The 70,161-nt window shown below is 34.7% G+C and overlaps 7 protein-coding genes and 1 long non-coding RNA gene across 22 annotated transcripts; 4 read left to right on the top strand and 4 right to left on the bottom strand.

Moving 5' to 3' along the window:
* The first annotated feature begins 2,437 nt into the window (after positions 1-2,437).
* On the top strand, positions 2,438-7,207 carry LOC132632902 (uncharacterized). Of its 2 annotated transcripts, XM_060349044.1 has the most exons (4): positions 2,440-2,885; positions 4,008-4,239; positions 4,650-5,343; positions 5,561-7,207. In XM_060349044.1, the coding sequence occupies exons 2-4, from the start codon at positions 4,021-4,023 to the stop codon at positions 6,883-6,885; spliced, it is 2,238 nt and encodes a 745-aa protein (XP_060205027.1). In that variant the 5' UTR covers positions 2,440-2,885; positions 4,008-4,020; the 3' UTR covers positions 6,886-7,207. The 2 variants fall into 2 exon arrangements, with proteins under 2 accessions (XP_060205028.1, XP_060205027.1); XM_060349045.1 differs by lacking the exon at positions 4,008-4,239 and having other exon boundaries at positions 2,438-2,885.
* A 1,398-nt stretch (positions 7,208-8,605) lies between these two features.
* LOC132632901 (DNA excision repair protein ERCC-1) lies at positions 8,606-12,336 on the top strand. Of its 2 annotated transcripts, XM_060349043.1 has the most exons (10): positions 8,606-8,962; positions 9,051-9,147; positions 9,792-9,895; positions 10,148-10,247; positions 10,339-10,415; positions 10,657-10,756; positions 10,932-11,003; positions 11,084-11,152; positions 11,639-12,011; positions 12,089-12,336. In XM_060349043.1, the coding sequence occupies exons 1-9, from the start codon at positions 8,736-8,738 to the stop codon at positions 11,960-11,962; spliced, it is 1,170 nt and encodes a 389-aa protein (XP_060205026.1). In that variant the 5' UTR covers positions 8,606-8,735; the 3' UTR covers positions 11,963-12,011; positions 12,089-12,336. The 2 variants fall into 2 exon arrangements, with proteins under 2 accessions (XP_060205026.1, XP_060205024.1); XM_060349041.1 differs by having other exon boundaries at positions 8,607-8,962; positions 11,639-12,336.
* A 944-nt stretch (positions 12,337-13,280) lies between these two features.
* LOC132632899 (pentatricopeptide repeat-containing protein At2g02980, chloroplastic-like) lies at positions 13,281-16,299 on the top strand. 2 transcript variants are annotated; one of them, XM_060349038.1, is made up of 3 exons: positions 13,281-15,587; positions 15,790-15,870; positions 15,954-16,299. In XM_060349038.1, the coding sequence occupies exon 1, from the start codon at positions 13,527-13,529 to the stop codon at positions 15,192-15,194; it is 1,668 nt and encodes a 555-aa protein (XP_060205021.1). In that variant the 5' UTR covers positions 13,281-13,526; the 3' UTR covers positions 15,195-15,587; positions 15,790-15,870; positions 15,954-16,299. The 2 variants fall into 2 exon arrangements, with proteins under 2 accessions (XP_060205021.1, XP_060205022.1); XM_060349039.1 differs by lacking the exon at positions 15,790-15,870.
* A 138-nt stretch (positions 16,300-16,437) lies between these two features.
* Positions 16,438-19,957, bottom strand: LOC132632900 (flavin-containing monooxygenase FMO GS-OX-like 9). Its single transcript, XM_060349040.1, has 7 exons — positions 19,307-19,957; positions 18,781-18,851; positions 18,363-18,521; positions 18,180-18,262; positions 17,686-17,821; positions 17,078-17,251; positions 16,438-16,964 (listed from the first exon to the last, which is right to left on the bottom strand). The coding sequence occupies exons 1-7, from the start codon at positions 19,857-19,859 to the stop codon at positions 16,773-16,775; spliced, it is 1,368 nt and encodes a 455-aa protein (XP_060205023.1). The 5' UTR covers positions 19,860-19,957; the 3' UTR covers positions 16,438-16,772.
* Positions 19,958-28,019: 8,062 nt separating this feature from the next.
* LOC132632898 (flavin-containing monooxygenase FMO GS-OX-like 8) lies at positions 28,020-31,871 on the bottom strand. Its single transcript, XM_060349037.1, is given in 9 exon segments — positions 28,020-28,465; positions 28,579-28,752; positions 29,377-29,512; positions 29,823-29,905; positions 30,005-30,163; positions 30,588-30,658; positions 31,229-31,588; positions 31,591-31,668; positions 31,671-31,871. Coding segments are annotated over 9 exon segments (1,362 nt in total). The 5' UTR covers positions 31,780-31,871; the 3' UTR covers positions 28,020-28,273.
* A 10,389-nt stretch (positions 31,872-42,260) lies between these two features.
* LOC132632897 (uncharacterized) lies at positions 42,261-60,538 on the bottom strand. 6 transcript variants are annotated; one of them, XR_009579493.1, is made up of 7 exons: positions 60,208-60,538; positions 59,015-59,099; positions 56,368-56,474; positions 56,138-56,280; positions 55,768-55,845; positions 55,483-55,667; positions 51,594-51,894 (listed from the first exon to the last, which is right to left on the bottom strand). It is a non-coding gene; the product is annotated as an uncharacterized LOC132632897 (long non-coding RNA). The 6 variants fall into 6 exon arrangements; XR_009579490.1 differs by lacking the exons at positions 51,594-51,894; positions 59,015-59,099 and adding an exon at positions 42,261-42,770 and having other exon boundaries at positions 60,208-60,533; XR_009579492.1 differs by lacking the exons at positions 51,594-51,894; positions 59,015-59,099 and adding an exon at positions 42,780-49,555 and having other exon boundaries at positions 60,208-60,533.
* Positions 53,476-58,337, top strand: LOC132632896 (uncharacterized). Of its 4 annotated transcripts, none has more exons than XM_060349033.1 (4): positions 53,476-53,755; positions 54,426-54,492; positions 55,264-55,329; positions 55,429-58,337. In XM_060349033.1, the coding sequence occupies exon 4, from the start codon at positions 55,458-55,460 to the stop codon at positions 58,077-58,079; it is 2,622 nt and encodes an 873-aa protein (XP_060205016.1). In that variant the 5' UTR covers positions 53,476-53,755; positions 54,426-54,492; positions 55,264-55,329; positions 55,429-55,457; the 3' UTR covers positions 58,080-58,337. The 4 variants fall into 4 exon arrangements, with proteins under 4 accessions (XP_060205016.1, XP_060205017.1, XP_060205018.1 ...); XM_060349034.1 differs by having other exon boundaries at positions 55,242-55,302; XM_060349032.1 differs by having other exon boundaries at positions 53,477-53,755; positions 55,264-55,302.
* A 5,282-nt stretch (positions 60,539-65,820) lies between the features above and the next one.
* Positions 65,821-68,861, bottom strand: LOC132632895 (transcription factor UNE10). Of its 4 annotated transcripts, none has more exons than XM_060349028.1 (6): positions 68,546-68,861; positions 67,646-68,150; positions 67,353-67,442; positions 67,114-67,179; positions 66,492-66,965; positions 65,821-66,179 (listed from the first exon to the last, which is right to left on the bottom strand). In XM_060349028.1, exons 1-6 carry the CDS (start codon positions 68,623-68,625, stop codon positions 66,057-66,059), a joined length of 1,338 nt encoding a protein of 445 aa, XP_060205011.1. In that variant the 5' UTR covers positions 68,626-68,861; the 3' UTR covers positions 65,821-66,056. The 4 variants fall into 4 exon arrangements, with proteins under 4 accessions (XP_060205011.1, XP_060205012.1, XP_060205013.1 ...); XM_060349029.1 differs by having other exon boundaries at positions 67,353-67,439; XM_060349030.1 differs by having other exon boundaries at positions 67,736-68,150.
* Between the last annotated feature and the right edge of the window lie 1,300 nt (positions 68,862-70,161).

Below are 70,161 nucleotides of genomic sequence, written 5' to 3'. Positions count from 1 at the left end.
TGAATATTGTAATTTCTCTGTCTTAAGTCACAATTCTGTTTAGATTAAGTTAGGGATCAATGGATTGCTAATCATTGGCCAGATGTATTGATAAATGATTTCCGATAATGACAAGCTAGGATTAAATTACACTTATATTCTCTTATTGAATAATGCTAACAACTGCAACTAGCATTATCTCTTGCAGTTGACAGTTGAGACAACCACTAATATTTATTTACTAGTACTATATTTTCAGCCTTTTTGCGTTATTCTTTTTGGTATCTTTTGATAATATTAATTAATAGTTTGATGAATTGCCATAGCATGATTCACTCAATTTAATGCTCGTCAAACTAAACTTTTCTAGCTCATTTATTGGGTTAGCGTATGGTTAAACGAGCAACAAGTCTATAGTTCTATACATCTAGTTTAGTTTGGTCGGTTCCAAACTAATCTCGGGACTAATTTATTCCATCTGAGAGATGGAATAAAATAATTCTAAGGTTAGTGGGATATTTCATTTTTAAGATTGTGCTTCATTTTATACTATGTTTAGTAGAAGTATATACCTTATACTAAACATGGTACAAAAAATTAGTGCTGAGATATCCATTTTATACCATGCATCAAACGATCCCTAAGGGCTTATAATATTATTTTAATATCGCAAATCAAGGACCAGTGGTAACTATATAATTAAGCAAATAGCTTGTCGAGTTTTAACAGATTTATGCTATCTATGCTGAATGGTTTTTTGCCCTTCTACAATTATTTTTGTTTTATAATTCTAAGTTTTTACACATAAAAGATCTGAAAAATTTACTTTTTACTAGCAAGATATCTCATTTCCTTTTTTTTAAAAGAGGAACTCAGCGATCCATTAGTTTCTCTTTCCTTAATGCATGAAATATTCTAATATGATTATTTCGAATTCGGCTTGCGTAAAGCTTATTTTAGGAGAATAGTATTTTAGGACAAGTTGTCATTCAAAACTTCTAATTATAAGGCTGAAAGATTTTATCACGTTTTTAATAATACTAAGTAAACATATGTAAACTTGTGAAATGTGACACTCACTATTTGACATAGATGGATATGTATAGAATAGTGATGATCAAAAGATCCAACAAAAATGTAGAAGAAAAAGAAGAAGGAAATCATTTTGCTGGAGAAATATAAAGAGATTGCTTGTCAAAAGATTCATGAGAAGAGAATCGACAATGCTTACTAGGAAAAAAAGGAACTTTCTTGATTAGTTGAATGAAAAAGACAACTGGCCTTAAATAGGAAGGGAATAAATATTAAACTTAACTTTAACTTTGTATAAAACAAAAAATTACACAAAAAAATAAAATTAATTTTTTTTTGAAATGTACACTGTTTTACAATAATCTCACTAAACTAATATTGAGATGAAATTCTTGACAATATTTTTTTACTCTAATCTCTAGGCAAAAAAAAAAAAATCATTTTTTGAACCGCAATGTACACTGTTCTTTTAACAATCCCACTAAACTTAGCCCCCATTTGAAAATAAAAATTATTCACTTTATTTTGGAATCAGCGTTTGGCCATGAGAATTCTGAATACAACTTAAAATTGTATTCCGGAATATTAAAAATTCAAAAAAAATTTTTTTTATTTTTTTTTTCACTTTTTTCAGTTTTTTACAATTACATTTCACTAAAAATTACAATTTCAAAAACTATGGCCAGACACAACTCCAACTCCAAAATTCTAAAAAAAAAAACTCTTGACAAGATTTTTGTACTCTAATCTCTAGAGTACATTGATCTAAAAAAAAAAGATCGAGAAGATTGTGGTGGATTCTAAGTAGGCGTTTGGCCCTAGAAATAAAAAAAAAATCATTTTTTTTGAAATTTTGGAGTTGAAGTTGGAGTTGTGTTTGGCTATAGTTTTTAAAATTATATTATTTTGTTGAAATGTACTTGTTTTGATTGTGTGAAAAAAGTGAAAAACTTAAAAAACAAGTTTTTGAAATTCCAAATATAACTTCGTGAAATTGCATTTGGAATTTTTATGGCCAAACGCGGATTCCGGAAAAAGTGAAAAAAATTTCCAAAAAAAAAGTGAATAATTCTTATGGCCAAACGGGTTTGAAGTACTCTTAGAGGTGCATTTTATAGGACATCCTTATCTCCAAAGTGAAAATTTCCACGTGAATCCAAATTTACTTAATTTTTAGTGTCGAATTTCTTAAAATTAGTTGAACCTAGAATAATTACCGAAAAGTCTAAAAAGATAAAATCATGATCTAGAAGGAAAACTTGGATGAAGTTTTACTCCACCCAAAATGAAGTATTATAAAAATAGTTTTGAAATACAAGTAGTATTTTATAGTAGGTCCATGAGAAAAGGACAAGGATAGTGGAAAGAATCTAAAGAAAAATCCATAAATCTTAGGCTTCATCGTCAAGAAAAAATCCAACAAAAAAGATGTAAAGAAAAAAATCCTGTAAAGATAATATAATAGTGTTGACAAATTGGCCATATATGTCTCTCTCTCTGTATTTTCTTCTCTCTTTTACCACCCAGACACAAAGGCATCTTCTTTTGTAAATAAATGAGCTAAAAGAGGAGATTAAATATACATACTGGTTGGTCCCATCAGATCCACAAAACGCCATATTTTTTGTCCCACCATTTCTCCGTGTTTTGATTACAATGAACTTTCGTTAGCATCTCTTTCTTGGCTTTTCCTACAAGCTGTTGCTTCTGATATTTTAGCTCATTTTCAATCTCCTTATCTTTTGGGGTTATAATGGGTTTTTGTTGGTTTTGTTTTAGCTCTGAGCTGAGCTAGAGATAGTCTTGGTTTACTGATCTTTGTCTGTGTTTTTTGTTTTCTGTGAGCTGAGCCCATTTGGTGGAATTCATCTCTGGTAATTTCTACAAATTCCCTGAATCGTGTGTTATCTGTTTGGGTGATAATCTTAGTTGATTTGGTGGTTGTTCTAGTTGTCTTCTCTTTTTGAGTTTTTCTTTGTCTGGGTATGTTCATAGATGCATCTTTGTTTGTGCATGTTTGTGGATTTGTATGTTGGGTTTTCTTTTTCTTCTTTCATCTCTCTCCTTCTTTGTGTTGCGTGACTGATGATTGTATCGGTTGGATCTGTGATTCTTGAATTTTTTTCCTTCTTTATCAGTATTTTGTCCAAAATTTGGGTTTTTCTGTATTGGCATTTTTTTGTTTCTTTCTTAATGTGCTCTCTGTTTCAATGTTTTCAGAGTCAAAACTCAGATGGGTTTCTTTCTTTCTAATGTTTCCCCCTTTTTTGGTGTGTTCCCACTATAAGTGCATTTTGTTTTAGAAAATGAGTGTTTTTGTGGATGTGCGATTTGTACTGCTAAGTGCCTGAAATCAATCTGTCAGTTTTCACGTTTCCTTCACTCAATTTGTGCATTGATGATTTTCTAAATCTGGATTTAACTTTCGGCAAATGATTCTTAATTGAGTCTAAAACACTTTAGACTAGTATCTTTTTCAAACAAGGCACATGGTTACAACTTTTCATTTCGTAATTATTTCTGATACCAACAGAGCGTAACTGTAGTTATATTTGAATCTGTAGCTGTGTTGCTGCCTCTTTATCAGAATCTTTTGTTTAAAAAAAAAAAAAAACTTTGCTTGACTTGATTCCAAAGTTTAATAATGTTCACAACTCATTTACCATTTTTAAACGTGAATTGAACAGTAAGAAATAGAATTAACACGATATGGAGAATCAAATTTAGTTTGCTATGAGGTTGCATGACATATTCATACAGAATGCATCATTGTGCTTCTTTTCAGTATAAATCTCCCTGTCTCTATACTTCGAACTTCGAAGTACAATAAGTTCTGCTCGAATTTAAGAGGAAACAACAGAAAATTGAGAATAGAATAGTTCTCTGACCTACTTTTCAGTATCTTTCTCTATATGCCCTTTTCTATAGTATTGAGGTATTAACTATCTCGTTTCATATGCATAGTATTCTAAACTCTGCATTTTGTTGGGTCCAAGGGTGGGGAGAAAAATGCAGTGTACAAGCTATATTCCAGGATATCATCCAAAGGATAGCCTTGGGGGTAATTCATGGTCTATACCTCACAATGATATCGCCTGGAACGGTGCCAGAGGCTTCTATGTTTCCTTGCCACCTCCATTTATGGCAGACCAGAGCCTGGAATTAGTTCATCAAAAGGAAATATTGAAGCAGACGATACTCAAGCATGAAGCAATATTTAGATATCAGGTATAGACATGAGCCTTTGATCTTACCCTTTGAAAGAGATCATTTCATCGTCCAATCAAGTTAAGGATGTCTTTGACTGAACGCGTCAATTTGTTTTGCATGTAAATTAATTGTACTTATGTGTCCTCTCATGTTGGTTGAAGTGTACATGCTCATTTCCTTTCCTTATTGCTCCAGTTGATTTAGAATTAAACTGTGGTACTAGAATCGCAATATCTTCTAGATATTCTCCTTTTCTCTATCTGATGTTATTCTTCTCTGTTGTTTAAGGTGGGGTGGGATAGATATTGCAAATGATTGCAATGACGCTGTCGGTCTTTTTACAATTATTGTCGGTCTAGGGCGATAGTAGTCTTCGGAATGCTTTAATCAGAATAAGATATAAGTCTAAAATATGTTTTCTTTCTCAGGTCAATGAACTACATCGCGTATATAGAAGACAAAGCGAGTTAATGGACGAGATTAAGAGGAGAAAGCCAGTGGAGGATCATTTACACTTGCAAGCATTAGAGTCGAAGTCTTTTGTGTCACAATTAAGACCTGAAATTTCCCACAAATCCCGTTGTCCTCTGGTTTTAGACCAGACAAGCATTGAGCCATCTACACTACGTCGAGAAACTTTTCAAGGTTCTTCGAATTCTATTGCTGGTCAGAGAGTGCAACCAGGTGCTTACTTATTGACTGAACAAAATCTCGCAAAAGAATGGAAAATATCTTCTTCGAAGAGCAGTACATCTAGGAAGAGAATGTTGGATCTTGAACTTCCAGCAGAAGAATACATAGATATTGAAGACGAAGAACAATTTGTAGAGGAGCGTCCTGTTCAAGGGCTCAATGTAGAGGAGCGTCCTGTTCAAGGGCCCAATATTCTGATTTCAGAGCTTTCAAAAGCCAACTTTGTTAATCCTGGAGATTCTTCAATTTCTAACTCAAGTCCTAGGGGCACATTTCATTTGTTTGACCTGAATGAACCAATACAGCTTGATGAAACAGGGTATCCAAATTCTACACTTGAATCTATTAATGTTCATGAGGAAATCAGCAACATGGATCAGGATCTATCTGGAACAGCGGATGCAGAATGCTCAACTCTGAAGAAAGAAGGTATTCTGACTATTCCCTTGAGACAATAGCCTAAATACAATATAAGCTGATAGGATGCTCTTAACATTTGTTTTGCACAATACTGGCTGCTTTTGTATTTCTACCATCAGATCCTTTATATGTTCTTTGTTTTGAGTCACATGCTGATCCAATTATATCTATCACAAAAATATTGGTAGAGTAAACTTCACTCTCATTTCATTTTTATTACCTGCAGTTACAGGGGGAGATATAAGCAACCTGAATTCTTCCGATGAAGTTTCTTCTGTTGAGAGAACACTTCTTCAATGTAAACAAACAGCAAGTTCAACTACAAGATTTGTAGACAAGTGTCGCAATGGAACCAAAACTGCTCAGAAAAAAATTAAGGAGATGCCCTTCGCAGTTCAAGCTCTTCCATGCTTTGTCTCTAATGCATCACTCAGTAAGAGTCCTAAATCTTCTGTTGGGAACTCTTGTCTCACTGGAAAGAAGAGTGACCTGTACAACAGTAGTGCTTCTAGTCCAACTTCTGGCACATCAGGCTCTTGCTTGATGAAATATGGTGATAATGAATCTACATCTGGACAAACTGATGCTGTTAAGTTATCTAAGATTCCAGATAGCTTGTGTTCGATGAAGGTCATGGACTTGAATTGCACACCTTCTCCCGATTTGTCTGATAATCAGTTTTCTGCCCCTACCTCCAATATCTCACCTCTGAATCTCCCTGAAGGTGGAGCAACAGATATTTGTGAAAAATCTGTTCTTCTTGATTGTATCCTGAGACCTGATTCTGCACTCGAATCTAGAAATTCTACAACTAATTCTTGCATTAACTGCATCAAGGATGAAACCTTATCACCCGGTCACAGTGAAGCAACAATGACCCCTGTAAGCCCAGAAAACAAGGAATGTTCTCCACCTAGAGGAGATTCTCTGGACAATACAATTGGTAAGTCTGTCCGGTGGTCTAAAAAAGACCACATGAGTGATCACACTGGAAAAACTGACAGGGCTGCAGCAGAGACACTACTTTTTATTTCATCATCCGTTGCCCGGGGAGATTCAAAGACTGCCAAGGGTGGAACATCTGAAGCCGCTCAAGATTATCTGGGCTGGCTTGCTGATATTGCAACTTCTTTGGCAAGTAATCCACAGAACGAGGTTGGAAAAGAGAAGGAAGCAGTATTTAATACTTTGCATATTCGGTCAAAGAGGAGCCGACCAAGGAGTGCTAAATATAAGAGGGTTCTTCCAACCGAAATACTTCCTGCTACTGTTTCTCTGCATCAGTTGAATGGAGAACTTCTGGCTATGGGAGGTCTAAAGTCACCTGCAAATGCTGCATCAGAATCAGGTCCATGGATGAAAACTCCACGCAGGGCTAGTTCGCGAAGTAGGAGATGTTCCCATATTGGAGGGAGAACAACTTGCTCACTGTTACAACCACATCCTAGTAATGACAAGCAGGGCATTACCGATAGATTTTGCAAAGGCTGGGGGGAAACAAAGGAGCGGCAAAACAGTCGGAGAGCTCGTTCTATCTCCTCTTTTAGCTGATGCGTTATTTAGGAGACACTATTTTGGACTCATGAAAATATTATATGGTGCAGAAAGTTGATTCCTAGGGGTAATGCTTTTGGAATTGTATGTACAGGTAGTAGCCCAAATTCGTATAGTATACTTATTTTTTTGTTCAATGAGGAACTGCTCATTTTGTAGTTACAATGACAGTGACAGAGATAACAACATTGTGTTGTTAGTTTGGCAGAACCTTTCCCATCTTTCATGAATTACAGTACCCATCTATATTAGATGAAAGGGAACTGAACTTTGTAATTTGGCTCGAGTATAGTATCTAGTTTGTTACTATTTTTGTTTCCACCTGGTGTCGGGCACCCGCATTGGGACTTGATTAAATCCGGATTCGGAAAGTCCCAAATTGGGGGTAAAGGCTCCCTAGCAAGTTAGTACTCATTATACTTTGTCCTTCAGACCGAAAACACTTGTTACGTAACCTATCATCCCCCATTGACTTGGCTAATCGAAACTTTTGACATTTTCACAAGGAACAATAAAGCTCCCGAGCATGCAGTAATGTGGTTTTCCCGTTATCAGTATCCTTGTGTTCTTCGCCTCTTATCAATTAAGGTGAATGAGGCAATGGGCATGGTATTCTTTCAATAGCATCAGCAGAATCATTTGTTTGGATTTGCATGTATATCATATTAAGATTGCTCATAAAGAAAGAAACTAATTATTTAACCTAGATCAAATTAAAAGTGAATTGATTAAATGATCCTCTATAAAATATAACAGATGCTTGTGTATTATGTCAGAATCGGTCATATATATTGAGGGTCCTCGATTATTTTTGAAAGAACCCTTTTAATTAATTTCTTCCAAATTAAAAATGCATTAAAAATAATTTATTTAAGTTTTAGAGAATAAATCCAGATTGGAATATGCTTTTATTTATTTATTTACTACTACTAATTTTTTGGCTGTTGGTTGGAGACTATATGTAGCAAGACTGATATTGAGTATTGACCCCTTATTCCCTTAAATTGGAGATAAAGAAAATGGCTTAATGCATATGCAGCTCCCTAAACTTGTCCATTTTTTTTTATTTTGGCACCTCAACTAAGTGTTGTTTCTATTGAACTCCTGAACTCGTCCTCAAGTGTGTCTATCAAACCCCTAAATCTGATTTTTAGTAGAAGCAAAAATTAAGTTGGGAAAATGAAGGTGGAGTAATATTTTAGACATGTGGTGAACTATTCTTTAGGTCATGATGTATCGGTTTCTGCTGGTTCTGCTCTTCCACTGCCAGCTCAAACCCCCTAAATCTGATTTTTAGTAGAAGCAAAAATTAAATTGGGAAAATGAAAGTGGAGTAATATTTTAGGCATGTGATAAACTATTCTTTAGGTCATGATGTATCGGTTTCTGCTGGTTCTGCTCTTCCACTGCCAGCTTAATTAAGAACTACTCTTTTTTTTCCCTCTCAATTGCTGTTAATCTTAACTAAAAGATGGCATAATTAAATTAGAATATATATTAGCATGTTACTACATTGAAGATGGAATACTATGTAAGTCGAATTGTGTTTAATAGACACATTTGAGGACGAGTTCAGAGGTTCAACAGGAATAACACTTAGTTGGGATGCCAAAATGGAAAAAAGAGACAAGTTTAGAGACTTTATTATATGCATTAAGACTAAAAAAAATGATACACATGATTTGATAATAACATATGTTTCAAGATACTGTAAAAGATTGACATTTCCTATAAAAAAAAAAAAAAAAAAAAAAGACGGGTGGTTCGGGTCGAGTCGGGTTTGGGGGGTGAGAGAAAAACCGAAAAAATGGCGGCGAAACAGAAACGAAAAGGAAAACAGTAACTGAATGGAGAAGGCAGAGCAGGAAGGAGGAGGAGAGAAGAAGAAGAGCTTTGTGATACAGATTCCTTCATATGAAGAAGTTATGGAGAGTTGTCAGCCCAAAACGACGTCGTCTCTGTTCAACCCTAACCCTTCTTTCTCTCAAGCCTTCAAATCCATCAAGAACTCCGAATTCTACTCCCCTCCCCCGCCACCTCATCCTTCTTCGTCCTCTCAAACCGCCACTCCCAGGTTAATTTGAATTTTCACAATGTTTGTGCCTTTGACTTTGAAACAACATACATTTGAAATTCTGATTTGTTTTTTTTGTGGAATATAGACCGGTTAATAATAGTACAGATGTTCCCACTTCATCATCTTCGTCTACGCCTTCATCTTCAGCTAATCGAAATGCTATACTTGTAAGCAATAGACAGGTCAGACTTTTTACTTTCCTTTCATTTAATCAACATTGCATCTTGACAACTTTGCGAGCTAAATTTTAAATTAAAATATTGTCCATCTTTATGCTGCAATTAGTCTCCATTTTCATGGGAGCATGTAATTTGCTTTTTGGAATTTTTGTTCATTTTCTCTCACTAAGCGGGGTCTCATTTTCCTAATTTTACTCGAACTTTAAGTTATCTTCAATACTAGAAAAGCATGATATTTTTTTCTTTGATGATGGTGGTGTTCGGGCTAGCTTGTCGCGTACTGCTACTATTCCACCGGTTACCTAGTACCTCCCATCAACACAGTAGAAAATCATGAACATCTTATCATAGCTACCTCGGAATTGTAAGATATTTGAAGCTTCTTTGATTGAACAATGATACTTCATTATGGCTTTAAAAACTTGTATTCTAATATCTAAACCCAAGCAGGCATTATGTATTTCCTTATACTGGATTACGGAGGTTGAATGTACTAGCATCAATGTAGGTGCCTTAGCCGTATGCCTCTATAAGCTGGTTATACGCCTTTTTGCATGACCTTCTTTTGCAGTGCAGATGTGCATTCTGTTGAAACAAGCTGTTTGTAAGGTTTGTCTATTTATCCTGTTCTTTCTACTCGAATGCAGAAGGGCAATCCGTTGCTAAAACATATCAGGAATGTGAGGTGGACTTTTGCAGATATTGTTTGTGACTACTTATTGGGACAGAACACTTGTGCTCTTTATTTAAGGTTTGAAGTGCTACCAATTTCGGTTCATTTTGCACACAATCTATTGGAAGAATCATATAAGTTCTGACAATAGGGGCCTGTACTTGAATTCTTATAATGATTGCTTTCTTTTCTTACGAAGATTGGTTGCTAAACTTGACTTGGCAGATGATGTTGTAAAATATAAATTTTGTTATGCTTTTTCTATAGTGGATTTGTACTTTTGCTTGACATTCTGCCTTTCTTTATTTTTCCTTTCCTTTTCCGGAGTAGCCTCCGGTATCATCTGCTTCATCCAGACTACTTGTATTTTCGGATAAGGGAATTGCAGAAGAACTACAGACTCCGCATAATTTTGTGCCATGTTGATGTTGTAAGCCCTTTAATACTTTTGACTTCTTCATATTTACATTGTGATCCTTGGGCAATAGCTTGACTCATCTCATGGTTATCTTTGGATCTAGGAAGATGTTGTCAAGCCTTTACTCGAAGTTACCAGAACTTCTCTCCTTCATGATTGTACTCTGTTATGCGGATGGAGGTACCTCTTATGTTCGGTAGATTTATTTCGCAAAGTGGTATGCTTGCTTAAAAGCATGTTAGAACACCTCCGAGATTTTTCTACTTTCTTCTATGTCATCATGACAGCACATCATCATCCCTTCCTGTGCGCCTGTGCCACATAGGATCAGTTGAGAAAAGGCAATTCTTTGTAATTGTTTCTGTTGAACATGTGTCTAAGGCAGTTTTGCCAATCACCATAAATTGCTTAAATTTTTTAGTTTGGAAGAATGCGGACGGTACTTGGAGACGATAAAGGTTTATGAAAATAAGCCTGCCGACCTCATTCAGGGCCAAATGGATGGGGACTACCTATCACGGGTATGTGTGTCAGTTGATTACAGTTCACGGTAAATTAGTTTCTGATTTCAGTGACTAGGATTATTTTGTCAAAATCAGGAACTTGTCTGAAAAGAAAATAATTGGAGAATGGATTTTTTTGCCCTAAGCTTTCTGATATGAGCTTACTGAAATTTGGTTTATTGTTTCGTTGTAGCTGAATCATGCTCTGACGGCAATACGACATGTTAACAAAACAGATGTTGTGACTCTTGGCTCAACATTTGGGGTATGTGTGAAATTGCAGTTAATGCTTAGAAACTAATCTACTTTTTCAAGTCAGTTACTAAGTCGGTGGCATCCTTGCAGTCTCTTTCTCACGTGATGGATGCATCTATGGAAGATCTTGCTCGTTGCCCTGGCATAGGAGAGCGTAAGGCAAGTCTTTCCATGTGATCCGTGTTTTCCACTTCGTTTTCTTCTCTGTCTTCCTTTTTTTTTTTTTTTTTTTTCGGTTTTTGCTTTTGTGCGTGTTGGTTGTTGATTCTTTATGGTTTTGCTGGATCTGTTTGTTTTATTGCTGGTTGTTGTCTCAAATTATATTTGAGGAAGCTCATGGTTATCTAGCCATAGGCATCACCGTATCGTAAAAGTTTCTAGTATTCGTGATATAAATCCTAAGTTAGTCCGTGTCGGCTATATATAAATCCTCACTATCCATTTGAACTTATTTCATTCCAGTATTATTACTTCGGGTTCTCTAAAACTAGAAGTTTTCTATATATTCCATTGACATATCAATCTCTAACAAGAGAAACAAAAAGTCAAAGAGCTAGTTATTAAGATCCTTCAAAGTGCTTCATTATTATTGCCCATTACTTCCTTGTTCAGTTTAATTTACTCATTGGGTTTGTAATGGATCAGGTAAAACGTTTGTATGATGCTTTTCATGAACCTTTCAAGCGAGAAGTGCCAAAACGCCAATGCATTCCAGAAACTTCAGTCGCTAATGAATCTCATCCTGGCTCCAGCAGTACGAAGGAAAATGAGAAGGAAGTAGGGGATACAAGCAATTGTGAGAAGAAAGAACCCGAAGTAACTGTCAAATCGGCACTTTCTGCTGCTTTTGCTAAGTACGCACACAAAGTTGCCAGAAAGAAGAATAAACCACAAGAAGAGGAAGAAGGGAAATGTAGTGTTAATGAAGAAGCTAAAACTGGAGATAAGAATGGCAGCAACGACGGCTGAATCTTGGCCTATTGGACTAAATCTTGTGTATCACCCCACAGGAGAATAGGTTTCTTAGTCACTTCTTTTCAAGCCAAAGTTTGCTAACTTTATATTTTCCCCATTTATTGGATTTCTTTTTGACAGGAAATGCAATGGTAGTGATTCCATGTAAATTGATGGGAGAACTGATAGAAGATAATTAGTGTACAAAGACAAGTTGTCATTGCTCATGGAGAAGGAAAATGAGCCATCTCTTTGGGAATGGAGTGGTTGACAACCACACTCCACCAAATGGTCTATGGCTCTATACAGGATTTTATATAACAATGTTGGCCTATTGTCACAGTAAGAACAAGTATCAAGAAGCTATAGCATAATTCACTTGCCTAGGACATGCTTGAATCCTTGTCCAATACTAATATCTCTTACTTAAGAATGCTATTAACTGAAAGAAATTATTTTCTATCTGAAACAACGTGGTCCTCACATTGTACTTCCAGTGCTAGATATCTGGATCAACCTTTCTTCTTATGATTCATGCTAATAGCTTGAATCTTAAGGATACTTCGAATTCACTCTCTTCTTGAGGTGCGTTTATGTCAATGCGTTTGCTGTTATAACATTTTGTGATAAATTCGAAAATTAGAGACTTTGGCAGGAAAAGGAAGATTAAAAATAGCAACGACGATAACTTAATCTGTGTAGGATTTTCATAGGGGTGTTAAGTAGACTGGTAGATAGCCTTTATCCCCAGTTTACAGGATTTTCATGTGTAGGATTTTCTCTGGGAATTTCATACTCCCCCTGCTTGGAAAATCCTCAATTGTTATAATATCCAATCGCTTCATCTGTGTAGGATTTTCATATTATAGAGGTGTTAAGTGTTTAATTTAATTATACAAAGGGGTGTATCTAAAAATGAGTGATCAGGGGCGGATCTAGGGCCAGCGAGGGGCAAAAAATTACACTTTATATGTAAGGTGTTTTTTTTTTTGTACATATATAGGTTTTGAACACCTTGAAGATAAGAAAAGAGATTTGCTCATGGTTTAAGGGTTTCAAGTTCAAATCCCAAGTACTACATTTTTAGTAGGCGCTTGGCCATGAAAACCAATAATTTTTCACTTTTTTTTGAGATTTTGAAGTTGGAGTTGTGTTTGGTTATAGTTTTTGCAAAGAATATTCGGTTGTTTGAATGTAATGAAAGTGAAAAAAAGTGAAAACAAGATTTTAGGTGTTTTCAAATACAACTTTAAGTCGTATTTGGAATTTTCATGGCCAAACGATAATTTTCAAATAAAGTGGAAAAAAATTCGGAAAAAACTAAAAAATTCTCATGGCCAAACGGGTCCTTATTTTTTGAACCTCCTCAGTAGGGAAAATCCTGAATCCGCCGTTAAGTCATACTATAGGGTGTTTAGCGTAATTTACTCAAAAATTAATTTGTTTTTGATCTTCAAATTCTATATTTCGCCACTTAATAAAGCGCGCATTTTAAAATAATTCCAAATCTTATACATGGCGGCTCCCTAGTCTGTTAAGTGTTAGCCGTATTTATTCAACTGCCACAATAGCAACAAAAATGCGCCGCATGAACCAAAAGCTAACCTGCAATAAACCCACTGACAAATACTCGCTTATGAAACTGATTGATTCTTCTATCTCTTCAAATTGGTTTGCTAATACTGCTCTTCTATTCCATGACTACTCTCATTTCGTTGATTGTAATTTATGTAATACACTTATTAAACGCTATGCGGATTCAAAATGTCACTCGCGTTCAATTTTTATTTACACCCAAATGCGTAAACTCAATATCCTTCCTGATTGCTCAACATTCCCTAGCCTTCTCAAATCAGTTGCTCAGTTATGTTACGGAGAAGTTGGAAAATCCATACATTGTAATGCAATTCAGTTGGGTTTCACTTGTGATGTTTATACAAACACTGCACTTGTCTACATGTATGGGATTTGTCAACAACCCGATGATGCACGCCAGCTGTTCGATGAAATTCCTGAGAGAAATGTGGTTACGTGGAATGCGTTGATAACGAGTTATACGCATAATAGGAGGTTTAGGGAAGCAATTGATGTGTTTAGGGAAATGTTAGCTTGTGGGGTTAAACCAGGTGAGGTTACTATGGTTGGCGTTTTATCGGCTTGCTCTCATTTAGGAGCTTTGAATCAAGGGCGGTGGATCCATGATTATATTGTGAGGAATCGGTTGAGAATGAATGTATACGTTGGTACTGCGTTGATCGATATGTATGCTAAATGTGGAGATATTGATGAGGCGAAAAAGGTGTTTGAGAGTATGGGAGTTAGAAATGTTTATACATGGAATGTATTGATTTCGGCGTATGCAATGAATGGACAAGGCGAGGCTGCATTGGAGGCTTTTGATAGGATGGTTGTTGAAGACTTTAAGCCTGATGATGTTAGTTTCGTGGGTGTTTTGTGCGCTTGTTGTCACCAAGGTTTTGTTGAGGAAGGTAGAAGGCGGTTCTCAAGCATGATAAATCAGTTTGGATTGCAGCCGAAGATCATGCATTATGGTTGTATGATTGATCTACTTGGACGTGGTGGATTCCTGGATGAAGCTATGGAAATGATTCATTCTATGAAACTAAAGCCAGACGCAATAATATGGAGGATACTACTTGGTGCCTGTAGATTTCATGGAAGAGAAGAACTTGGTGAATTTTCTTTCCGTAAGCTTCTGGAACTGGAACCGATGAACGGGGAGAACTACGTGTTAATATCAAATGTTCACACTCAAAGAAAGAAATGGACTGAAGTTGGAGATGTTAGGGAACTGATGGACAGCGGCGGAATCAAAAAGATTCCTGGATGCAGTTCAATTGAAATTGAAAATGAAGTATATGAGTTTAAGGCATCTGATCCACTTAAAACAGGGCATGAGGAAATCCATAAGATGCTGGAAGACATGAAAAATGAGTTGAAATTAGCTGGTTATGTGCCTGAAACAGAGATGGCTCTGTATGATATTAGTGAAGAGGAAAAGGAGCATAATCTGATATACCACAGTGAAAAGCTTGCTCTTGCATATGGGCTGCTATATTCATCTGAACCTACATTAAGGATAATGAAGAATTTAAGGATTTGTCAGGACTGCCACCAATTCTTTAAGCTTGCTTCAGCTATTTATAAAAGGAATATTGTTGTTAGAGATATAAAGCGCTTCCATCATTTCACTGGAGGTCTTTGCTCATGCAAAGATTATTGGTGATTACCTAGTATATTATTGATGTTATGTCTTCTGACACATTAGGGGCAATTACAAGTTACAGCACAGAGACCGGCTAATGTTCACTGAGGATGTTGTGTCTCATTTATATAATTAAAACTGTCAGCTTTAGTTTTTGAGCTTCAGAAAATGAAGTGAACTGAGAGGTCGCAGAATCTGCCATCGGATTTGGGTAGTTATTTCCTCTTTTGATGGATGGATAACTGGAGATATTTTAGTCTTTTCCTGATATATCGGACATAGCCTAGCACAACATGGATAAAATTCAGATACGATTGGTGTTTGATACCGCTGCTCACCATGTGTTCCTTCGTGTCTTTCACGTAATGAAGCAGTAAGCCCAAGAATGTTGCGAATTTCACAAAATAATACTGGGTATGTTGTTGTTGTTATTCTACTTGGGTAGTCATTCTGCCAATATCTTTACGGTTTCTGGAGTTGAGTTTATTATTAGAAACCTATCTTTGTGAATGTTTTAGTCCTTGATGTCTGAGAAATAGTGCACTAGGCTCAACGTATCTTTTATTTAGCTCTGACTCTGCTGAAGGCCTAAAGATTTCGGGCAATTGAATTGCAGAATGTGTGCTTTGAAGGCTCTCAAGTTTGTCTGAGATTACTCGTGTTTTGTGCTGACTGTTTGCCTTGTCTATGATCTTAGGTAGTAACGACCTGTAATTCAGTTAGACAACTAATGTTGAAGTTTGTATTACAGTCCCTTGAGCACATTAGCTGTTTTTTCAGGTGAGACACATCTTGGCATGTCTGCTATGTTTGCACTCTCAGAACAATGCTATAAGAAGAAGTTCACCTTCTCGACAACAATGACGGTGACACAGTATCTGAATCTTTGCTGAAAAATGCATATGCCAAAGGTACATTGCATTCTACCCTAATTTTTACACATTGTTATTGCTTCTTTTAGTAGGATCTTCAGTAACAACTCTTGTATGACTATTGAGGCAGAATATGTTATTGCCATAACAAATACATTGCTTGTTGACCTCTTCTTGGGCTAGCTTTGGCAGCCAGGTTTTGTTAGCCCATAAATCTGGCCGTGCCTTTTATACCTGAAAATAATTAGCTTTCATGGTATAAGTCCTTCACTTGAGTAGCTATTTAAATGCAGGAACCTCTAATAGTTCCATGAAAGTGTTACATCGTGTCTCAATTTCATTAAATTAGGTAGCAATGTATTGAGGAATGAAATTACAATTTATACTAATCATAACATGAATGCAAGTCTTATTATGGATTTCACTTCACATATCATACAATAGTTTCTAGAGAATAGCCTTCAGCTAATATTCTTTAGTAAAAAATAAAACAAAATTTCATGAATATCATCATCTTTTCTTACAAAGTCGATCATTCAACCAGCAGCCTTTTGACGTTTTGTATTTTCGTAGGCAGGGATGAAGTCGTAAGTAATATATGAAACTTCCCTTTCCACTCTGGTAGAAGCTAGTAAATACTAAATAGTGGAACAAATCTACTTCAGAAAATAAATGAATTAAATTGGTCGCACTTCATCTGTATGCATCTGTAATTATGCCTTCAGATTCAGAAATCCCGAGGACCAAGGTGAGTGAAGTGTGGGCTTTGATAAGCTGCTTGTAGCATCTCAATGTCATCATATGAATCCCGATATGTATCCAAGTTTATATCCGCATTTCTTAGTGCTGATAGGCAGAGTTCTTTTCTCCATTCTTCTAGGTGTGGGAATCCTATGTAGTCTGCATACTTGTCACAGTACTGTCAAAGAAAATTATTCAAACACAGGATTTAGTAGGTGTCCTGGTTCCGTAGCTTAAAATGCTCTAGTCAATTTGTGACAATTGGTTTTAGAGCACCCTCAATAACTTTACCTCAAAATTAGCAATATCATGGGTATTATGCTTTGGAATACCATCAACTTCTCTTGAACGATAAAATTCCTTGATGGATTGCATCATCTCATCCCATGAGGGGAGTGTTCTTTTCCCAGACAGCAGCTGGGCAATCCATTTTGCTTGTGACTCGAAGAAAGGAAACCCTATGAGCTACATCATAAATAAGAGAAAGATCTTTTAACTGATACTTCATCTCTTAAAAAGGAATAATGATCTATTTCTGAACAGTAATCCAAAATGATGATAGAAGCTGTTTTTTCTAGAATATAATTAGGATTAAAGCTATTTCTTAAATTTGAAATTAAGGCACCATTAATTAATTGGTTGAGTAATTGTTGTACAATTGTGTAGGGGTTAAAAGTTGGGAAGTGGTTGTAGTGGGGTGGTAACCAGGAAATGTCCCTTCATCTAAATTTAGAGGTCTCGAGTTCGAGCCCGGAAAATGGAATCGCCTTTAATAGAGAGCATTTTACCCCAAAGTGGGACTTTCCGGCAGGAATCCGGATTAGTCAGGCCCCAAAGTGGGTCCAAACACCGGGAAAACCAAAAAAAAAAAAAAAAAAAAAAAATTGGGAAGTGGTTACCTTTTTGGGTATGCCAATGAAGGAGAGAGAGGGAGCAAGAGAAGGGGGGAAGGTATGCTCATAAAGAGGGCCCACTCTGTCATCATCAACTGCTACCATTCCTTTGGTGTCAAGAAATGGAAAGGAGTAGGAGTACCTGTACAATGCAAAAAAAAAAAAAAAAAAACACTTGGATTTGTCATTATCGTGTTGCTGTAACAAGATTGTTTTCACTTTAAGACAAACCACGCCTAAGCACTTACTAGTTCAATCTCACTATTTCTGGTGAATTTAAAGTATAAAAGTCAAATTATTTAGTAATGTGTTACTATACTCAATAATTTTTTAATCTTTTTGAAATAAGATATTATATATAAGCTACATAAGCGATAATACAGAATGAGTATTAGAACGTCTAGTAGATGGATGAAGTTCCCAAGCTAGTTATATATCACCTGGGTTTTATCTTCAGCTTTTTACTAGCAAAGGCAAGTGCATGGAATAGAGCATTTTACCCTGTACAGTATATGATAGTGTCTGCGAAGATTGAAGTGCCATCTATGAACAATACCCTCCCATCTTCATGTAATGAATCTATCTGCAATTTCATTCTAGTTTAGTATATTATCGAATATGAAACATATCTAGGGGTTTTCTTGTTTCAGTAACTGCATCGTCAAATTTTTAATTTAATAAACCTGAGGACGAAGATGTAATTTGTGGTGCTTGGATATAATTTTTGACAATCCTTCAGAAACATCAAGAGATTTGGCACTGAGATGGATCTCCTTTGCCACATCTACAAGCTCTATTCCTATATCCTGACCACTTAGTGAGTTTCCAACCACCACAACTACCTGCTAAGTTAAAAAACAGTTAGCAAGTTGTACGGATAAGAGTTGAAGTTTGTTTCAAAACAAATTTAACATTTCTTTAAGAGAAAACTTAGATGATGTGGTCATGTGGTCCACTGTTGGCAATTCTGGCGTGTTTGTTTTGTTTTATTCGAATACATGACATGTGATGCAACACAATTATTATTTAAAATGGAAAAGGTTAAAAAGAAATCCTGTTGATTATCATTCATCTCTATGATTGTAGAGATTTTTGCATTACCTCATTCCGAAAGGGTTCTGGAACCCTGTAAATGTGGCTATGCATCTGCTTTCTTCTCCATGCATCCATTCCTTATTACCACAAATGAAAGAGATGAGAAGTTTTTAATATCTCTCATATACTATTGAACATAAGTAATTTAAAAAACATAAATTATGTGTTTATGCAAATATATAATACTATATAATACATGCTGTACTTTGATAAAGAAATCTTATGGTTCTTTTATTCAACTGTACCTTGACAAGACCTGGCTATGAAGGAATTGCATTGACTGATAAAGTGAGTTATAACTCGGGGAACTTTTTGCTACTTTTGGTGTCTCTCATCACTTCTTTTGATCCAAAGTCTATTTATGAGAGGGGTTCAAGTTATATACACATTGTCAGTGTAGTAGGCTGTTACTTTATTTTTAAGCTTGCCAAATTAAGCTTCTTGTTATGATACCAGTTGTTTTAGATCAACTTTATATCATGACGTACAAAACTTAAACTCAAGTGAGAAAAGATGTGGAGATGCGACAAACCTTTAATGTTGGGCAACCTTGGTTGAGAGTAATGACCGGTTGCCACAACTATAGCATCAAAAGTTTCCTCCATCCCATTATCAGCATCCTTCTCTTTGCTCTTCACAATCCATTTCAAATCCTCACCAATCTCAGGATAATTCAACATTCCTACATACTCAACTTTGGTATTAAGCCTTATCATCTCCCTTAGTCCAAAGTATTCACAAAAATCTTGTAAATACAAGAGAAGCTCCCTATGGCCAGGAAATCTCCTTGCATCCCTCCCTTTCTTCACCACAAAAGGAAAATCGGTATACCCCATGATCTCTCTTGGTGAAGTGAGCCTTAAAGATGCATAAATACTGCTATGAACATTTTGGAAATTAGTCCTTCCTAAAGGATCTTCATGTTCAACTTTTGGTTGATATAGCCATTGCCCTCCCACTTCTTGGTTTTGTTCAAACACCACCACATTGTGCCCTTCCTTCCTCAGCTCCCTAGCAGCCACCAACCCTGATGGTCCGGCACCGACTATGCACACATTCTTGGACAAATTTCTCTCAGAAACCATGGTTGATATTGGGGAAAGCTCCTGGAAGCAATGCTGTTTATATCTTGTGTTTGTATTTTTAGAAGTTAAAAACTATGTGGGGTGGGGGGGGGGGGGGGGGGGGTGTTATAATTTTATATTGGCGAAGTTGCTTAGGAATGAAAAAGAAAAAAGGAGACTTGACTTCCTTTTTTATGAGAATAGTAGTAAATGAGACTGATTGGCGATTATATATATACTACTATTTTTAGGGGAGAGTGTGCTGGGAACGTGACCAAATAATATTAATTTGGTTGGTGTGTGTCTCCATGGATTCCCATTTTCGAATGTGAGCTCTTGTCGCTCGGAAAGTTAACCATGGTCGTTTGATTTTTTAAGTGGTAAATATTTTCCCTACACGGTGTTTGCCCCAAACCGAATAAATTAACCTAATCACTTAAATATTAGACGTAGAATAGACAGCACTTAACTGTGGTTGAGTGACAACTGTGTATATGAGAGATACATATCTTGCATTCATTGCTTCGATGTAACGTTGTAAACACAACTTGCATGTGATATTTAGTTCTTTGAAGTTGCCTTTAATTTGAGTCATTAGTTCTACAATTCTTATTCATTAATTAAACAAAGAGAACAAATTTTCTTCTTTACCAAAAAAAAAAAAAAATTCACCAAGTCTTCTACCTTTAACTAAAAGAACGATCTTTTCCTATTAATGCACGGTAAGGGTACTTGGCTTTAAGCAGAAGGCTTCCCTTTGGATAACTTTCATCCAAAGGTGCACAAAGCTACCAAAAGATGAGCAGTTCAAAAGGAATTTAAGCCACTCGTTTAGCTCTTAGCTGTCTTTATGATTTCTATAACTACTGCTGTAAACGTGCATGGGGTGCGACCCACTTCTTTTATTTATAATAATGGTACCTAAAGACTTAGTAGGTGATTTGATTTGGTGAGACAGTTTAAACATTACTTAGAGTCTTTCTAAATTACGCTATAAGTACTTGTTAACTGACACATCCTTGTAATGGAGTATATAAATTAATTGAATTGTATTTGAGACGTTTGCTATGACGTAGCTGTGTAGTGAGTTTGATTGAAAAATATAGATCATAATAATACGTTAAATTTTACAAGAACCACTCGAGCCATGGGATATATAGCTCCACTGTGCCACTGCTGCAATGATCAATGAAGTGTTTGTGAAGTTTGCAGCAACATAGAGTGTCAGTTCAATCAGCAGCGAAGCCAAAAGGAGATTCAAAATGTAAAGAATTAAATACATGAATAAACTAAGGCGATTCAATATTTATTATATATACATTAAAAAAAATTATTTTATCGATACAGTATATTTTTTCGGCAAGAAGATTTGGATGAATTCCTTGCACCCTAGCTGCTTCCCAGAGTTTAATAACAAAAGAAGAAAGCGAAAAGTAGATTGTTTCTCTTGTCATCATATCAATTTATTACTTTCATATTAAAACCTCTCAATTATCACAATAAATAAATTAAACTATTAAATTTATAAATTCTGTGTAATAAGACCAACGAGAGAGAGGGTAATGCTTGACTTGGAGCCTTGGACAAATAGATTGAAATAGACTAGTCGAGATTATATACTACTGTTACCTGGTTAGTAGGGCGAATAATATATGCTTAACTTGGTTAAAGTAATGAACTTAAAGTATAATTACCTACGTGTACGACAGACTAAAATTTTAAGGCACTCATCATCAGCTATATTTGACTTGTTGACTAATTTTTTGACCGCATCTCTAATCAATTTTTGTACCCCACTTTACGTCAAGGAAATATTTTAAAATCAAATTTCTATATTGCTATTATATATAAGTGCTAAAGAAGGAACAACATAGCATTAACAAATTGTACATAGAATATTTCATGTTGTACCAATCTATTTATATTTCTAGCTATTATATATATATATATATATATATATATATATATATATATATATATATATATATATAATATTTCTATTCTATTTTTTTTATTTATAAGTGGCTAAGGAGGACTAACACAGCATCACCAACTTGTACTAAAAGCTTTACAAATTGTACACGCAATGAATTCTTGTACCATAAGCTATATAACTTGTACACTTTACTCGACTATTTTTTTATCCCACGTGGACACATCATAGTACTTAATATTTATTCCCTTCTCATGTATAGATGTATGCACATCAATTTTAATTCTCCGACACATTTATTTTCTCAGTGCACTTTTACTTGTTCACTTTTGACTTTTCACGTCCTTGCTGAATATTTATTCTCTTCTCATGTATTATGCAGTTCAATTTTAATTCTTTTACACAAATTTATTTTCTCCGTGCACTTTTACTGTTCACTTTTAACTTTTCACGTTCTTTACGAATTAATAAATCCCACGTGGATATATGTCATAGTACTGAATATTTATTCTCTTCTCATGTATACACGTATGCACTTCAATTTTGATTCTCCGACACATATTTACTTCCTCCGTGCACTTTTACTTATTCACTTTTGACTTTTCATGTTCTTACTGAATATTTATTCTTTTCTCATGTATACATATATGCACTTTAATTTTAATTCTCCGACACATTTATTTCATCCGTGCATTTTTACTTGTTCACTTTTGACTTTTCACGTTATTTAGGAATTAATAAATGAAGTACTCCCTACGTCCCATATTACTTGGCTATATTACTTGACTTTTCACGTTCTTTAAGAATTAATAAATGAAGTACTCCCTTCGTCTCATATTACTTGGCCACATTACTATACTTGACTTTTCATGTTCTTTAAGAATTAATAAAAATGAAGCACTCCCTTCGTCCCATATTACTTGGCCACATTACTAAAAATATATGTCTATTTTTCTATTCTATATTTTTCTTCTTATTATATATAAACGCCCAATGTGGACGAACACAACAACAATAAGTTGTACAAAAAGCAATTAAAATTGTACTCTAAGTAGGGATTAACATGTGTACATTTCAGAAGTTGAACATTAATTCTACCTCTTGTGTGTTTACTTTTTAAGTCCCCACAAGTTCACAGTGTCTTAATTGTCCTTTCATTTGGCATGTACTCTCTCTGTCTCAATTCAAGTGTCTACGTTTGACTAGACATGGAGTTTAAGAAATAAAGATAGACTTTCAAATCTTGTGGTTCTAAATTAAAAATGTATACAATATAATAAAATATCCTTTGAATCTTGTGATTATAAACTTGACATGTAGGATATTTGAATTGTCAACTTACTAAATATAAAAAGAGGCAGAAATAACCAAAATAAGATAATTTTTTTTTAACAACAAACGCCCAAGTAGACGAATACAGCAACAATAGGTTGTACAAAAAGCAACTGAAATTGTACTTTAAGCCAGGACTAACATATATAAAATTTCAAAAATATTTTATACATGCGATTTATAAATAATACTTAAATTTTTTCATAGTTTTGTCTTTTAACATATTATTTCAAGCTTGAATTTAGAATTTTGAATGGTCCAACAAGTTTTATAGCTCAAAGATGTTCGCAACTCAAATAAAGTTCAAACCAAAACCAAATCAACACTATTGCTAACAAAAGAAATTCAATTCTATCATTAGGAATGACAATAATGTTGGATAGTTATTTTTTAGTTTTGCATTGATTTAGACATTAATACATAACTTAGATTTTATTTTATTTTTGTCATGTAATTAATACTTATTAGCCAAACTTATTTTAGCATGACTTAGTATTTTTAGACTATGATCATTTTCATTATGGCTTACTAACTAGCAACATTTATTTTATGTCATTTCATTATCTTTTTGTTGTATATTTTGTTACAATGTCATCACTCATCTCACATTTTGTATTATTTTCTTAAGAAGCACCTTAATTATATAGTTGTATCTTACTTTAAAGAAATATTTAAATAAAAGTTATATATTCTATATGAAGATTCTTTCGAGGAAAAAATTGAGAAATTCGGAAAACCGAGGTTGAAAATCCGACTTATGTTGGTTTTGTTTGGTTTATAAATTTTAAAATCCGACACAATTGATTTGATTTGATATTTGAAAAGCCCGAACCAATCTAGTCCATATACACCCCATTTGAGGGTGAGCTTTAAAAGGCCTAATTTGTTACCTCGTGGCTAAATTTACATTAATTGCCTCTCACATCACATCTTTACACGAGAAAATACAATACTTAAGCAAACATTAGAATTAGAAGCTAAACATAATTAGGCAATCATTATTACAATATAGTCAGGTCAACATTATCAAAGAAGAGAGAGGAATGATAGGAAACGACAATCTTTTTGAGTCAAGCATTTGATTTCCCCTTCTTGAAGCCAAGGGAACATCTATAATCATGAGATAGATAGTGCTACCAATTCACCATGCACGTTCATCATTTAAATATCAGCCTTCCGTTTTTGTCCTCTTTAAACCAAGGGTGTATTCAGCACGGAGGAAAGTGATTTTTCTAGAAAATATGTTCTTGGAAAATAAGTGAATTGCTACTTATTTTCTCATGTTCAGTTGTGTAGTGCAAAATACGTGAATTTCTTACTTATTTTCTCATGTTTGATAGAAAATATCCACCCAAACCCCACCAATCCCACCCTAACCCCACCACCACACCCACCCCGACTCCCCACCCCAAGCACCCACCCTACACCACATACCCCCCCAACCAAATCCCACCCCCACCAAATCACTATTCTCGAACGCATTTCATTTTCACCCATCCCTACCCACACCACCGCTCCACCAAGCCCTCTCTCGTACCCCCTCTCAGATTTTCTATTTTATAGAGTATATTTTATTTTACTTTTATAAAAAATGAAAAAAATTTCTTACCCACCCACCACCACTCACTACCCCCCCGCCCCATCAAATTTAACCACATAAACTTTCCATTTTTATAAAAAAAAATTAAAATATATGAAGTAGAAAATTCGGGAGGGGGTAGGAGTGCGGGGTGGGGTTGGTGGTGTAAAAAATTAAAAACTTTTTTTAAAGAAAAAAACTAATTTTTTTGGGGGGGGGGGGTTGGGGGGGGGGTTGGGGGGGGGGGTGTGTAGAAAACCAAAAAGAAAAAATTCAAAACCTTTTTTTTTTAACAAAAGGGAAAAATTGGGTGGGTAGGGGATGGTGGGAGTGGTTGGAGTTTGTTGGTTGGGGGTGGGTTGGGTGGTGATCGGGTGGTTGGTGGAATGCCACTTGTGAGAATTTTTTTTCTACCTTTATTAGAGAAGTCATTTTCCCCATTTTTGAGGAATTTGTTTTCCTAAAGAAAATATTTTCCAAAATTTGTGACCGAACATAAGAAAACTGGAAAATATTCTCCACCATACCGAACACACCCTAAAGCAAAGTAATTTTTTTTTAAAAGGTACATTTCCACTTTCCACTCATTAATCTTCGACAATTTTCTTTCATTCAATATCCGGTACCTACTTTGAGATATTATTAAAGAAGCGACTTCATATTAAAAGTTTTTTATTCTCAGAGCTCGAACTCGAAATCTTTGATTAAGGATGGAAGGATCAATTGAGCATATCCATCTCATTACTATCCTCGGTGATAATAGTTCAACTAGAATATGATTTTAATTTATAACCAGTGATATTTCTTCTTGGGGTACAATTCAAGTATAATAGGACAAGCATGATTCATGTTTTACACTTAAATAAGTAGTACTAGTGAATTATCAGTCGCTTGGAAACTTTGGAGACAAACTACGTTGGTCGAGATGATGTGGAAAAGGCATTTAGAGTACCTTTTTAATACTTTCAAGACCAACTTTATTTCATTGTTTTGAAACTTAAAAAGCAAGGTCCATCAAAGAAGAAAAAAGATGAAACGTCAAAAAATGGTTTTGTCAAGTTTCTCATGCAAATATGTAATTATTGAAGTCATCGAGCGCTGGACTCTAGTTCTTTATACTGTACCATGCTTGGCCTACAAGTCAGAAAATTTGCTTTATGGAAATTATTAAAGTAGTCTTTTAAAATCTTTTTTTTTTCTTGTTTTTTGTGGTGTTAAAGTAGATTATCTTTTTATTATTAACTTTTTAGGCTATTTGTTGTTAAAGTCGATTTTTTTTTTTATTGAGGCTATTTGTTGTTAAAGTCGATTTTTTTTTTTATTGAGGCTATTTGTTGTTAAAGTCGATTTTTTTTTGGTGGAGCGAAGTTATCACCCTTTTGGAACCTTGAGACATGATATGCTGGAGCTTTTGCATGCTGATAGAGATGGAGCAACAACTGTGAAACAATTGCACGGTTTACCCTTCAAATGGGCTGCTGTTTAATTTTTGCCTTTCCAAATTGAAATGTATGTCTAGCGGCGGGGCGCCGAATTATAACTCGTGTGATATTATAATGCGAAAATATAAACTTATACCCGCGAAAAAATATAAACTGTTAGTATGGTCTCTTGACCACTATTCACCACTCATGAAGATCCATCTTTTGTTTTGTAATACAACAATAGCTTCATCCACAAATTATATGTTATCTACTAGACGTTGTTTTTGTAATAGCACCTTAGCTAATGTAGGCGCATCCCTCCTTTTGTCGAGAGTAGTACCGGGTGACCTCCTGGAAAGTCTTCGCCTTGCATCCCTAATTTTTTTCGAGACTCTGCTTACTTTTGTCTATTTAAATGCACACCATGGGTGCGTTAGCATTTTTTAAAAAGAAAAAAAAATGTAGGTGCCCCTTTTCCTCTACTGATGTTTCTGCCTCATGTACTAATATGATTCCAATTGACGCCGTTACTTAACACTGCTCTTGTCTTCATGCATTAGATATGTCAACAACCAGATGATGTTCGTCAACTGTTTTATGAAATTCCTGACTGAAATGCAATTACATGGAATGCATTAATCATGAGTTAGACGCATAATAGGAGGTTTAGAGAAGCAATTGATGTGTTCAGGGAAATGCTAGATTCTGGGGTTAAACCAAGTGAGGTCACTAGGGTTGGGTAGTTATTTCTTCTTTTTCGATGGATGGATAACTGTTGAAAATTGCTTCTGTTACTGCTGATTTACCAGAATAAAAATTAGTTTAGCCTGAGGAGAGTCTTTGTTTAAATTCAAGTTTAATTAGATAAGATCTAAGTTGAGATATTTTAGGTTTTTGAATTTTAATTAATTACGCAGATTTTTTGTTTTAAGTTGGCTATTCGCTCCTATGCTTAATAAAATTATTGAGAGAAAATTTCAGTCAATACTTTCAACCGTTTTGTTGCACCATCTTTTAAGAAACCAACAATAACTGGAAATATTTTAGTTTTTTCCTGATATATCGGACATAGCCTAGCACAACATGGATAAAATTCAGATACGATTATGGTGTTTGATACTGCTGCTCAGATAGAGCATTGGCTTGCTGACCTGTTCAGAACCTTTTGAGGCAATTATGAACTTCTATTCTATTTGGGTAGTCATTCTGCCAATATCTTACGGTTTGTGGAGTTAATTTTGGTGTGCTCTGAAGGCTCTCAAGTGTCAGAGCTCACTTGTGTTATTTTAACTGCACAAAACTGATGTGCTAACGCCTAACTGTTTGCCTTATAACCTTATCCATGATCTTAGGTAGTAATGGCATATGTCAGTTAGACGACTAATTTTGAAATGTGTATTACAGTCTCTTGAGCATAGCTGTTTTGTCAGGTGAGACACATTTTGGCATGTCTCATATGTGGATTGTGCACTCTCAGGACAATGATATGAGAAGTTCACCTTCTCGACAACAATGACGGTGACGTAGAGTATCTAAATCTATGCTGGAAAATGCGTACACCAAAGGTACTTCACGTTCTACCCTAATTTCTATTCACATAGTTATTGCTTCTTTTCATAAGATCTTCAGCTACAACTCTTGTACGACTATTGAGGCAGAATTTATTATTGCCATTACAAATGTATTGCTTCTTGACCTCTTCTTGGGCTAGCTTTGGCAGCCAAGTTTTATTAGCCCATACATCTGGCTGTGCCTTTCCCTGAAATAATTAGCATTCATGGTAAAAGTCCATCCCTTGAGGAGCTATTTAAACGCAGGAACCTCCAATAGTTCCATGAAACCGTTTTATCTTGCCTCATTTTCATATAATTAGGTGGCAACATATTTAGGAATGAAATTACAAAAAATGCTAATGAACATGAATGCGAGTGTTATAAATGGATTTCACTTCACATATCATACATCTAGTTTCCAGAGAATAGCCTTCAGCTAAACTCTTTAATACCAGAAAACCAAAATTTCTTTCATGAATATCATCATCTTTCCACTCCGTAGAAGCTAGTAAATACTACTCCTACTAAATAGTGGAACAAACTTACTTCAGAAAATAAATGAATTAAAATTGGCCGTACTCCATCTGTATACATCTGTTATTATGAGTTCAGATTCAAAAAGCCTCGGGACCAAGTTGAGTGAAGTGTGGGCTTTGATAAGCTGTTTTTAGCATCTCACTGTCATTGTATGAATCCCGATATGTATCCAAGTTTATATGTGCATTCATTAGTGCTGACATGCAGAGTTCTTTCCTCCATTCTTCTAAGTGTGGGAATCCTATATAGTCAGCATACTTGTCACAGTACTGCCAAAGAAAATTATTCAAATACAAGATTTAGTAGGTGTCCTGGTGCCGTAGCTTAAAATACTCAAGTAAATTTGTGACGATTGGTTTTAAAGCATCTTCAATAACTTTACCTCAAAATTACCAATATCATGGGTATTACGCTTTGGAATGCCATCAGCTTCTCTTGAACAATAAAATTCCTTGATGGATTGCGTCATCTCATCCCATGAGGAGAGCGTTCTTTTCCCAGACAGCAGTTGGGCAATCCATTTTGCTTGCGACTCGAAGAAAGGAAACCCTATGAGCTACATTTTAAATAAGAGAAGATCTATTAACTGATACTTTATCTCTTAGAAAAGGATACTGATCTATTTATGGACAGTAATCCAAAATAATGATAGAAGCTGTTTTTCTAGAATATAATTACTCCCTCCGTGGCATAATAAGTGGTGTTTTTACATTTTCATTTTGTTTCAAAATACCAAGAAACCATTAAAAAGTACTTCTTTTTCAAGACATTTTATTAAGGATAAGTTAGTAAAAACACTTCTTACTTTCTACGAGTGTGTAATTTTCTTAAGGGGTGTGCCCAAACTGAAAATGCCACTTATTATGAAATAGAGCGAGTAGGATTAAAGCTATTTCTTAAATTTTAAATCAAGGCACAATTAATTAATTGGTTGATTAATTGTTGTACAAATGTGTAGGGATCAACAGTTGGGAAGTGGTTGTGGTAGGTGGTAACCGCGAAGTATCCCTTCATCTTAAATTAGAGTTCTCGAGTTCGAGCTCGGAGAATGAAAACACCTTTGGTAGAGAGTGTTTTACCCCAAAGTGAAACTTTGCGACACTATTCCGAATTAGTCAGGCCCCAAAGTTTGTCCAAACACCGGGGAAAACCAAAAAGAAACAGTTTGGGAAGTGATTACCTTTCTGGGTACACCAATGAAGGAGAGAGAGGGAGCAAGAGAAGGGGGGAAGGTATGCTCATTAAGAGGGCCCACTCTGTTATCATCAACTGCTACCATTCCTTTGGTTTCAAGAAATGGAAAGGAGTAGGAGTACCTGCACATTGCAAAAAAAAAATAAAAAAAAAATAGAAAGACTTGGATTTGTCATTATCGTGTTGCACTTCCTAGTCCAATCTCACTATTTCTGGTGAATTCAAAGTATAAACGTCCAAGTAATTTTTACTACACATTCGATAATTCTTTAATCTTTTTGAAATAAGATTATATATAATAAGCTACATAAGACAGAATGAGTATTAGAACGTGTAGTAGATGGATGAAGTCCCAAGCTAGTTATAACATCACTTGGGTTTTATCTTCAGCTTTTTACTAGCAAAGCCAAGTGCATGAATGGAGCATTTTACCCTGTACAGTATATGATAGTGTCTTCCACGATTGAAGTGCCATCTACGAACAATACCCTCCCATCTTCATGTAATGAATCTATCTGCATTTTCATTTTAGATTAGTATATTATCAAATATGAAAAATGTTTAGGGGTTTCTTGTTTCAGTAACTGCATCATCAAATTTTTAATTTAACAAACCTCAGGACGAAGATGTAATTTATGGTGCTTGGATATAATTTTTGACAATCCTTCAGAAACATCAAGAGATCTGGCACTGAGATGGATCTCCATTGCCACATCTACAAGCTCTATTCCTATATCCTGACCACTTAGTGAGTTTCCAACCATCACCACTACCTGCTAAGTTAAAAATAGTTAGCAAGTTGTACGGATAAGAGAGTTTGTTTCAGAACAAAGTTAACACTTCTTTAAGAGAAAACTTAGATGATATGGTCATGTGGTCCACTGTTGGCAATTCTGGAGTGTTTGTTTTGTTTTATCCGACTACATGACGTATGGTGGAATTCAGTTATTACTAGTTATTTTTCTGAATCTAGTACTGCAACCTAAGTTGTACGGACTCTTCACTTTCGATGCCGCACCCGTGTCGGATTCTCCAAAAATACACTACTTTTGGAGAATCCGACACGCACCCGTTGATATTTTTGAAGAGTCCGAGCAACATAGACTGCAACACAATTATTATTTAAAATGAAAAAAGTAAAAAAGAAATCCTATTGATTATCATTCATCTCTATGGTTGTAGAGATTTTTGCATTACCTCATTCCGAAAGGGTTCTGGAACCCTGTAAATGTGGCTATGCATCTGCTTTCTTTTCCATGCATCCATTCCTTATTACCACAAACGAAAGAGAGAAAAAGTTTCAATATCACTCTTATACTATTGAACAAAAGAACATAAGTAAATTAAAAAACATAAATTATGTGTTTGTGCAAATATATACTGTAATACTTACTATATAATACATGCTGTAACTTTGATAAAGAAGTCTTACAGTTCTCTTATTCAACTGTACCTTGACAAGACCTGACTATGAAGGAATTGTTTGATTGATAAAGGTAGTTATAATTCTGGGATCTTTTTCTACTTTTAGCGTCTCTCTTTCATCTTCTTTTGATCCGAAGTCTCTTTGTAAGGGGGACTAAGTTATATACACGTCACAGCGTAAAGAAAATCTACACTATCAATGCAAGTATAAATCACATGTTATAACTTATAATAAAAAGGTCCTATGGTTTTCTTATTCAACTGTGTGCCTTGAAATGACAACTATTTTTTTGCTAGTTTTGGTGACTGTGTGCCTTGAAATGACCACTATTTTTTTGCTACTTCTGGTGTCTTTATATCTTCTTATGATGCAAAGTTCCTTTTATTAGAAAGATATGAAGATTTTGACAAACCTTTAATGTTAGGCAACCTTGGTTGAGAGTAATGACCGGTTGCCACAACTATAGCATCAAAAATTTCCTCCATCCCCTTCTCAGCATCCTTCTCTTTGCTCTTCACTGTCCATCTCAAATCCTTACCATACTCAGGATAATTCAACATTCCTACATACTCAACTCTGGTATTAAACCTTATCATCTCCCTTAGTCCAAAGTATTCACAAAAATCTTGTAAATACAACAGAAGTTCCCTATGTCCAGGAAATCTTCTTGTATCCCTCCCTTTCTCCACCACAAAAGGAAAATCAGTATACCCCATGACCTCTCTCGGTGAGATGAGCCTTAAAGATGCATAAATACTGCTATGAACATTTTGGACTTAGTACTTCCTAAAGGATCTTCATGTTCAACTTTAGGCTCGTATAGCCATTGCCCTCCTACATCATGGTTTTGTTAAAAACTACCACATTGTGCCCTTCCTTCCTCAGCTCCCTAGCAGCCACCAACCCCGACGGTCCAGCACCGATTATGCACACATTCTTGGACAAATTTCTCTCAGAAACCATGTTTGATATTGGAAAAAACTCCTGGAAGCAATGCAGTTTATTTCTTGTGTTTTATGTTTTGACGTTAAAAATGATGTTGGGAGGGGGGGGGGGGGGGGGGGGGGAGGGGGTTTATATATAGGATCAGTGGCTAGGAATAGAAAAAGAACTGCCCAGTATTTACACTCATGATCAGCTGTATTTGACTTGCTCACTAATTTTTTGACTGCATCTCTAATCAATTCTTGTACCCCACTAAACATCAAGGAAATATTCTAAAATCAAATTTCTATATTGATAGGCATATTACATATATTTGCGTTCCCAAAGACAAAGGATTAATGATTCCTTGCTCTTGAAAAGAAAATGTGGATAACACATTTTTCAGTACTTGGTTAAGGACCTAATCCTCAAGGACCTCAATAAAGGTACGCGTACAAAAGTCACAACATCTTTCTTTTCTTTTTATTTTCGGGTGTGGTTCGTCATTTTTCAGTATATCATTGTTGGGTGAAAGCTATATTTCAAAAAATTGTATATAAATAATGATGTCTAACTGTTAGTAAAGCAATTAGTATAAAGTTAAAAGTCAAAATAGCTCTATGAAAAGTGATTATCGGACATAAGTTAGGAAGTTATTTCCCCATTTTAAAATAGTCCTGTAACCAATCACTAGAAAATGACTTCCTCATAAAATATATTTTCTGAAGGATGACTCCTAGCTCGTACCAACCACACCCTTAAACATTCTTGAGGTTGAGCTTTAAAGGGCTAATTTGTTCCCTCGTGGCTAAATTTACATTAATTGCCTCGCACATCACATTTTTACACGAGAAAAGACAATACTTAAGCAAATATCTTAGTTAGATGCTAAACATAATTAGGCAATCATTATTACTATATAGTTAGGTTAACATTATCAAAGAAGAGAGAGAGGAATGATGGTAACTGACAGTCTTTTTTGAGTCAACCATTTGATTTCCCCTTCTTGAAGCCAAGGGAACATCTATAATCATGAGATAGTGTTACCGATTCAGCATGCACGTTCATCATTTAAATCTCAGCCTTCCGTTTTTGTCCTCTTTAAACTAAAGCTAAGTAAAAATAATTTTTTTAAAAGGTACATTTCCACTTTCCACTCATCAATCTTCAATAGTTTTTCTCGATATCCATTACCTACTCTGAGGTCCCGATTAATTTGAATATGCGTCGTAAGAGCCATTATAAAAGAAGCAATTTCATATTAAGAGTTCTGTATTCTCAGAGCTTGAACTCGAAATCTTTAGTTAAGGGTGGAGGGATCAATCGAGCATATTTATCCTATTACTATCCTCGGTGGTAATAGTTCAACTAGAATATGATTTTAATTTATAACTATACTAGATAACTTGTCCGCGCTTCGCGCGGTCTGTCATATCATTTATAAATTAAATTACTATAAAAGAGACAAGCTATAAATAAAAACATATAATGCAAGACGTACATATTAAAGAAATCAAATGTGTAAGGGAAAAAAAATAATTAAAATAATTCCTCGAGTCTCATTACTTTGATATTCAGAAACAAAACGATTTCAGAAAGCTCGCAAAAAAATCTATTATACTCGCAAAAAGTGCATTCATTATTTGTTGTAGATCAATAAATAATGAGGTTTCATCAAATTCATGAATAACACTATTCGTAGATTATGGACAAAATAATCCCGAGCATGATAAAAACATAACTTTCTAGTATAATACGGAAGCAAGAGAACCATCTTTAAATATATTTTAAAATTGTTATTATAATAACAGTCAATTGGAGAAACTTCTAAACTTATATTAAATCACAATAAAATACACCATTTTCCAATGGTTCCTAGTTTTTTTTTTTTTTTTTTTTTTCAAATACACCTAAACATTAGCAGTAAAACACAGGGAAGAGCCGGCTATTTGGCCAGCAACCCAATATTCAGAAATATCTTTTTCATGTTTTCTTTTATATTTTTTTCTCTACTTTTACATTCACTTCGTGTTTTGTTAAAGATTCTAAAATCACTTCACTAATCCTCTTAATCACGCCACCATCTATCCATATACAACAAAAAGACTTCTGCTAGAGTAATAATCTCTTAATTACATATTATCCTTTCACAGCAAAAATCTCCTTAACTTCTAACCGAGTTAATGATACAATCACTTTTTGTAAAATTCCCTAACCGAAATATTAGAAAACGTGCGATTTATAACATATATACCCTGTTTCAATTTATGTGATTGCACTTTCATTTTAATCTATCAAAAAAGAATGATACATTTCTATATTTAAAAATAATTAATTTAAATATTCCACTTTTACCTTTTAAAACCACACAAATATCTATGAATTATTTTAGACCACAATTCAAAAGTCTTCATTTCTTTCTTAAACTCCGTGCCTAATCAAACTATATCACATAAATTGAGATGGAGGAAATATTAAATCTACATATACATCTTTCTAAGTATTAATCGTCCTAGAATATCTAGAGTTATTATGAACATTTAAATTTATTATATATAATTAAATTTTTTAGCTTTTATTATATTTCTGTTCTTTATCATACAACACCAAGTCTTTGTTTCAAAAAACCTCTCCTCACAGTTGGCGTGATACCCTTTTCATTCTTGCAAATACAATCCACTCACATGCAATCGGAATGATATTCCTATAGACATGCACATTGGATATTTACATAAAATTCACCATAATTTCACTACAACATAATTAAATTTAATGACAATTTCAATCAAATACTTCAAATCCAACAATACATTACAGAAGAAATACCCAAAAGAAAAATACTTGAAATCTCTACCTGTGTAATTTTGAAACTTTTCCATAAGATTGAAGACTGCAAATGATTCTCTTGGTTCTATACAATATGTTATCACTAAAAGCTGATAAAAAAAATTATCAATCAAAAATCAAAACACCGCTAAGAAGAAGAATCAAACAAAAACATGGCACCCAAATTCCAACTAATTAAATATCATAAAAAGGATAAGAAAAGAAATTAAATTGAGATCTCAAGACAGAGAGAATGAGAGGATAAAAAGAGATCTTACCTAGGGTGATTGACGAATTTATGAAGGGCCTCTGCATATGTCTGTGACCCTAACCATGTAATTCTTTGATTTAAAAATATGTGTTTAACACCTTTTTGACACATCTCTGTGCATCATGGTTTAAACACATTACTATTAAGTCTGCAATAATTTTTTGTGCAAACATCACTTGCAACTTATTCGTCGCCCCGTCATCTGTTCGAAAATGAGCATGCTTCATTTTGAATTCCTGCTCTTTTGGACTGTACATTAGAATCTTTGTCTAAGTAATTTATTCTGAATGCAACTTGCGTGCCTTAGCTTTGCTTGATTGCTTCATTTGGAAAAAGAATTTCGTTGATTAATATCATACGAGTGTACTAACTTCTGCTAAGAATATAACATTGCAGCCAGCTACAAGGGGATCTATAGATTTGCGATTATGCTTTTGCCATTCTTGGTACGATCATGACTTTTAAAATTTTATAACACAGGATGTGAAAGGGAAAAATGAGAAAAAGACTAATGAATATGAATGATGAAATGTAGGATCTGCCGTTTTTGGCACCTTTTGGTTCCTGGTTGTAACTGTTAACCGGTTTCATTAAGTAAGAGAAGTAATATGTAATCAAAGCTATAAAAAAAACTGAAACTTTACTGCTACGTACGGGGTTGAATGCTATATTTGTTGTATGAGACTTTTATTATTCCATAGGTTATTAGTAGAAATGAACAAAAAAAAAACTATAAAAATGAGAAAAATGCCAAAAAAAGGAGAAAAAAGAAAAATGCTAATAGAGGCCATAGAGAGGTGTCACATCACCTTGTCTATGCCTAGCTTTATATTATATATAGATTTCTTCTTGGGGTGCAATTCAAGTATAATAGGACTAGGGCTGGGCATATTTCGGTTCAAACCGAAAAAATCGATCGAACCGGACCGAATAAACCGAAACCGAAATTAACTTCGGTTCGGTTCGGTTTAAATTTATAATATTTCAACAATTCTGTTCGGTTTTCGATTTATGCAAAATTAAATTCAGTTAAATCGAAAAACCGAATTATATATATATATATATATATATATATATATATATATATATATATATATCTGCCCATAAATAATAAACTAAAGAGGCCCAAATCTCAATCCCAAAATAAAATATCCAACCCAATTAGTGAAGCCCTATCTAATATCTACCCAAGCAAAAAAAAATTAGGTAGGCCAATGATTTTGTCTTTGCTCTAATCAACAACTTTTTTAGCTAATGTATGGTTTGTGTTGTGACAGCGTTATATATATATATATATATATATATATATATATATATATATATATATATATGTTGTATGTCTCTTTCTGGTCTCTCTATATGTGATGGCTTTGCTCCTGTTGAGATGTACTAATACTGTTATTGTTTCCTGTTTTCTCTAAGCTTAGAAAACATCGCTCTAATTTTAGCTTATGTTTGTTAAAAATTGCTTGAAATTGTCCAAACGCCTACTTGTGGCTATGGGAAAGATTCCATATCTAAACTGAACAAACCGAACAAACTGAACCGAAATTGTAAAAACCGAACTGAACCGATATTATTTCGGTTGGGTTTCGATTTCCATTTTTTAAAAAATTGAAAACTAAAAAACCGAATCGAACCGACCGATGCTCAGCCCTTTATAGGACAAGTATGATTCATGTTTTACACTTAAATAAGTAGTACTAGTAAATTATGAGTCACTAGCTTGGAAACTTAGGAGACAAACTACATTGGTCCAGATGATGGGGAAAAGGCATTTAGAGTACCTTTTTTAATACTTTCGAGACCAACTTTATTTCATTGTCGAAACTTAAAAAGCATGGTCTCGTCAAAGAAAAAAGAAGAAACGTCAAAAATAGGTTTTGTCAAATTTCTCATGCAATTATGTAATTATTATAGTCATCGAGCGTTGGAGTCTAGTTCTTGATACTGTAACAATGCTTGGCCTACAAGTCCCAACATTTTCTTTAAGGAAATTATTACTCCCTCCATTTTATAATAAGTGACTCTTTTAGCTCATGCACACCCTTTAAGAAATTGCTTACTCCTAGAAAATTATGAGTATTTTTACTAACTTACTCCTAATTAATGCTTAGAAAAAAAAAGTTATTTAATGATTCTTGATTATAAATAAAGGTAAGTTTGAAAGAATAGGATTAATTTCTTCTTGAAATCCTAAAGCGTCACTTATTTTAAAACGAAATAAAAAACCTAAAAAGTCACTTAATATGAAATGGAGGGAGTAAAGTAGTCGGCATAGTCTCCTAAATCTTTTCTTCTTCTTCTTCTTTTTTTTTTTTTTTTTTTTTGTGGTGTTAAAGTAGATTTTCTTTTTATTATTAACTTTTTAGGCTATTTGTTGTTAAAGTTGATTTTACCTTTTGTGGAGCGAAGTTATCACCCTTTTGGAACCTCCACATGATATGTTGGAGCTTAGAGCACCAACTGTTCGTATGGTCGAGAGACCACTACTCATCACTCATGAAGATCCATCTTTTGTAATACAACAAGAGGAATATAATTACACATTTGCCCTTCAAACGGCTGATCTTCAATTTTTGCCCTTTAAAATCGAATTTATGTTAAGTGGGACATTACTTCTCAATGACGCGAGACATATCTTGTGAAATATTATGATGCGAAAATATAAATTTATATCCCGCAAAAAAAATTGTTTGTTATGAGGAGCAAAAATGATTTTTTTTTTTTGTGCGGATTGCCCTTCAAATGCACTTGTCTTTAATTTTTGTCCTTCGCCTAATATTATGAGGTTTGGGGTTCGAACCCCGTCTCAGTAAAAAAAAAAATCGCAAGACAGATTTTGTAGCAAAGTTAGGCCTTAAGGCAGAGCTTTGCAAAATTTCAACTGAATTAAAAAAAAAAAAAACTTTTTGCCTCCAGTCTTAAGGCAAAACTCTGCCTTTAGGTTGGCAAATCTCTGCCTGACGAATCCAAACTTTACCTTGCGAATTTTTTTAAAATTTTTTACTGAGCCGAAATTCGAACCCGAAACCAAGAGATTCTAGCGAAGGAAAAAAATTAAAGACCACTAATTTGAGGAGCAAAAATTAAAGAAAATTTTACATGGCACTATAATCTTGGGCTAAAACCTTTTCTTCGGTGGTGGGGGCTGGTCTTTAATTTTTGCCCTTTAACATCAAAGTCATGTCAAGTGGGGCATTAGTTATTAATGACGCGAGACATATTTTGTGGATATTATGATGCAAAAATATAAATTTATATTCCGCAAAAAGTTGTTTGTTATGAGGGACAAAAATTAAAGAAAATTTTACATGGCACTATCCTTTTTGGGTTTGATATGTAATCTTGGGCTAAAATCTTTTCTTCGGTGGTGGAAATGAATAGCCTAAAAATGGGATGACTTTCAAAGATATCCACTTTTAGGACTGTTGTTTAAAATATGGCCAGCGTCTGCGAATCTCCAATTCGGAAACATAGAATGATTAAGGAATTTTTACACCACATTAAAGTGGAACTGCATAAATTTGCAAAATGGGGGAGAATCATTTTCAACAGTATAGCTGATCAAACACTAAGAGAAATACACTTATCTACATGTTCAATTGATGTCATCTCTAAAGTTTTACTTTACTAATTTCTACTATATTAGAAGCACCGGTTGGGGCTTCTTTCGTAGTCCGTCTGTGGACCCCCCCCCCAACATAAAAAAAAAAAAAATTGGGCCTCATATTTTAAACAGGCCCTAAAAAAAATGTAAAAAAAAAAGAATTGTGGGCCCCATATTCAACAACATCCAGTATTAAAAACATTGTGAGCCCCATATTAAACAGCATTCAGTATTAAAAAAAAGTGGAACCCACCACATCCAAACTAAAAAAAAAAGTGGAACCCACCACATCCAAACTCACGGGAAAAAAAAAAGTGGACCCCATATTAACAAAATCAAGCAATATTGAAAAAAAAAAGTGAATCCCATATTTTTGGGCCCCATATTAAACAGGCCCTAAAAAAAATTTAAAAAAAAAATGTGGGCCCCATATTCAACAACATCCAGTATTAAAAAAATTTAAAAAACTGTGGGCCCCATATTCAACAAGATCCAGTATTTAAAAAAAATTGTAAGCCCCATATTAAACAACATCCAGTATTAAAAAAAAGAGGAACCCACCACATCCAAACTCACGGGAAAAAAAAAAGTGGACCCCATATTAACAAAATCAAGCAATATTGAAAAAAAAAAAGTGAATCCCATATTTTTGGGCCCCATATTAAACAGGCCCTAAAAAAATTGTAAAAAAAAATAATTGTGGACCCCATATTCAACAACATCCAATATTAAAAAAATTGTGGGCCCCATATTAAACAACATCCAGTATCAAAAAAAAAGTGTAGACTTTGTATTCTTAGCAAACACTAATATAATAAAGTTTTAGATACGGAGCACAAATTACAACGTTATATCAATCATGTTTTGAACATAGTATGTAAAAAAAAAAAAACAAATTAGGCCTCCTATTAAACAGACCCATAAAAAAAATTGTAAAAAAAAAATTGTGGGCCCCATATATATTGACCCCATACTAAACAACATCAAGCAATATAAAAAAAAAAAAGTGGAACCCACCATCTCCAAACCCACGGTAAAAAAAGTGGACCCCATATTAACAAAATCAAGCAATATCAAAAAAAATAATGTCAAAAAGACTTTGTATTCATAGTAAACACTAATATAATAAAGTTTTAGATACGGAGTACAAACTATAATGTTATATTAATCGTGTTTTGAACATAGTATATATATATATATATATATATATATATATATATATATATATATATATGTGTGTGTGTGTGTGTGTGCGCGCGCGCGCGCGCGCGTGCATAAAAATAATGCAAATTAATAATGTCAAAAAAAAAAGTGCACCCCATATTAAAAAATCAAATTATATTCATGTAATTTCCAAAGTATCTCATTAAGTCAATAATGATGGATTCATTACCGTGTGCGTATCAATCCATTAGTGGGAGCAAATGAAATTATTGTACAGTAACATACTTAAAATACTTATATATTAAAATAAGATAGAATTTAATTAATTTTTCATTTTTTCCTTACTCTAATAAATGTGAAAATAATTGTAGGCCCCATATTAAACACCATGCGTATTTGTAGCAAACACTAATATAATAAAGTTTTAAATATGGAGCACAAACTATAATGTTATATTAATCGTGTTTTGAACATAGTATCCCATATTGACAAAATCAAGCAATATATATATATAAAAAAAAAGTGAATCCCATATTAAAAAAATAAACAATGTCAAAAAAAAAAGTGCAGACTTTGTATTCTTAGCAAAAACTAATATAATAAAATTTTAGATACGGAGCACAAATTACAATGTTATATCAATCGTGTTTTGAACATAGTATATATATATATATATTATATACATAAAAATAATGCAAACTAATAATGTCCAAAAGGGTGGGCCCCATACTAAACGACACCAAGCAATATAAAAAATAAAAATAAAAAAAGAAGAAACTATATAAAGCATGGGTTTAGACCCATGCTTCATCGTCCATTGTCCCTTTAAAAAAAAAAGGAAGAAAAAAAAGTTGAACTGACCACATCCAAACTCACAGGAAAAAAAAAAAGTGGACCTCATATTAACAGAATCAAGCAATATTAAAAAAATGTGAATCCCATATTAATAAAACAAACAATGTTAAAAAACAAATGCTTAGAAAATCAAACAATTAAATCAATAATGATGGACTCTTTCGAATAAGGAAAAAATCAATTTCTACTTTGTTCCGTTTTAAACATGTAAAATTAATTTAATAATTTGAATTAGAATTATCTAAATCAAAATTTGATAAAAAATAATAAGTATTTTACACCGTTAAATTAATCGAATTAAAATTGAAAAAGTATCAACTGATGCTTAAATATTGCTATTATTTTATCTCAAAGAGAGGAAAATAGTTTCTTTCTAAACAAGTCTTCTCTTTTAAAGAGTATTAATAAATTTTCGTAGCAAAGACGAATAAAATAAAGTTCTAGATACGGAGCACAAACTATAATGTTATATTAATCGTATTTTGAACATAGTATGTATATATATATATATATATATATATTATCATTATCTAAACACAACTACATATACATAAATATACTATAATCCGAAGTGTTGGGCCCGTGCGCATCACGGGCATAGGCCATCTAGTTACTATAAATATATAGAAGAGGCTTGGCAAGCAGCTGGCCATTGTCTTGTCAGCTTACCGACCAATGCATCTTTTAGTCCTTTCAGGATATATTATTCGGACAAGGGCTAAAATTACCCCTGAACTTTGGGAAATAGTTCATTCATACCCTTCGTTATACTTTAGGACCAATTATACCCTTACCGTTATACTATGGGGTCAATTATATCCTCATGTCTAACAGCTGCCACGTGGCATCATCCCAGCCCTTCAAAATTATTTTCCCTCAAATAATTTTTTACGCACTAAAATAACCTAACCCGACCCGATTTTTTTTCCAGCCCAGGGGTAATGGGTTGGATTCGTATCACTTTGGCTGGAAAAAAAAGGGGTCGGGTTGGATTATTTTAGTGGGTAAAAAATTATTTGAGGGGAAAATAATTTGAAGGGCTGGGATGATGCCATGTGACAGCTGTTAGATATGAGGATATAATTGACCTCATAGTATAACAGTAAGAGTATAATTGGCCATAAAGTATAACGAAGGATATGGATGAATTATTTCCCAAAGTTCAAGAGTAATTTTGACCCTTTTCCGTATATTATTACTCCCTCAGATCCAATTTATTGGCACTATTTCTTTTTTGATCTGTCTAAAAAAGAATATCACCTTTCTATATTTAAAAATAATTTAATTTTATGAGATAATTTACAGTCACACATTTATATAAGGCTTATTTTGAATTACATATTTTAAAAGTCTTTCTTTTTTCTTAAACTCAAAGACACTTTAGCCCTTTGTGGGCTCAATTAATAGTTGTATTGTTGATTGGATAAAATCAACACATCACTCGCTCTTTGAACCAATATACTGCCACGTGTTGGGAAATGATGATTATGTCACATTTTCTACATAGCAGAGATACACACCCTTTTTCTTTTTCATTTTTCATTTTCATTGGTATTCTTGATTAAATATATAGTTTAATAGTTACATGCTAAACTACAAGTTAACGCACCAATTTGATTGCTCAATTTTGCTATTTCAAATTAAACAAAATGACGGCTCACTAAAATTAAATAGTACGTATATATTTTAAAGTACCTAAATTAAAATCTGTAACTTTTAAATCAAATTGAGGTCAATATCAAGTGATTTTGTCAAAAAAAATCAATGACCCATTCATCAGTACATGTTAAATGATTACTTGAGCAGCTATTTGCATTATATTATCTGAAAAACTATCGTTGAATGAATAATTGTACATTATCGCTTAAGCTAGCAAACTAAATGCTTCTTGAGGTGTTTGTTGACGAACATAGAATAAATATGAAAAAGAAGAGAACAAATCAGCTACTTATTGAAGAGAACAGCTATATTGCTTTTGTTCGCACAAAAAAAGTTCACTTTGACTGAACTTTGATCAATAGTTTAAGGTCAAATCCATCGATAGACATTTGTGATAGTCTGGTTCTTTCACTTGAACACCTCAATTAAATCTTCTTTCATTCAAACACTTTTCACTGATTTGATAACTTGCATGATTTCCACACCAAACTGGCGCGTGAACAGCCCAAAAAACAGTTTTTTTTTTTTTTTAATTCTTCTTCTTCTTCTTCTTCTTCTTCTTCTTCTTCTTCTTCTTCTTCTTCTTCTTTATTCTCTCTCTTTCTTCTCCATTTAACAAACCTTCCACCGTTGCTATCTTGTTCACTGGAAAAAAATCAAGACCGCCACCACCCTCTCTCCATAAGCGTTTACAGGAAAAGAAAGATGAATTTTCTTTGGAAAAATCTATTTAATGCACAAAAGAAAAAAAAATCCCAAAAAGATTAAAAACAAAAAAAACTTGCCATTAATGGAGTCTTTAGAAAGCTTGAAGGTTTAAAATAGGTTAATTGATTTGCTGAAAATTTTGAGAAATTAATGTTGGATTGTCTTTCGGTCTTCGTGGGGAATCTTTAGCTGAAGTTATAACAAATTTGGAGGAGTTTATCTTGAAAATTTGGATTAAAATCGTGATTGTAACAAGAACTGAAGATTGTGAAGCACCAAGAACAGCTCATTTCAGCATTTTCAACGTGTCCTTTCTTTCTTTTTCTTTTTGTTAATAATGTGTCCTTTTCTGATTGGGTGTAAATCAGTTTTTTTTTCCTTTTTGAGAGTATTACTTTTAATTTGTTATTAAATATTTTAAAATAGTGTTTTTTTAATTAAAAAAGACGCGTGTCCTCATTTTATTCGTCATTTGTCACATCAGCAGCGAGTGTATTGCACAGACTTTGTAAATTTGACTGATTCAGCGAGAAATGTCTAAATGGCACAGTTGGACCCTGCCTCATGATACGATTTGAATTGGGGAAAAACACCAATTCAACACTAAAACACGGAATTAAAGGATAACAAGAAATTGGGATGAGAATTGAAGATGAGAAGATAGAAGGATACGTACTTGACCCAACTGGTAATGAATCCTATAGGCAAATCTAAGTATATGAAACCTAGACCCTCCTATTTTGAATTCAACCAAAGAACCAAAGCAATAGGAATCAAGGCAAGAAATTCACTTGAAATTCACAAATGAACAATCTTCATGAATTCACTGGAAATAAAAGGTTCTACAACCAACAATGGAATCAACCATCATATGACTAAACTAACACTAGATTCTACCTAACAATCTATCACTCAAAATATGAGTATCTCTCAAATATTCATCATCAAAGTCTAAGTGTAAATGAGGGTCATCCTCCTACTTATACTTCTAGGAAATAAAAAGAAACCTAACTATTACATTATTGTCCTTAATGAGGTAAGGGTCTTGTTCGGCTAGTTGGATGTTGGCTTGAAACTTGAAAAGACTCCGTCTTGCACATATAGCCATCATCCAATCTTCAAAGCTTGCAATTGTGACCATTTGCATCTATGTCCCTTCTTTTGCACGTCTAGCCACATTTGCATTTCTACCTCTTTGCATTTCTAGCCACTTTTGAGTTATAGGCCTCCTTTCTAGTAGTTTCTTCTCCAAGCCTCGCCCAAGCTGCCTTCCACACATCGTAAGCCATCTTATGTGGTTTGTAGGAGCCTCTTAAGGCCTTCCATGCCATCCTCGTCATCCACACCGCTTATAGAGTTTGAAGTTCCATGACTTGGCCTCGGGTGGATGTCTTGAAGTGAAGTGTGCCAAGTAGGATCATATTATCCTCCCCGTCTTCAAAAGGATTCGTCCTCGAATCCGAACCTAGCAAAACCCAAGGGAAGACATACGAAAACATACTCCTCAAGGATTGAGGGTTAGCACACAAAGCAATAATCACATATTCATGCCAAGGATGAACAAACTTGTGGTACAACCACACATCTATGACAATCATGACTAACATTTGCACACATGAATTATCAAGAAGTTGATTCCTCCAAGGTTCATGACATAAGGATAGAGTAATAAAACCAATGGATTCAAACTACGAAATATGCAACTCGACATTGGTTCTATTTGACATTTAGCACAATGTCCAAACAAGGACACTCTCATTTTTCAAACAAGGACTCTCCCAAGATAGTGCTCTCAAATAACACAAGGTGTCACCCGGATCAAATGGGAAGAACATCTACCTAGTATGGTCAAGAATGACATCGGCTAGATCATAAGAACCTTCTCCCACATAAGATGCACTCCCCATATGCTCAAGGATGTCATCATATGCAAATAAGTAGTAGAGAAAGGTATCACGTAAAATAACTTCCTCATCAATATCACTCTCCAATGTAACCTCACCATACGGTTCAAGGACAAGATTATCCAATAGGCTACTATGAAGTCGAACATGAAAGGAAGAATTAGCAATTTCTAGACAAAAATCACCTTGCTTTGCAACACTTTCCCTCCCCATAATTGGGTTACAAACCCTCAAGGGAAGATTTCCATCATAGGGAAGAGTGTCGTCATCCCATAGTGGGTTACATATCACATTATAGTCTCCAAAGGAAACCAAACGTTCAACATTACCAAACACTCCACTAGGTTCATCACTCTCAATAGTCATGTCAATTTCAAATAACGCATTATCTATAAAGAGAGAAGAATCAATGAACAATGAAGGATCAAAGCATGCAATCTCACTCCCAAAAAGACAAAAGTCATTTTTCAAGGCATTTTCATTCTCATGACTAACTACATGACACATAACACCATTAAGATCTTGAGTCTCCACAAATGACAACAAGTCAAGGTCATGGGACTCATCTCCATATGTATCAAACACGAGTGGTGTGTCATATACAAATTCACTATCAACTTGGTCAAAGTTATCACTAAATTGAGATTCATTAGGCACATCATAACATTTCTCAATTAGTGGACTATCAATACAAGCGAGTTGACCAATACCATCACCCATACTAGTTCGACACAAATCGACCTTGCTAGAAGATTCAATTCAATCATCGCTAGGATCAACTAGTGGGTGCACTAACAATTCACATGACTATGTACTAACATGCATATCAAGAGGATCAATACTAGGTGGACACAACTTAAACTCAAAAGAAGAGTCAAGATAGTCATCAATAGGATCAGCTAGTGTTGGATCATCCATTTCAACTACATTGTCAATTGTCATTATAGCACTAAGCTCATCACAAGGCAAAGACTCATTAAGCTCATTTACGGAAAAGCTATCATTCACACTCATTTTAACAACATAGTCATTCACATTACTTAGAGAGTTAAGATTAGCTATTGTACCTTGAAATCCGCATTCATTTTCTTTGCCTCGGATTTCAACTTTGGAGCTCGTTTGCTCCTCCGGGGAGCTCTCAACTACCTCAAGAACCTTTAAAGGTTGAGATTCATCATCCGACTTGCTCCCAAGAATACCTACACTATCATTAAGACCACTAGAGAAGAAAGAAAAGTCACAAGGATTAGATAAAGGTTGTGACAACTCCCTCACATCACTCCTCACATTCTCTCATTTTTTCTCTCTAGAGTTGTCACTTTTCACTCCCTTGCTCCTCTCAATCTTTTCTCTCTCAATTTTATTGGAGTTGGGACAAGTGGCAAGCATTCTTTGGGGAGGATTAATTTGGTGGTGAACTAGGTTAGGCTCTTGATGTGAGCCTTATGGGTTCCCAACAAGACTCAGACTCTTATTTAGCCCCCTTCCATCCATTCTCTCTAATCTCTCCCCCCATCCCATCTAATATTTTATCCATTTTTGCCATCTCCACTGATAGCCTCTTAAGGATTAATTTTGTGTCCTCCACGGACAAGCTCTCCTTCTTTTGAATCCGACTTTTTTGATTAGTCATTACAACCTTTGCACTAGGATGAGATGTCGGATTTGAGTAGTCGCCACAAGAACTTCCATAACCAACAAGTTGGTCACCTCTCGTCAACACTTCTCTCCTCCTACCCTCCACACCATAACCATATTAAGAACATGGCATCTCCGGATTAGGATAAGAACCATAGTTCATCGTGTTTCTCGGATTAGGAAATGTATAATCTCTTCTCCTCCTCGGACTACTCCTACTCGGACCAATTCACACACTTATACCATTTTGCTTGGAATAGGAAGTCTTACAAGGCGATGCACGTGAATATCTATTAGAAGACCCCTCATAAGAATTATATGCAATTCCATTATCTTCACAAGCATACTCACCATGAAGTGCATAGCCACTAGGCTCATCATCACCACATTCTTCCCATTCTTGAAAGTTCTCACCAAGTAGTTCATAACAAAAGTGTGAGGAAGGAGCATACCTCAATTCAACCCTATGTCCATGGTGTGTAGGCTGAGACTCTTCATGTTCGTATCCACTATAGGACTCTTCTTCATACTCATCTACTCCTTCTTCTTCATAAGCCTCATGAGGTGTTGCCTCACAATTGCCCTCGGAGTAGTATTATTCACCCTCATAAGGGTTATGATCATATCGACCATATTCTTCATTCGGTCTATGAGCACCATTACTATCATATTCATCGTAAGAATAGTGATGCTCATATACAATGTCATCTTCTTCATAGCCCCCATATTCATCATAGTTATACCTTCCAATGCTAGAGGCATAACCTTCAAAATCATCTCCACAAGACTCGGACGCTATGGATGACATCCCTATCTCTCCTTCTCCTTATGTCTCCTCTTCGTGTACCTACAAAACGAGCAAACAAGATTAGTAGCAAAAGCTCCTTACATCACTCGTATTTGCACTCAAACTTACCTCTCAACCTAAGATTCTTCCAAGGTTGGTCAAGAACCCTTTTAATCTGATTCAATTCACAAGATTGCTAACCTTTGTGGAGAAATAGATTCTTGTTAATCGAAAGACGGACGACTCGATAAAGCAAAAGGACTTGAGCCAAGAAAATTCAACGAGGTTAAAATGAGAAAAGCTTGAAAAGAATTGGCACGAAAGAAATTCGGACTCAACAACTAAGTAAGGTCAATTACTAGTGTTAATTAGCTTGGAAGATCAAGGAAGGATGAACAAATACCTAACGGAACTTAGAACTAAAAATGAAGTGAAACCGGGTTGAAGAACAAACTTGCAATGCAATTTCGGGTAAATGCGGGTACATCTAGAGGTCGTGGCTTTGCATACAGGTTGTTTATGGCATGTAATATGATCTTGCAAAGGTCCGTTAGGGGCCCTCAAGTGGAAGTATAGATCGCACTCACAGAATGCGTTTTATGCTTTGTATCTCGTTTTACAGTTGAAATCTACGATTGGGACTTGTGTCATATACAGACCGTAAATTATTGACAGTCCGTCAATTGGGACCGTAAATCAGCAACAGTAGGTTCAATTCCTCGTGTGCAATTTCACTCTTGAGAAATATGGGCGTATAATTTATACGGTCCGTATTGACCATATAATACTTCAATATTTCATGAATTTGTAACTTGTATTCTCGAAACTTGAGCTAAAATTCTGATTTCAGGATCTTCTTTTGGCCCCACACAACCTAGTATTTTCCTTTTTAGGTTAGAAAAACACTTTTTCTCACTTTGGGAAAATTCTTTTGGATCAAACCCACCTTTTGGTCACCTTCTTCCTTATGAAGATATGAATACCCTCAAGAACACCAATAACACCCAAATTCAAAACCCCTTCAAATCTTCTTGTTCTTCCACCAACTTTTAGATCTAGGATCCCCTTCACCTAAAGAAGAAGATTTAACACTCAATTAGCTTCAATTTAACCCTAAATTTGAAGATCCATTTAAAGTTCTTCAAGTTCTTTGTAAGTCTTCAATGGTAAAAACTACAAACCCCTTTCCAAATGCCTCCAAACTTTGTATCCTACTAGATTTGATGCCAATAAGTTCAAATCTAGCCTCAACAATACTCAATTCCAACTCAAAATCGAAGAACACCCTTTTTTTTCAAGTTCTTTAAGAGCTTCAAAACCCTAACAATGGTGAAATGCTTCAATCTTCACCAAACCACTCCAAACTTCGGATTTAGAGATTTTAGATAGCAATAAACACAGATTCAACCTCAAATCCAACAAACAAACATCAAAACCCTGATTTTCATTTTTTTTTTTTACTTTTCTAGATCAAGGATTGAAGAATCAATGGAATGATCCTTCTACCTTACTCTGATACCAAATGATACGATTTGAATTGGGGGAAAACACCAATTCAACACTAAAACACGGAACTAAAGGATAACAAGAAATTGGGATGAGAATTGAAGATAAGAAGATAGAATGATAGGTACTTGACCCAACTGGTAATGAATCCTATAGGCAAATCTAAGTATATAAAACCTAGACCCTCCTATTTTGAATTCAACCAAAGAACTAAAGCAATATGAATCAAGGTAAGAAGTTCACTTGAAATCCACAAATGAACAATCTTCATGAATTCACTGGAAATAAAAGGTTCTACAACCAACAATGGAATCCACCATTATATGACTAAACTAACACTAGATTCTACCTAACAATCTATCACTCAAAATATGAGTATCTCTCAAATATTCATCATCAAAGTCTAAGTGTAAATGAGGTTCATCCTCCTACTTATACTTCTAGGAAATAAAAAGAAACCTAACTATTACATTATTGCCCTTAATATGGCAAGGGCCTTGTTCGGCTAGTTGGATGTTGGCTTGAAACTTGAAAAGACTCCGTCTTGCACATATAGCCATCATCCAATCCTCAAAGCTTGCAATTGTGACCATTTGCATCTATGTCCCTTCTTTTGCACGTCTAGCCACATTTGCATTTCTACCCCTTTGCACTTCTAGCCACTTTTGAGTTATAGGCCTCCTTTCTAGTAGCTTCTTCTCCAAGCCTCGCCCAAGCTACCTTCCACGTATCGTAAGCCATCTTATGTGGCTTGTAGGAGCCTCTTAAGGCCTTCCATGCCATCCTTGTCAATTTCGCCGCTTGTAGAGTTTGAAGTTCCATGACTTGGCCTCAGGTGGATGTCTTGAAGTGAAATGTGCCAAGAAGGATCATATCACCTCAAGTGTCTAAATGAAATAAGGTTTAGTTGAGATGTTCAAGTGAAAGAACCGGATGAACACAGATGTCTATCGATGTCATATTTTAAAGTATATATTTTTTATCATTGACATGAGAATAAATGCAACTTATAACACTTTTTAGATAGTTTCTGAGTATTTAAAGGTTAATTTTAAAATATTGAATTGATATAATTCAATTTAGGTTCAAACATTAGTTAAATTGACTCTTAAGAAGCGAAAAGTGTTACATAAATTGAAAGAGAAAATAACTATATTGCTTTTTAGATTCGTTTTCTCTTCACAAAAGCCTCATAAGACATTTTGAACTAGAGGTAATGTTATACAAATTGTTGGGTTCGTGTTAGCACGGACTACTAGCATCTAGTCACATAATAAGCAAACTCACTTCAGAATAATGTTGCCGAAAGTCAAACTGTCCAAAATGTTGTCGGATATGTGCTGGATCCTCCAAAAATAATGATCCATAGTCGGTGCAACGCTTTTTTTGGAGAATCCAAACAACATAGCAGTTTAGAATATACATTACATTCAGCCTTGTAATCAAGCGATAGATGGTCAACGATTTTGTAGATGATGAAGTCAAATCGAGCAAGTCAACGGGTTTTGCAGAGCCATGCTAAGGGAAGTGATCTTTTTTAGTAACGAATTTTAAAAAGAAAAAAAATGTAGTAAGGTCAATTATTGATTTATAACAGAGAGAAAGGTTTTTGCTTAACTAGCTCTAAAACTAGTGCTCACTGAACCAATAGACTGAGAAACTGTACTGGTTTTATGGACAAACCTTTTTCTTTTACTTATTTCGGCTGCCCTATTTATGCTGGTAGGAAAAGAATTTGCCTACTTTGATCCTATGGTGACTAAAGTTTTGAAAAAGTTGAATGGTGGGCAAGGTAAGATGTTAAGCCTTGGGGGAAGGGCAATGTAGATTAAACGTGTGCTTCAATCTCTTCCCACTTATATCCTCACTGCTCTGAATCCTCCAAAGAACACTTTGAATCTGATTGAAAAGCACATTGCCAGATTTTTCTGTGGTTCTTCTCCTGAAAAGAAAAAATGTCATTGGAGCTCTTGGCCCAATCTATGCTTCCCTAAAGAAGAAGGTAGAGTGGGCATCAGGTCATTAAATTGCATTTCTAATACCCTTTCTATCAAGAGGTGGTGGAGACTGAGAACCAAAGATTCTCTTTGGGCAGACTTTATGAAAGTCAATATTGTTGTAGAGTTCATATAACTCAGAAAAAATGGATCCCTAGTAACTCTTAGGGATGGAAAAACTTGATTTAGGCTAGAAGCAAGTAGAGCATAACACCCATGTGGGGAATTAATGGAGAAAACTCCAGTTTCTAGTCTGAGATGGGGTTGTTGATTCAAGGCCCACATATGTTGCTTGAGGGAAATATCAACAAGATCACTGTAAGGAATTTCAGTAGTAATGGTGTATGGGACATCAACCTTTTGGTTAATGTTCTTCCTGATAATATCATTCAAAATATTCTTTCTATTGATATTGGCTCTCTGGATCTAAATGATGAACCTATTTGGAACTTATCTGAGGATGGGAACTACTTTAACAAACCTGCTTGGAATAGCATTAGAATTTCCAGAACAAGAGACAGTTTCCTAAGCAAACTATGGCACAAATCTCTACCTTTCAATTTTCTTTTTGGAGTTGGAGATTGTGTCATGGTCAGTTACCTTTTAATGAAGCTATTTCTAGGTTTGGAAAGGAATTTAATGCTCTTTGTTTATGTTGTAACCACCCAGTAACAGACTCTATGCAGCATACTTTCTCAGAAGGTGAAGCAAAAAGGCATATATGGAGATTCATTGGTGCTCCCCTTGGCATCACACACCATGCAGGGCCCCAAGAAAAAATTTCAAAGAATGGTGGGACATAAGCAGTAAAAATAGAGTGTATATTGTGATTTTGCAGGTTGCCCCTGTCATCATCTGTTGGCAAATCTGGAAGGAATGGACAACATGTAAATTTGGAAGTCAAAGGAAGATTTATATCAACAAAATGGAATATCAAACAATATAGAATCTATAAGCAGTATTATAATTAGAATTTCCAAAATGTACCATCACAGGAAACTGGCAACCATGTTCAATACCATTGAAAGACTTAACCAGTGGTGATTATTAAACAAGTTAGATGGATCAAACCAGATGTAGGATGCATCAAACTAAATTTGGATGGAAGCTACATCAGCAGCAATGGAAGAGCGGGAATAGGTGCAGTCATCAGAGATAGTGAAAGAGAGGTCATCGTGGCACTTTCAGACCAGTACAATGTAACACTAATATTCAAGCTGAAGCATTGGCTGCTAAACAAGGGATAAAATGGTGTATTAGTAAAGGATACCATAATCTTCATGTGGAACTAGACTCTCAAATCATCTCCAACATGATCACTAACAAGAGGACCACCAACATGAAGATAAAGAAGATAGTCTCTGACACTATCAACATGGTTGAAGAATCTGAAATAACTTTGTTCATTGTTTGAGGGAAGCAAATCAGGTTGCTGATTTCTTTGCAAAATTGACATCATCCAGTGGAAAACAAACCTTCTATGCCTCTTCTCAAAATCTTCCTAGAGAAGTTAAAGGTTTAGTTCAACTAGACAAATGGCAACTCCCCTATGTGACCAGAAGATATGTGAAAAGCACAATAAAAGTTTCACTTTTTAAAAAAAAATTGATCATTTTGAGAAAGGTGAAATCATTTAGAACCCCCCCCCCCCCCCCCCCCAACTTTGCTTTAAAAATCAAACTTCTCCCTCAACTTTAAACAATAAACATTAAACTTTCCCCTCAAGTTTGAACAATAAACATTCTCCCCCCCTTTATCCTATGCAATGACTATTTCACCCTTATTTTTTGCAATCCTCCATTTATGTAATACATTTTAATATTATATATAATATTTATTTATTTAATCTAGGTATTTATAGATTCTTATTTTAAGTTCATTAACATTATAAGTAGAATAATACTTTTATGAATTTATAACAAAAAGATAATGCTTATCTTTTATGATTGTTATTTCAATATTATATGCAGTAAGTATGTATATGCATGTGTGTATATTTAAGTTTCACTTCTCTCTTATTCTCTATTGTTATATAAATAAACAAGTTTTGGTTGTCTCTAATGGAATATTTCTTAAATTATAATAAAATTCATTTACAGTATAAATAAATAAATTTTAAAAATTTGCCTCTATTTTTTAATTGCTTTTGCATTACCTACATATAGAAATATATTTATAAAGTTATTATGACCTGTAATTTTTTGCTTGTATAAAAAAAAATTAAAGTTTTGATTATTTTTAATAAAATTAATTTTTTGTTTATTCTGCTAATTTATTTATTATAGAACATCATTAACTTACATACTCAATTAGTATTTCTCACTTTTTACTTCACCTAGAAGATAATATTTGTTTATAAGAAATTTGTTACATAAATTTAAAAAAAAATGAAAAATAACATGATTTTAAAGAAGTAAAAAAAACAAAAGTTAATAATGTAAAGATAAAGTAGGCACTTTAAAAAGTCAATTAGGATAAAGGGGGGAGAAAGTCTATTGTTTAGAGTTGAGTGGGGAGTTTGATTTTTAAAGCTAAGTTGGGGAATATAAATGATTTTCACCCTTTTGAGAAAAATGGCGAGAGGGTCCAAAGTTGTGTTTACAAATGTCTTTCCTTGTTTCATTTCTTCTTTCTCTATTTAACTATGTATAAAACAATTATATATACTTAGAAGTTATAAGAAGGATGTTTTTAGTATATTTAGGCAATAATCAAGAATTTCAATAGGGTATGTGGAAGAGGTTTATCCGTTGCATGCCATGTATAACATGCAATGACTACGAAGATTGCGGGATCACTTTTCTATTACGCTCATTTTATTTTCTCCTTTTTTGTATAACTTTTCTTATGATCGAAATATCTATTTTTGTTAGTGTCAAAGCTGATCTATATCCTTTGCATTAATCACGCTTATTCTTACAAATGTTCATGAATTATATAATCTCTCTTCCACCAATTATTTCCACTCATTTTTTTCCATTTTGCTTTCTTTTTTACAATTTTAGAAATTCTGCTCCCTCAAAAAATTACCAACAAATTGTTAAGAGTCCCTCTTTCTTTGGAACCATTCCCAACTTATCAAGAAAAAAGGTATAATTTCAACTTCCACTTTCCACCAGAATTTTCTTTTTTTCCCTTTCTTTTTTGTTAATGCTAAATGGTTCTTGATTGTGTTCTTCAAAGATTGATTTTTTAATTGAAGCTGAAAAGAATCCATGTTAATGAAATCCTGAATTCATCCTTTTGTTTGGTTTTGCTTTTGCTTCTTGACGTATTAATGTTTGAATGATACAATATAGTTTTAAAACCCCCAGGCCGAACTTAGCGTCCCTTTAAATTCTTAATTTCCTTTCAACATCAATTTTCACCTGAATTTGTTGAAGAAATTATAAATGTTTAAGGCACTTTTTCCCCTCTAAATTTGTTCCAAACGATGGAGATTATGATTGTATGTTTGGTGTAGGAAGATTTTTATTAGTTTTGATAAAAGGATATCATGGAGTATTTATATTCTTATTGAAACGAAACGACATTTCTTTTTCTCATCGGTTATCGTAGGATTATTTTGGGAATACTGGTGCATCATACGTTTCTATTGTTTGTACATTAATTAATGGGTAAGGGTGTCATAACTTATTTTCGTTACAGAATTGTTTTGTAAAATATATATGTGCCAAATCTATATGTATAATGCCATTGATATGCAATTTATTACTTAGTTCTTGATGAGAGTTTTCTCTAATTTGGATGCATTAATTAGGTAACAAGAGTACAAGGGCAGTTTGAGGAACATTCAGATGGAGGGAGAAGTGCAAGCTGCAGAATAAGTACTTTCTTTTCATCCTTTTACAATGTTGTTCACTTAAGAGCCTGTTTGGATGGGCTTATGCCTATAAGCTGCAAACAGCTTATAAGCTAAAAAAAATAAGTTGGGGTAGTCTAACTTATTTTTTTTGGCTTATAAGCTGAAAACAGCGTATAAGCTGCTTTAGATAAGCTAAGTCAAATGGGCCCAATTATTTTTTTGAGCTTATTTTAAGTACAAAATGACTTTAAGCTGGCCAGCCAAACACTCAAAAAAACTGAAACAGCTTATAAGCAACTTATAAGCCAATCCAAACGGGCTCTAAATTGTTGTCCTGCAACTGCACAATAGCATATATATTCTTTAGCTTTCCAACTGTTGATCATATTATCTGAATCATCTTTGCTACGATAGGTTTTTATATATTTCTATGTTGCTCGGACTCTTCAAAATGTTGTTGAACTTGTGCCAGATCCTCCAAAATGCACTACTTTGGAGGATCCGAAACGCACACGTCAGCATTTTTAATTTGCAGAGTCCGAGCAATATAGACATTAACTACCTGTAATTCAAGAGTATTTTACCAAAGAAGGAAGAAAAGTAAGAGTAAGCAAAAGCTTACACCTTTAATAATCCATTTTGCCTGTATATTATTGGACGAAATGGATATGTTTAGTCAAACAAGAAGTAGATGAAAAAACATGACTCCCACCAAATCTTTACGATTAAACAGGATATGAACTTGCTTTTTTATTACCACTTTTCTCACAGGTCCTTATTTCTTTTCTATTAGGATATGCTGTGCTTGTGAGGCTGAGGTGTCAATCAAAAGGTCTCTGCTTCTCATCATTTTTCTCTCGTTAAGTGTTCTTGTTTAACAGCTTTGAAAAACATAAATGGAAACAAGCATGATAGTTTCTTCCCTAAACCTCTCTGTATCTCATGATATTATCTGCAGTGGTACTAGTTTCATTGGTCTAGATCAAAATGGCTGAGATTGCTGTTGGCATACCTGCACATCTGGAGAGAATTGAGCGGGAAGTTCGCTTTTTGAGAAGGAACTCAACTGGCAGCTTAGGCATTCAAATTGCTAAATCCAAGGTCTTGTCACGTTATCTGAATGGTCCACAAGGTTCTTGCCATGACGCTTGCAAAGGTGCTGACCGTGATCTTCAAACAACAAAAGCAAGGACTTCCCTGCTGAGTAGAACTGTTGCAGCATCAGAAAATATCCCAGAACTGGCTACAAATGTACAGGTGCAGATAAGGAAGAAACCACTACGCTCAAGTAAGCTACCTGTGAATTTCAAGAGGCGTGCAACTGGTAAAGCCCAGAGACAGGAGATCCCAGCATATAGCAAAAGATTAGCTATTTCTGTAAAACAACGAAATGGTTCGAAGATGAAGTCTTTGCAGGAAAATGCTAATTCTATGTCCAGAAGCTATAAGCTGAGGATAAGAGGATACAGTGACATTATCACACCAGGGGGATCACCACCAATTGCTCAGGATTCTCCGTTGGATGGTGCAACTAGCACACCAAACAAAGGAAACAGGACGGACATAAACACTGGATCTTCTAATTTGAGCAAAAAGAAGGCTGTTGGGAAACCTGCAAACTTGGAGAAAATTGAACGAGAACTTGGTTATTTGAGAAGGAACTCAACTGGCAACTTAAGTATTGAAATGGGTGACTCCAAGGTCTCGTCACGTGATGTGAGTGTTCCAACAGGTTCTTCGCTTGACGCCAGCAAAGATGGTGGGGAGCGCAACTGTAAAACAAAGGCGAGGACTCACGTGTCCGCAAGATCTGTAACATCATCAGGAGAAAATTCAAAACTGGCTACAACTGTGAAGTGGCAGATACGGAAGAAACCACTACGCTCAACTAAACTACCTGCAAATTTCAGAAGGCAGAAAACTTCCCACGGAGAGGAAATGCAAGCAGGCACCAAAAAATTATCCGTTTCTGCAAGTCATCGAAGTGATCTGAAGCTGAAGCATCTAGAAGAAAATGCTAATTCTGTGTCAGGACACAACAAACTAAGCAGAAGAAGATACAGTCACAGTCTTATAACACGGGGTTTGCCAATACTTCAGGGGTCTCTATTGGATGATGCAACCACCACAAAAACAAAAACAGGAAGCGAGATGGATAAGGGCATTGTATCTTATGAGTTGAGCAAGAAAAAGGATGTTGTCATGCCCGCGAACCTGAACAAAATTGAATCCAGAGTTGGCTATTTAAGAAGGAACTCAACTGGCAGCTTAGGTATTGAAAAGGGTGAATCCCAGGTCTTGTCACGTTTTCTGAGTGTTCCAACAGGATCTCGCCAAGAAGTTTGCAGATACACAGTGGAAAGTGATCTTACAACAAAGGCGAGGACTCTCCAGCCCACAAGACCTGTAAGAGCATCAGGAGAAGTCCCAGAAATGGCTACAACTGTGAAGTTGCAGATAGGGAAGAAACCATTAAGCTCAAGTGAGCTACCAAATTTCAAGAGCCCAACCACTTTTCGAGCCCAGGGAAAGGAAATCCCAGCATCTACCAAAATAGCTGTCGAAAAAGGATCCCACGGGTTGAGCAATAAAAAGGATGCCATAACTATTTCCCACTCTACAAGAACTTCTGTGAAGAGGGTATCAGGCAAAAAGTTAAATAACAATTCTTCGAGAATTGTATATCAACGCAATAAGCAGATTAGTCTTCCCAGCAAAACAGGCAAAGTGAGTCATGAAGATGATCCAAACAAGGTATCTCAAATTAATAATTTGACTAGCCTTGGACGAACAAAGAAAGTGCAACCAAGTCATGCAAACTTTCCAAACAAGGCATCTCAACTTAGAAAATATCCTAGTCTTAAACAAGGCAAGATGGAGCAAGCAAGTTACAGGAGTGTTCCAAAGGGGACATTGTACATCAGAGAATCAAAGACTAAAAGCCAGACCATACAGATCTCTCGAGAAAATCAGAAGACCAGAGTCTCCTCCTTAGATAGACATGGCCCAATAAGAGGGAAGAAATCGTCACCCCTTATCTCCCCATCATCTTCTCCACATTCTGGTGGCAGTAGCTCCAGAAACGTTGGCAACAGGAAATCCTCCCTATCATCAACTTCTGCATGCGAGTCTATTCATGGTGATGCAATAGTCAGCAATTCCAAGAAAAGTGGAACCACAAGCCCAAACCAAGATATAAAAGCTGGAAGGGCTGCCATTTGCAGTCCTAAAAATCTCAAGTTCAGGAGAGGAAAAATAATTGATTTTCAGTCTGAGAAAGTCAGTCCAAGGAGATTAAAATTCAGGCCGGCCAAAATACTAGATAACAACGGATATGGAAGTCCTCTTGTTAGAGGAAGAAGCTCTCGGAGACTTATTGCGTATGGAAGGTCAAATTCTGCTAAAGATGAAAATATGAAAGTTAATCTTCGACACCAATCTAGAGGAGACAAAAAAGAGGCTCCAATCTTGTTTAACAATGTGCTTGAAGAGACTGCAACCAAGCTTGTCGAGACCAGGAGAAGCAAGGTTAAGGCTTTGGTGGGTGCTTTTGAAACTATAATCTCCCTTCAGGATCCAACATCCTCACCTCCAATTATTTGGAGATGATAACTATGTGCTTTGACAGAAGGAATCTGTATATAAATTAATAGATAAATTGAGTTACATAACTGAAGCAGTAGGTGCAGGATTTCAAGCACTACTCTGTCTGGATATATATACTTCCAAACTGATTCTATATAATTCGCAAATGTCATTAGAGGGGTGTAGTGGTGTGGTTGTAAGTTATTTTTGTAACGCGACATTATATTTTACATTGCTGCACATTAATCGTACTTGTGTATTCTTTCTCTAAGACGATGATAATTACAACTTTAAAGCTTGTCCTCTGTTGTAATTTAAAAGATAACAGTCATCTAAAAACAGAATTTTATTAGCTACCAATGAATACTTATATCGTCGTAGATAGAATCAGTAATGTTTCCTTACTCTTTAAACATTCTCCTTGAGTTGAACAACCAAGGAGCATGAACTAGATTTTTCATTCCATGATTGCTTGATGATCAGAGACTAATAAGAAGAAATTGCTGAACTTAAATTATTCTGATTGATAGGGTGCAAAAATGTCATATTCAACCAAAGCAAAAGGGTTTACTTTTAACACAGCTACCTCTTCCAAATACAGATTACCTAAATATACCATATGTTCATTTCAATATTTCATGCATCCGAGCACGACAACAAAAGGCTAAAAGAGCTTGTTTTACATTCAATTTAAAACGAACCAGAAAAAAAAAGTTGATGGCAGAAAGTAAGAAACATGTCATAAATTGGGGAAACTAGAAACTTAGCGACAGTAAGGTTTAAAGTCATGTAACCAGCAAAAGAAGTCTTCACCCTTACTAAAAAAAACAATAATACATAAAGAAGTCTTCACATTGATTGATCAACAAAAAGAAAAAAGAAGCCTTGACATTATTTCTCGCCATCAAACTAAGAAAAGATCCTAAATATACAAAAGCAATAAGCACTAGAAGCAGTACCACGAAAAATTGCTCCAAACAGAACACAAATTAAAGGAGAGATTTCTTGCAAAATTAAGTGTTAGCTTCCTTTCCATGTGCATTCCTACATTGTATAAGAAAGACTAACCAAGTTTCAGTCTTGCAAGGTACTCATAAATACCCTAGCATTTACATATCTCAAAATTCTACAATAAATGTTTTAAGATGGAGAATACAGGTCAGAGCACAGTCAGGCCTCAAATTATCATAAGGTAATACAAAACTGTCAAAAACAAATTGTCAACTTGACAAATTGGGAAAGTACTTTAATCTTCCCTAAACTAGATTTAAACATTTCGTCTTCAGTCACAGTTCTAACCTGTTAATATGAAAATATAATGCATAGCTTTTAAACAGATCGAATATTTCAGCAAGCAAGAAACTGGAGCAAATAGAGCTACAGAATATTTGCAGAAAAATCAGTACTAGTAAAACGTTAGCAGATGCAAATCAACTTGAAAGATACTCTACACTGGAAAGAAGCACCTTCAATCCTCAGCTTTTTTGTTCCTCTTTAGCTTAATTAATCTGTTGCTTAGAACCTAGAAAAATATATATATTTATAAACGGAGATTATATTCCTCTCCCATTAGAGTTTTCGTTGTATAGGGAAACTAGAACTATGTATACAGGAGATCACATCATTGCCCGCGTTGTTGAGATCAAAGTCTCCAATTTCAGCAACACCAGCTTAGTTTTACTATCAATGTTACTTGATCAAACAAAAAAACAGCATTTTACTATCAATGTTACTTTAGCAACAGCATGTTTGGCTTTTGACTTATTTTTGCAATTTTGGCTTGAAAATAAGTGCTTGAAATCACTTTTTCATTTTACCCAAACACCGTAAAGTGCTTCAAAGCACATAAAATAAGCCAATTCAAATAGGCTCTAAGTTGATAATTTAATGGTAAGTTTATGATCACAAGAATCAAAAAAATATTTTATTACATTACATATCTTTAATTCAGAACCACAAGTCTCTTTATTTTTTACAACTCTGTGGCTAGTCAAACTAAGATACTTATATGACTAGTCAAACTAAAACATTTAAATTGAGACGGAGTGAGATTTACGGAAGTTTTGAAATATAAGATGTGGTCAGTTTCAGTAACCACGTTATGTACCACTCCCAAACTTATGTGATTTCTAAAGAAGATAAAGAGTCTTACCAGTCATGACGAGAGGATTCCCGCGTCTGCAAAGAAGGATCAATAGTCTGCGTCCAATATTCACGTTGAGTCACACCAATCCAGATTCTCTTAAAAAAATCACGCTTGTGTTTTACTTAAATTTGAGCGTAAGTTATCTAGGTCAATACTGTAAAATTTCTGTACATTATCAAGTCAATCAGAAATATATGAATTTATAATATTAAAAATAAGATAGATTATTTGTTATTATAACAACTAATTATATGATTGTGTAAATTTCTTTTAACTGTAGAATATATAATTTAAACTCAATATGATTAGGTCGGGTACTTGGGTGTTGTGGAAATAGCCTTTGAAATATGATTTTCGTCCGACATGGCCTATGAAATAAACTATTTAAATTTAATAGAAATTTTAACTCATGTGTTTCGTGGTCGGAAAGAAATTTTATTGGTGTCTTTCATTTTTTTGAAAGCTTTTTCGATAATTGAGCGATTTATTGTGATAAAAAATAATTTTACTAGGTAATTTGGTCAACATGAGTGACTGTATAGGCCAAAATCCGTAGACATCAAGTGGACATATCAAAAGATGATATGTGGTGATGGTGACAACTCAGATTCGAATCAGCAAGCGAGGGGCTCCGTGAAAACATACGACGTCCGGAGAAGTAATTTGGTAACCACTACTGGAGACAGAAACTATAAAGGGCCTGGAAAAGCACGTCAACTCACTGGTCAAACGTCGTCCAATGCATAGCTGTTACAAGAAATCCCAAGTCTTCCTCCAGTCTTAAATGTTCATTAATACTCTTTATTGTCATTCACTATAATAGCATTGATATTGGAAGTAAAGAGGGCACAGTTCATGGAACTTGTACCCCATAACTCAAGTATAAATAGAGCTTCTCATTTCTTTGGAAGGGACATGAAAATATATACAAGAAATACCTCTTATTTTGCTTTTAGTTCTTAATTGTTCTTGTTCAATTAAGCAAAATTCTGATTGTTCGCTTGGCCGGAGACTCTAGCTCAAAAGCTTCTCCAAGGCTCAGGCTATTCTAACTCCTTATTTTCGATTACATTTCATTCATATTAAGTTCTATTGTAATTATCTCATTATTTTGGTCATATTTATCCACATGTCCTTGATCATGTATACAAATTTAATTGTACCGATTTTACGAGTACACAGTGACCATTTGAAGAATTTACTTCATTTTTATATGCTGAAGGCATAAGACTAGTTCTTTTAATTAATTTAAAATCTAAATGGTCATAGGAAAAGATGGTTTTAGTCGGATTTTTTTTAACCCACAGAAAGGGAAAATTCTAAAAATCCAACATCATAAGTTTAAGGGCAAAAGTGCAAATATACTCCTCAACTTTGCGATTTAGAGCAGATATACCCCTCGTTACAAAAGTGGTGTATATATACCCCTGCCGTTATAAAATGGGGCATATATACCCCTGTCGTTATAAAATGGTGTAAATATACCCTTTTCGCTGACGGGATTTTTTTTTAAATCATTTAGATTATTTTTTAATTAAAGAAAAATGTCACGTGACTTTAAAAAAAGTTTACTATTTTCTTTGAGTAGACATATTTTCTAAAGCCACATTGTAATTTTTTTTTCTAGTGTGTCGGGTATGGCTCGTTTAAAAAAATATCTCCGTGACTTGAAAAAAAAATTACTACGTAGCTTTAGAAAAGTATGTCTACTCAGAAAAATGGGTAGACTTTTTTTTAAAGTCACGTGGCATTTTTTTAATTAAAAAATAACTAAATGATTTTAAAAAAAAAAAATCTCGTCAGCGAAAAGGGTATATTTGCACAATTTTGTAACAATAAGGGTATATTTACACCACTTTGTAACGACAGAGGTATGTATACACCACTTTTATAACGAGAGTATATCTACTCTAATTCGCAAAGTTGAGGAATATATTTGCACCTTTGCCCTAAGTTTAAATCATATAGCAGAATGAGGACTTAAAGACACTAATCATGATATCAAGCCTTTTAGCAAAGTCTAAATTTTTGAAAGAGATCTCTCGTCCAATTATTCCCATGCATCTAGTGTTAAAGATTATAGAGATAGTCGCTCTCAATAAGGAGTTAATTTTTCTTTCAATGTTAATTAGGTCCAGCCTGTTGACAAAGATGCAAATGGTCCAAAATTAACAATGGCCTCAACTTCAACTTCATGGTCATTATTAAATAAATGGGCATATTTAGCTGCAAAAATGAATTCATCATTCATTTCTTGAATTTAATGTATCCCATTTGTGATTCTAGACCGTATCAAGTCATAACAAGGTTGCTTCCTGTCGAACCCCACAAAAATCTTTGTAATTAATTCTGATCAATCACTGGTCCTCTTTTTCTTCTTATTTTCTTGGTTTTGTTTTTCATTTTCTTCAAGGGAGAGAGGAATAACTTCACATGGTGGTGAATCTTCGTATAAAATCAAGGGTTGTGGTGGATATCACATTTGGTGGGAAAATGGAAAAGAAGATCTTCATATGGTTGATTTTGACCCATCTTACTCTGACATAATCTAAAAGTCGTAGATCTCGTTCTCAAAAATACTACGTTTGTAATTAAATTGGGCCTCACATATATTTCGCGTGCCGAGACAAATCGACCCAAAAATACTACGTTTGTAATAAAATTGGGCCTCACATATATTTCGCACGCTGGGGCAAATCGACCCGTTTTGGCTAAGAAGCCCAATTCTCATGTGCACGAGGCCACTCCCTTATTCTGACCCATTCACCAACCCAATAAAGATTTTTTCATTATAAAGTGGAAAGAAAAACTTTCCACCATCTATGAGGGACATTTTGCATTCATGACGGACAAAAGATAAGTGAGCGGAGAAAGAAGGAAATTTTGGCTTTGCATTATTAAGAAAGAAATTGATAGAATACAGGCATAAACAGCGGAATCAAATAACCAGGATCGAACTTGTATGTAATATAGACAACACATAATCAAGATATTAATCAAACATAAAATTGATACTTATCTCTTGAAGCGTGACCGTGACCGCGAATCGAACCTTCAATCACGAACAGAAACCATCTACGAGATCATCCTCTAGTTCCACGGTCTGCACCTTCTGCTATGTAACCTAACTAGCCTTTGGACAGTGAATACTTGTGTGGGCAAGTATTACGGCTCAGGAAAAAGTGTCCCTCTTAGGGATGAAAAGCATATTATATATAACCACATTTTAGGGTGCAAACCCCAGTCCAAAACATGTGGGCTGCTTTTCCCCAAAGAATATTATTTTCGAAGTCCAAGAATAATTAGGCATAACAGGGATCACAGATTTAATAACGAGGCTTCCAATTGTGGTATTAATTCGGAATATGAATGAATTAATCCTACCACAATAAATTACAATTTATTCCACTAAAAAACTGTAATTGCACTCCTCAATTTAATTTTGAAATCTTGCATTAAATCTTATTTAACTCCCGATGTTAAAATTACAGATACCAATCAATTAAATTAAATTACTGACAATTTAATTCATTGACTAATCAAATCTTTTATATTTCCGCTTAACTTATATCATGTGATGGATACAAAATCGATCCGCAGGGTTTTCACATGAGACTTAGAGCCTGTTTGGATGGGCTTATGCCTATAAGCTAAAAACAGCTTATAAGCTAAAAAAAATAAGTCGGGGTAGTCTAACTTATTTTTTTTGGCTTATAAGTTGTTTTCAGCTTATAAGCTGCTTTATACAAGCTAAGTCAAATGGGTCCAATTATTTTTTTGAGCTTATTTTAAGCACAAAATGACTTTAAGCTGGCCAGCCAAACACTCAAAAAAGCTGAAAACAGCTTATAAGTAACTTATAAACAACTTATAAGTCAATCCAAACGGGCTCTTATAAGCATTCATAAAGGGGTATCATCAATCTCAAAGTCGAGACATGAATTCTATCAACTAATTATTATTTCACAAATGTATTTTGCCGTTATCCAATTTACCAGAAATACATAGACCCGCAATTGAGTCGTGCCTTTTAATAAATCAAAATAATGAACAAATCACATTAATCGTAATAATTATATCAAGATTAAGAGTATAAATACATTTAATGAACTAGAGAATTTGTTTCATATATTCAGTACAAAAATATTTATCTCTACTTGGTCCGTTCAATGCATATAAAATGTACTAGTACAAGAAGACGGAACTATACCGTTCCCATAATGAAGATGCATTATATTTAATCTTGTGCTACAATCATACCGATGACTTTATCCAATTTTCATCTTAGATTGTGAACATAAACTTTATACTTATAAGAACCGATGATTTAATCTTTCATGTATAAGTTAAACTCCCTACACTTAATCATCTATTATATAAGTAAAGGACACACATACTAGTACATGATGCATTTAACTCTTTATTAAAAAATAAATAAATAAAAATAAATATTATATCCAAACATATAATTAATAATATATATTCCAACAGAAATTACTAGCATAATTCTCACATAGAACATATATCCCAAAATAGAGAGTGAAACACGTGTAGATCCTAGTAGATAGGATGGGAAAAGTATGTACTGTAAACATCTAAAAAATGATACATGTCTCGTTTTGAGTGAATGAGACATTGTCAATAAAGTCAATTAAGAGTAATTTTTTCATTGATTAAATTCGATATATTTCTTGTGATTGGAAAAAGAAAGAAATAAAAGGTCGAGGACTCGGGGAGAAGCACTTCTGGTCATTCAAAATTGTGCAGACCCATTTCATACAGGTGATTTAATTAATGCATAAGGAAGAGAGGAATGTGTTTGATGTTTTGGTTGAGAATGACCTTCACCAAACTCATTTAAGAATAGTTTAGCTTGTTCTCACTTAACAATTACCTTTATCTAAACTTTGTCGGCAGTATTCATGAAACACTTATTTCTTTTTCTATTTTTACTTTAGCTGAGGATAGTAGTAAGAAACACTAAGGAAATAGTAGTATTCTGGAAGTATTTATTGATCCTTGTTACGGGTAAGAGATTTAACGTAACATTGTAAACTTCGAAAATTTACACTTCACAATTTGTGCAGTAAACTAGTAGGACGTACATAATCAAATTAAATAGTTTTGTCATTAAAGGATTAATGTTTGGTATGGTTTGTAATGTCTCATCAATTTCGTGGAAAATATTCTACCTTGAGAAACTACTTTTTACATAATTTTTGGTATTTGAGGGTATTATAGCTTATACTAGAAGTTGAATATGATAAAGCAAGGCTGGTAATTTGCTGATAATCAAAAGAAGTACATACTAAAAAATAATGCTTTATTTTTTTCTTTTTTTTTCTTTTTCATGCCTGATGAGTTTACATACAACAACAACATACTCAGTGTAGTCTCATAGGAGGATTTAGGGAGGATGTAAGCAACCTTTTCATATTTGAAAAGTTCTAAACTTTATATTTTTCATATCTTACCCGACACGTTCTTGTAGCTATAGAAATATCATAGCGTGTCTAATTAAATCACTAAGTTCTAAGGATACTTTTGATATGTGACAAAAGTCATCATTTATTTCTAAAACAATATGAGAGTATCTTTAATTAGAACTTCTGTTCATTTCGGTTAACCCCGAATGACCGGCAACAAAGCAAACGATCGAATTTATCTGAAATGGTAGAATAGTGAAATAGTTCCAACTTCCACATACATGCATTAAGCATTTAAGCTACGGTTTTGTATTGCACCAATTATACTTTTCCAAAGTTTATACAACCGTAGATTTCATGTAACTACGCTGGAAACATATTCGAGTAAGTACAAATTACAAAGTAGTAATATACAAAAACATTCAGTTTCTATTCTCTTTGGCCGTGGACTTGGTTTCCCTGGTTCAACTTGCTGCCTGTTGTCTGCGTAGATTGATTAGCTTGCTGCCGGTACAAAGCTGCCATGTTGTTGAAGAATTCCATGTCCATTGACTATCGTGGTATCAAATAACAATTAAGTAATTAAATAAAACAAAATTAGTAATAAGCCATCAAACTTCCCAAAAAGATCAGAAAATTAACTAATTAACATGTAATATCAAGAATCTAACTTACATAGTACTACTAATTAACATGTAAAGAACTTTTATACTAGCCACGTCATTTTACCTGTTGTAGCAGATTATCTACCTTATTTTCTAGGTAAGTAGCTTTATTCCATTTGTTATGGGAAATTAACTTTCATATGACTTGATAGTGTATAGAAGTTAAACTCTAATTTGGAACAATTAGCAAATTGCTTACTTGGGATAGAAAAGCGCTATAGGGGTCAGTAAAAGGTGCGGCATTGGTGCTAGTACTGGTGGCCGCTGGGGTGACAGTTGTCGCCCTGGCAACAATATTAGCTTGTGATGTGGAAGGAATATTAGCTTGCGCTGCAGGCATGGCGAAGGCTGCTGGTGGGATGAATGGATTAGTGGGACTGGCGATTGGATTTGGATGAATGAGCGGATGACTTGTATGGGACTGATGAGGGGCTGTTGCAGCAGCAGCAGCAGCTCGAGCTAAAGCAGTCATGTCAAACATTCCCATGCCCATGCCAAGACCAAGGCCCATGCCCATTCTTGCTAGTAGTGACATCTGAATATGTTGATGCATTCCAAGACTAGGCATCATCATTTGTGGCGCCATGTTTCTTGTACTGCTCATCAACTGAACTTGTGCTTGTAGCTGTTTTAAGTAGTTTATCACTTCATCTAGCATTGATGCTTTATCTGTCTGCAAAATTCAACATTAATTGTATGAATTGGGTAGGCTCGTGAATTTAATGTGTAGCACCCTTATTTAATTTTGTGCATGATGTGAATTTTCACCATTTAGGGAAAAAGCTGACTTTTTTGGTATGTCTATGTTGATAAAAACACACCTTACTTGCATTTGGTACCAGCCGCTGCAGAGCTTTCATCTTTTGGTTGATTCTGTCTCGGCGTCTCTGGACCAAACAATAAAACAGAACAACACATGCTATTAATTAGTACTCCACTAGCTATGTTCTAGTCAGACCTGTATCCGGTTTTAAGCAATTTACACTAATATCGTCTTATCTGTTATTAGTACTATAAATGGGTGAAAATGATATTCTTGGCGGAGTAATGCAAATTGTACCCGCTCTGATTGGTTATGAACAGCTGCTGCTCGGCTGCGTCTTGATGAGTTGTACCCTTTTGTTTGATGCTCTTCCTCCTTGTTTTCCTGCTACAATCGATTCGCTATGCAATCAATTCTACATGACATATTCTCTAGAGAAAGATATAGATATAATAAAGAGGAAATTATCAAACTCATACTCGTACCATGTATTCTTACGTACGTATATGGGGTGTACACTTATTATACATAATACGAGGAGCTAGTTGAAATTTGTTTCTAAGAAAAGATGTTAGCTGTAATTAAATTACCGAGCCACCCCCATGACAAGCAGAGTCTTCGTCACAAGTGGTTTTCGACTTGATGCTACGAGAAGATTCATAAAAGGAAGGCCAGCTCACCAAGGTGTTGTCATTCTCCCTACAGAAGGTAGCGCTGGCACTTGCACACGCGCTAAGTTCTGCATACTCATGATCTTCGGCTCCACCATATTGGGGCTCAGATTCTGATCTCGTCCTCTTTTTTGCCAACACCGTTGCTCGAGGAGGCGCCATTTGTTGTGAACTCTCGCCCCATTTTCCTCCGCTACACATCCCACCAATTTTCAGATCCTGATAATTTTGGTCGTAATTTTGAATTAAATCCTGATTTTTCCCGTGGCATGTGGCTTGATGCACGATGGACTCTAATGTATCGCCTGCTCTTCCCATTGTCTGTTTTGTTTGGGAAATATTGGAGAGGATGCCCCCTAGTCCATGCATTCCTAGTTGCCCGTTTTCCCATGTCAACTCTGCAACTTTTTCACACTTACTCGACCTGAAATTTTTGATAAATTAAACATATGTAATCACCACCAGGAAGATCTAGTAATATTGTTATGAATATTTCATTGATGATTTTCCCAAGCATACAATATAAAAATCAAGAAAAGATAAGACATTGAAAACTTGAAATGGACTATTGAACCAGTAAAAGAAGCTCTTCTTATATGGATATCGATAAGAAAGCAGAACAAACTTGATTCAAGTTATGGTGCTGTTAGTTTTTTCCGAATTCACTGAATTGGAAAATCGTCTACTCTGATCAAAGAGAAATCAATGGGAAGAAAGAAGTCAGAAAATTAAACAAGGAGCTCAAGAACTGTTTTTGCTAAGTCATACATTGGCACAAAATGATTAATTTGATTCTGCTGGTTATGCACGTGAGGGTACCTGTTAGCCTCTTCTGCTTCTACGACTTCTTGTTGTCTTTGGTGCCTTGGATTCCAAGTTGGTACCGTACAATGATTCATGATGATGCCTTTGATTATCGTCTAATATTCCTTTTCTCTGTGTCAGAATATGATTTCTGCTTCAGTTTAAGTTTGGTTTCTCTCTTTTATATATACTAAAAATAAAAATAATTATTCTTCTTGCTTTCTAGTCCCCTTTTAGATTGTCACATTCAGCTGACTAATTACTGAACAGTACACAACATGTGACTTAGCAAGAAAGCCTGGATTTCAAATGGATATGTTTTGGCTTCTCTCTCCATATATGATCTAGGTAACAATATATATATATATATATATATATATATATATATATATATGTAATTCTGGTTGTGTTCTTTAGCTGTTTCTCCTTGTTGGGACCGTGAAAAAGGACATAATCTACAGACCACATTCTATATACAGCTGCAGTACGCGTAATATTTTTGCTCTTCTTACCTTCATTCCAATAAGATTTCTTGAAGTTAGGTGGGTTAACAGCATTCAATGCATTTAGATTCTAGTGTCTCACTGTTTTTGGACCTACATAAATAGTACTAACATTCCTCCACCACAAGCTATTGGGGGGATCCATTGAAATTTAATGTCAGAACAATCACCTGCTAGGACGGCCTTAAAATTTGAGAGATCCCTTGAATCAAGGCGAGTTACAATATCTCTTCTCTTAAGCCTGAATTTCATTCCTATCATATTAACTGGTGCATAAGGAGTTTCAATGCAAACTGGCCCTCTACTATGAATGCCAATGATCTGATTGCGCTATGCACCCACAAAAACAGATTTCAAGAGTGCTATTGCGTTTCTTGATCTTCCTACAGCAAGTAATTTGACTTATGCAGTTAATTGGCCTTAAAGTTTCATGACAGAAACATATGAAAACTATTTTGTTGAAGAGTTGGGGGACCGAAGTTTTATCTCTCTACTTTAATACTATATAGCAGTAGTGGTGGCTAAGAAGCTATGGATTTTGGCTGCTATGACTTGTGACCAACAACTAATGTATATATCCAAATAAGTTGACTGTATTATATTTTTCTGAAGCTTCAATCATTTAGATGTCATGTCCACCCCATACTTAGCTCCAATATTCTAGCCTGGAAAATCCTTTAGGAATTACTGTATTAAATTCCTGCATCAGCCGCGAAACACGTGGATCCTGTCATGCACCACTTTGATATGTATCTCCTCTATGGTGATGTACTTATGTGATTATGTCTTGTCGCTCTCCCCACTAATTTCTTGCAAACGACGTAAAGATCTCAGCATTTAAAATTGAGAATTCTTTGTCAATATTCCTCTTAAATCATATGATAATCTCATCGTGTGCAAGAATTAATTTAAGTTATGCATTTAATACTCTAATTTAACATGAGTTCAAGAACTTAATTATAATTTGTTTTGGCCTGTTGGGTTTACTCAAGCTAGCTCATCATTGATAAAGTAGTGATTATTAGTTGCTAATATAATATGAGAAAGGATATATGCTTTTAGAGAACTAAGAAGCTTTTTATCACAAAGCAAACTCAGTAACTCTTTAGGGATCGTTTGGTTACCAGG

Source organism: Lycium barbarum, chromosome 3 (genome assembly GCF_019175385.1).
Source record: "Lycium barbarum isolate Lr01 chromosome 3, ASM1917538v2, whole genome shotgun sequence".
In the NCBI taxonomy this organism is placed as follows: Eukaryota; Viridiplantae; Streptophyta; class Magnoliopsida; order Solanales; family Solanaceae; genus Lycium; species Lycium barbarum.
The sequence above is the reverse complement of the archived record's forward strand: the minus strand, read 5'-3'. Positions and strand labels throughout refer to the sequence as shown.

What these genes read in the sequence shown, in the direction of transcription:
- LOC132632902 (XM_060349044.1), top strand. Translation starts at nt 4,021, where the DNA reads ATGCAGTGTACAAGCTATATTCCAGGATATCATCCAAAGGATAGCCTT. An exon ending in AAGCAATATTTAGATATCAG is followed by an intron (nt 4,240 to 4,649) that starts GTATAGACATGA and finishes TTTCTTTCTCAG; the next exon opens with GTCAATGAACTACATCGCGT. An exon ending in CTCAACTCTGAAGAAAGAAG is followed by an intron (nt 5,344 to 5,560) that starts GTATTCTGACTA and finishes TATTACCTGCAG; the next exon opens with TTACAGGGGGAGATATAAGC.
- LOC132632901 (XM_060349043.1), top strand. Translation starts at nt 8,736, where the DNA reads ATGGAGAAGGCAGAGCAGGAAGGAGGAGGAGAGAAGAAGAAGAGCTTT. An exon ending in ACTCTGTTATGCGGATGGAG is followed by an intron (nt 10,416 to 10,656) that starts GTACCTCTTATG and finishes TAAATTTTTTAG; the next exon opens with TTTGGAAGAATGCGGACGGT. An exon ending in CTGGCATAGGAGAGCGTAAG is followed by an intron (nt 11,153 to 11,638) that starts GCAAGTCTTTCC and finishes GTAATGGATCAG; the next exon opens with GTAAAACGTTTGTATGATGC.
- LOC132632899 (XM_060349039.1), top strand. Translation starts at nt 13,527, where the DNA reads ATGCGCCGCATGAACCAAAAGCTAACCTGCAATAAACCCACTGACAAA.
- LOC132632900 (XM_060349040.1), bottom strand. Translation starts at nt 19,859, where the DNA reads ATGGTTTCTGAGAGAAATTTGTCCAAGAATGTGTGCATAGTCGGTGCC. An exon ending in AATTACATCTTCGTCCTCAG is followed by an intron (nt 18,263 to 18,362) that starts GTTTATTAAATT and finishes ATGAAATTGCAG; the next exon opens with ATAGATTCATTACATGAAGA. An exon ending in TCATTGGCATACCCAAAAAG is followed by an intron (nt 17,252 to 17,685) that starts GTAACCACTTCC and finishes TTTATGATGTAG; the next exon opens with CTCATAGGGTTTCCTTTCTT.
- LOC132632896 (XM_060349035.1), top strand. Translation starts at nt 55,458, where the DNA reads ATGGCTGAGATTGCTGTTGGCATACCTGCACATCTGGAGAGAATTGAG.
- LOC132632895 (XM_060349028.1), bottom strand. Translation starts at nt 68,625, where the DNA reads ATGAATCATTGTACGGTACCAACTTGGAATCCAAGGCACCAAAGACAA. An exon ending in TGGTACCAAATGCAAGTAAG is followed by an intron (nt 66,966 to 67,113) that starts GTGTGTTTTTAT and finishes TGAATTTTGCAG; the next exon opens with ACAGATAAAGCATCAATGCT. An exon ending in ATAGCGCTTTTCTATCCCAA is followed by an intron (nt 66,180 to 66,491) that starts GTAAGCAATTTG and finishes ATACCACGATAG; the next exon opens with TCAATGGACATGGAATTCTT.